At 46.3% G+C, this 72,089-nt stretch overlaps 1 protein-coding gene across 2 annotated transcripts; it reads right to left on the bottom strand.

Annotated features, from left to right (window-relative positions):
* Positions 1-12,991: 12,991 nt before the first annotated feature.
* LOC122931912 (prolylcarboxypeptidase) lies at positions 12,992-58,338 on the bottom strand. 2 transcript variants are annotated; one of them, XR_006388251.1, is made up of 10 exons: positions 58,186-58,338; positions 33,702-33,843; positions 29,886-29,987; positions 29,625-29,803; positions 26,224-26,381; positions 22,919-23,091; positions 21,478-21,642; positions 17,487-17,674; positions 14,057-15,666; positions 12,992-13,829 (listed from the first exon to the last, which is right to left on the bottom strand). XR_006388251.1 is itself a non-coding variant. In XM_044285990.1 (9 exons), exons 2-9 carry the CDS (start codon positions 33,822-33,824, stop codon positions 15,453-15,455), a joined length of 1,302 nt encoding a protein of 433 aa, XP_044141925.1. In that variant the 5' UTR covers positions 33,825-33,843; positions 58,186-58,338; the 3' UTR covers positions 12,992-15,452. The 2 variants fall into 2 exon arrangements, 1 of the variants encoding a protein (XP_044141925.1); XM_044285990.1 differs by having other exon boundaries at positions 12,992-15,666.
* Positions 58,339-72,089: the final 13,751 nt, after the last annotated feature.

Here is a 72,089-nt window from a genome sequence, read left to right as displayed (position 1 = left end):
CTTGGCATACTGCCATTTGGAGCTCAAACTGTCCTACAACTCCATAAAGCTATACCTGGCCGGGGTACAGCATTTCCTCTCATTAGAAGATCCGGACTGTAGGTTGATTTTCCTGTCACAGCCGATAAAAGCCACCCTTAGGGGCATTCAAAAAGGTAGCAGGGGTCCAAGCTCTCTCAGACAGCCGGTGTCAGGAGAGCTCTTCAGGAAGTTATCCACCTCCCTAGATGGTAATCCCTTTGGGCTCCTTGCTAGTACCGTGGTCAAAGCGGCCATGTACCTCAGCTTTTATGGTTTCTTGCGGCCAGACACCAGCTCCTCTGCTAAAGCCAAAGGCTTAACTAGGGGCCAGCTGGCCCGGCAGGGCGACCAGTTCATCCTGTACCTCGCTTCATCCAAGACATCCCAAGTCGGTCCACCAGTGGGGATCAGGTACTTCCCCACTTTCAACGAATGGTGCCCGGTCCAGGTCCTCCAGCAGCTCCTGGCGGTGTTGGGCGATCCGGCCCGAGACAGCCCGTTGCTTCCCTTCAAAGTCAGATCCATCACGTCATCCCAGTTCATTTCGCACATCCGTTCCCTAGTGGCGGGTTTAGGTCATGATCCAAAAACCATTTCGGGGCATTCCTTCCGCATTGGGGGCTGCATCCGCAGCATCAAAGCATAATGTCCCAGCTCACATCATCCAAAAAATGGGTCGCTGGCACTCTGCATGCGGGCGGTACATTCCGAATCCACACCGAGAGATATCCAAGGCCTTCTGTAGTCTGGTGTTATGACGTTCTGCATGAACAATAAACTCCCTTTTCTACACTACCTGGCTTGTTCTTTGCCCCCTTATAGGCCTACCCGCGTTCATGGCTAAGGGCACACCACCAGCCAAGTCCAGGTAGGAGGTAAGTAAACAGGGCAGGCCTGTCCCCCTCTTCTACACAAGGTCTTCGCATCCGCAACCGTGACCACAAATATATATATATATATATATATTTAAAAACAGTAGTTTATCTCTTCAAATAAGTGGGAAAAGGGAAAACATGCAGGGACAATGTCATTATTTTTTTATATAAATTAATCTTTTTTATATCACAAATACATACATTATTTAATGTTTAATGTAATAATAATATAATGCCTATTAATATTCTTTATTTTATACAAAAATTGATGCAAAAAAAACATTAAAAAAAACACCACTGGTAATCTAAAACAATGAAATACTAATATTAAAAATAATAATATATAATTCTACTATCACAATTTTCATCTATTTTCCCACCGGAATCCATTGACAATCCGCGACTTAAATTACTTTATCATAAAAAATCTTGACTGAAGGAGAAGGCAAAATCCATACCAGATGTACGTCGGCCAGCTGTTAAATTTGAAATGCCTGCTTTTTTTTCAAAAACAGCTCCACTCCTGTCCACAGGTTGTGTGCGGTATCGCAGCTCAACTCCAATCATTTCCATAGAGCTGAGCTGCAATACCAGACATAAGCTGTGAAGAGGTGTGGCGCTATTTTTCAGAAGAATAGCTCTCTTTGTTGTAGGGGCTGGCCTATCGGTGTGCAAGATGTGATGCGACTTCATGAGTGTCAGTTTTCACTGCAGCCGAAATTCTATTCATGAATCAGGAGGCTCAGGATGAACAGTACCATAGATCTGGTTAGAGACAAATGTTGATGACAGACTCAGCAGGAGCAGAAGCTGCACAACAAGCAAACAGCCCCGGCCACTTGGAGCTCATTTGCATTTGTATCAGACACTTGGCGAATATGGATAAACCGTGCTCCCTGTTCTCACTGGAATCTGAGCGCTATCCTGGGAAACATCTGTGGCTGCAGACAAAGGAGAAGCGTCCGCTGATCCTCATTATGCGGCGATCATGTTTGTAGGATGCTCTGAGATCTCGGGGGAAGGGGATTGAGACCCGATACCTTCTGCAGAAACAAAAATATCAGAACAAACAGACGGAAACACATCAGAAATGACAATTCTCTTAAAGTGACAGATACCTTAAAAATAAAATAAAAATTAGGGTTAAAGACAATTAAGAAAAGTAATTATTGCGTCACTTTCCATAGACCCTGAATGGTGAATCCATATCATATATTTTTACGGACTGTCCAGAAATTACTGGACGCTTGGCAACCCTGCCACGAAGGTGCGTGAGGGTGGACTAACACTCTACAGAGGACCAGCTCACCGCCAAAATGAGTCAGGGGGCGACCAGACGGCCAGAGAACCCCACTGCGTATGGGGCTTCAGAGCAGAAGGATGGTCGAAAATGGCTTAAATTTTCCCAGCAGTATCAGAAGTTGACCTCCGCTGATCAGTAAAGAGTTGTCTTCTCCGATGAGTCCCGTTTTCTGTGTCATGGAACGGATAGACGTTGGTGTGTCGGGCGAGAAACATCGGAGAACCAACACCCTGCAGTCATTGCTGGAAGAACACAAGCTGGTGGTGGCAGCGTTATGGTCTGGGGGATGTTTTTGAGCATTTTCTGGGTCCCCTGATTTGGGTATGAATCCATCCTTGCAGATCACGTACACCCATACATGCTGATTGTCTTACCTGGGGGGGAGGGATCTTCCAGTAAGACAATGCAACATATCACATGGCTAGAAATGTCCGACATTGGTTGGAAGAGCATGACCAAGACTTCCAAGCACCACCCTGGCCCCCTAATTCCCCAGACTTGAACCCAACTGATCATCTGTGGGACCACCTCGATGGCCATGTTCTCTCTAGGGACACTACCCCAATGCCCCCTCCAGCAACTGTGGGATGCACTGCCGTCAGCATGGCTCCACATACCTGTGACAACCTACCAGGACCTTATGGGGTAACCCCTCCCCGCCCATCTAGCTGCTGTCAGTGCTGCATACGAGGGATACTCTGGAGATTAGCTGGTGGTCAGAATAATAGTACTCGACTGTGTCTATCTAATCTATCTATGATCTTTCCTATCTCCCTGTATCTCATAACTACCGGTCCGTCTATATCTATCTATCTATCTATCTATCTATCCATCTCATATCTATCATCTATCTATCCATCTCATCTATCTATCTATCTATCTCATATCATATCTATCTATCTCATATCTATCTCATATCTATCTATCTATCTCCTATCTATCTATCTATCTCATATCTATCTATCTATCTCATATCTATCTATCTATCTCATATCTATCTATCCATCTCATATCTATCCATCTCATATCTATCTATCTCATATCTATCTATCTATCTATCTATCTATCTATCTCATATCTATCTATCTATCTATCTCATATCATATCTATCTATCTCATATCTATCTATCTCATATCTATCTATCTATCTATCTATCTCATATCTATCTATCTATCTATCTCATATCTATCTATCTATCTCATATCTATCTATCCATCTCATATCTATCCATCTCATATCCGTCTATATATCGATCTATCTATCTATCTCATATCTATCTATTTATCTATCTATCTATCTCATATCTAACGATCTATTTATCTATCTCATATCCGTCTATCTCATATCTATCTATCCATCTCATTTATCTATCTAACGATCTATCTCATCTATCTATCAATCATTTTGCACAAGTTGATCAGCGAGCCACATTTCTGCACTGTATTATATAGTTCTATATGTTTCCTTCTTCGATATAAATTGTGTGGGAATATAAGTGGTAGATAATTCTGGTGGAATAGTTGCTGATCTCGTAGTTCAAAGATCTTTCAGATGGGAGTCTGATTATTTTTTTTAGGACTTTTCTCCCCCTTTTATCTTCACACCAATGTCCTGCAGTTTACTGATGGAATTAATAACGCAATCAGCAGGACGCCGAGCACCGCGGAGGGGGGGGGGGGGCGCTCCAAATAATGATTAAACAGCGCTATAAATTACCGTGTGACCCCGCCATCGGGCAGGCTGCTCCTGGGACTCAGCCTCTGCTGCTTATTGCTCTTGCCCCCCCTGCTGTCAAAGGCTTATTAAAGCAGCCTCTACACAGAGCGCAGGAGATGGACTAAGGGGCATCTTGTAATGGACCATGAGAAGGAAAAACATTGGGGGGAATTTACCAGGACTGGCATAATCCAAGAAAATAAAATAAAAAGACACAAATTATAATAAATTTCGCACATCATTATATGTGGAGTGGACACAAAAGAACAAAATGGCAAAAAGTTTCAAATTTTTGTCCAAAAATTGGGGGGGTGTCTCTGCACAGTCTGACACTATCCAATCAGTGCTGCCACTAATACACTGCGCAAGTACACATCCCCAACAGGTAATACCCAGCTGAACCTTTATTGCAGACTGCTAGGAATTTCTTTGTAACTTCTAGCAGGAATAATAGAGGGATGGCACAAGACAGAGTCACAAGAATAGATGTTCCAGCGATTGTTGGAAGGTGACAGCTCCTCTTTAAAGCTTCTAGACCTCCAATGCAAAGTCTATACAAGTCTATGCAATCTAGATGTTGTGGAACTACAATTCCCAGCGTGCTCCTTTCATTTCTATGCGAGTTCAGAGAATAGTTAAGCAGGTGTGCATGCTGGGAGTTGTAGTTTCACAACAGCTGGAGTGCCATAGGGGTGCAGCCAGCTCCTGGCATCTGGGGGAGGTCTTACATGGCTCGAGAAGCCTTTAAGATGGCACCAGTATTCGCCATTTGCAGTTTTCCCCTCTGGCCATCAGGTAATGTTCACACGGCATCTTTCGCCATGGAACTTTGACGAGAACACCAGCGCTGAAATTTCACCGGCGGCCGCGTGCTTTTCATTTCCAATTAATTTCAATGGGAGGATCATGGAGCAGCGGCCTAAAGCCACCGCGAGAAGGGACATGTCCGTTATCGCTGCGGCCGCAGCCTTAAGCCGCCGCTCTGTGCTCCTCAGCGTTGCCTCCCATTGAAATGAAAGCACGCGTCCGCCAGTGAAATTTCAGCGCTGGTGTCCTCACCAAAGTTTCCCAGCAAGCGACGCAGTGAGGACATTACCTGATAGCCAGAGCCGTGATCGGCCCCTTACATCCGATTTTTAGCAATTATCCTCTTTTGAGCTTCAAAAGGACGCAGGTTTTACTGCACCCGCACTAAAGTGATCTTTGGGCTATGCTCAGGTATGGTCATGTAAGACTATATTCAGATGGGGCATTTAGATGTTGGTTGCACCATGTAGTACGTGTGAAGGTGCTGCTCATTTTTGGATCATTTTGCACGGCGTCCATCCTGTGTCTTCAGCCTTGTAAATTGGAATTCAATTGTCCATTAAGACAGAACTAGAGAGACACCTGCTGGTAGGAAGATGTAACTGCTATCTCAAGAGATGGAAAAAAGAAAGGAGTTCCTACAGATTTGTTTTTGTTTTTTTATTTTATGCCCCATAATGCATATTGACTTTTCGGGTTCAAAACAATTAGGGACAATCATTTTAGTAACTTTGTTGCGACTTTAAAGGAAATATGTCATAACATACTTCTAAAGAAAAATGGTATTACTTACCGTTAATTTGATTTTACAGAGCCCATGACAGCACCACCGGAGAGAGAAGGATCCGCTCCCCAGAGACAGGAAACCTGCAGAATAAAATCGCCCATGACAGCACCACCGGAGAGAGGAGGATCCGCTTCCCAGAGACAGGAAACCTGCAGAATAAACTGGGCGGACACTCTCCTCCCCTTCAGTGAGTTTTCCAAGTATCGGAGGAAGGCCGCCAACATATGTTAGACATGTAATTAAACATTTTTTTTTTGCAACACCCGTGCAGTATAGAAGGACCACCAAGGAGGGAAAACCAGGGTGCTGTTATGGGCTCTGTAAAATCAATTTACCGGTAAGTAATACAATTTTTCCTATCGCCCATGACAGCACCACCGGAGACTTACTAGAGTAATCCCTAAGGGTGGGAAGTAGAGAGAAGAACCCCTTGACCAAAGGAAGAATCACCAGAAAAGCTCAAGTCCAGCCTGTAGTGCTTAAAAAAGGTGGAAAGTGAAGACCAGGTGGCTGCACCGCAAATTCTCTCGATTGGGACCGAGGACCTCTCTGCCCAGGAAGCAGCTACTGCCCTGGTCGAGTGAGCCCTCAGACCAACAGGAGGAGACAACCCTGAGGATAGGTAGGATAAGGAAATAGCAGAAACGACCCACCACGAGATAGAACTTTTTGAGGCAGCTGAACCCTTGTTCCTCCCCTAAAACTGCAGGAGGAGTGAAGACGACTTCCGCCAAGAAGAAGTAGAGGACAAATAGGCTAAAAGGGCTCTCTTGACATCTAGACAATGAAGAGATTTTTCTTCCTCCGAGGAAGGATTTTGGAAAAGGATAGGAAGAATAATCTCCTGACAACAGTGAAATTTGGTGGCGACTTTTGGAAGAAAAGCCGGGTCAGGACGAAAAAGGACTTTGTCCTCTAAGATTAAAGTGTACGGAGGGTTGATGGAAATGGCTTGGATCTCACCAATCCTGCGGGCGGAGGTCAAAGCTATCAAAATGGCCAGCTTCAAAGTTAGATGCCTAATTGAGATGGAATCAATGGGTTCAAAGAGGGGCCCAGATAATGCTTTCAACACCACTTCTAGACTCCAGCGGGGGGCCCTCGGAGCCGAAACTAGAGAAGATCTCTCCATGGCCCTTAAAAATCTGGAAACCCAAGGGCTCCCGGCTATGTTCTGGTTAAACAGAGCGGACAGGGCATAGACCTGAACTTTCAGGGTACTGATTGCTAGACCTATTTCTAGACCATTCTGAAGGAACTCAAGGATAGTATGCAGATGAGCAACTTAAGGAATGTCCCTCAACTAGATCAGGGCGAAATCTAGAAATCTGTGCCAAGTTCTGCTATAAATCCCTACTGTAATTTCTTTTTTGCTCTTTAGCAGGGTAGAGATTAGAGCATCTGAGAACCCTTCCTTTTTTAATAGCCACCTCTCAAAATCCAGGCCGTTAAGTGTAAATTGTCCACAGCTGGATGCATTACTGGTCCCTGGCTCAGAAGGCCCTGGACCGCCGGAAGCACCCAGGGATCGGAGACCGACATGGTCCGGAGACCCATGAACCAGGACCTCTTGGGCCAGAAGGGGGCGATTAGAATTACTGTGGTTCGCTCTTCCCTGATTTTCCGTAAAACCCGGGGAATCAGGGGAAGAGGGGGAAAGGCATAAGTCAGGCGGAATTTCCACTCCTGCGCCAGGGCATCTATCCCACAAGGGGATCCCGCTTGGTTCAGGGAATAGAATCTTGGCACCGTCTTGTTTGAATGGGTAGCAAATAAGATCCACTATTTTTTGGAAAATGAAAGGGTCTAGAGACCATTCCCCCTGAGACAGGGTATGGCGGCTCAGGAAATCCGCCTGTTTGTTTTCCACACCCCTGATGTGAACTGCTGAGATCGAGGTGCACACTCTCTCTGCCAGACCCAAAATGAATCCTTAGGTTTCTTCCCCTTATTTTTGGGAGGGATGCCCTCATTGCAAGGCCGACGGCCATCTACTCTTTTAGATTATATGGGTTTCGGACCGCGCTTTTTATTCAGGCCAGTACGCAAACTTAGATCTTTCTTCCTTCTTCCTTTACAGGAGAACCGAGGGCTACAAATATCCTTTAACTGGATATCCTGTAACTATAAAGGTAATAATAGTGTGAGACCGTATGATAAGGTAACCTGCACAGCACAGATTGTACTCACTCGGCGTTTTCAAGAAATAGGCGTAGATATAATCCCTCCGTAATGTTGAGATTCTCTCATATACCGCTTTCTCGTGCACTACTGCAGGGTCTCCACCCGGTCTTTAATCAGGTATGATCCAGATAATTTCTCCAATAGTTTTTTGTCCGGATTCTGATAGGTTTCTGTAGGTACAAGTGCTTCTACAATAGTGAAGCTCAGTTGATATGTATTTAAAAGTTTTTATTTGTCCATACTTACAAGACAATTGTTAAAACAGTCATATAAAATTCCCAGCGTCGATAATACTGCTACTGGGCAGTAGCAGTATTATCGACGCTGGGAATTTTATATGACTGTTTTAACAATTGTCTTGTAAGTATGGACAAATAAAAACTTTTAAATACATATCAACTGAGCTTCACTATTGTAGAAGCACTTGTACCTACAGAAACCTATCAGAATCCGGACAAAAAACTATTGGAGAAATTATCTGGATCATACCTGATTAAAGACCGGGTGGAGACCCTGCAGTAGTGCACGAGAAAGCGGTATATGAGAGAATCTCAACATTACGGAGGGATTATATCTACGCCTATTTCTTGAAAACGCCGAGTGAGTACAATCTGTGCTGTGCAGGTTACCTTATCATACGGTCTCACACTATTATTACCTTTATAGTTACAGGATATCCAGTTAAAGGATATTTGTAGCCCTCGGTTCTCCTGTAAAGGAAGAAGGAAGAAAGATCTAAGTTTGCGTACTGGCCTGAATAAAAAGCGCGGTCCGAAACCCATATAATTTATCCATTTGAAGTGTGATTGATCCCACATCACTTTACGGACCTGCTGCATATCATTACTGCGGACTGGTGACTTTTTTTATTGTATACTCTTTTAGATTGGAGGACTTTACTCTCTGTAAGGGGTCCCAAAGACCCTGGAAGGAAGTTCCCTGAATGTGGGCTCCCCACCCCCAAGGTCTTGCGTCCGTGGTCAGGCAAACTAACCTGTCAGTCTTCCACGGGGCACCCCGGATAAGATTCTCTGTATCTAACCACCAGGATAGCTTCTGGAGGGTCTGGACTGAGATCTTCAGCTTTGAGTCCAAGGACCTGCTTCCCTTCCAATTGGACAGGATTTCCCACTGTAAGGCTCTGGAGTGTAGCTGTGCCCACCTTACTGCCGGGATGCAAGACATGAGGGAGCCGAGGACTGACATTGCTGCTCTTATTGAAGTAACTGGACTCCTGGTCAGGTTTCTGGTACTGCTGAATTGCAGGCTTCTTCTGTCTGACCCACAATTAAGTCGTCTAGGTAAGGGATAAAGAGAATATCCCTTTCCCTTATGTGGGCCGCCATTTCCGCCACCAGCTTTGTGAACACCCTCAGGGCCATGGAAAGGCCGAAAGGGAGAGCCTGAAATTGAAAATGTTCCAGTTGACTTTTCAGATAGATTGCCACCCTTGGGAACCTCTGATGTTCTATCGCAATGGGGACGTGGTAGTACGCGTCTTTTAAGTCGAGAACGGCCATGAAGCACTGAGGATATAGGAGGTTGATCGCTGATTGTATAGTCTCCATTTTGAATCTTTTGGGTTGAAGAAAGAGGTGGATGGGATGCGAAAGTTTGGGCAACCTTGTTAATCGTCATAGAAACATAGAATGTGTCGGCAGATAAGAACCATTTGGCCCATCTAGTCTGCCCAATATACTGAGTACTATGAATAGTCCCTGGCCCTATCTTATATGAAGGATAGCCTTATGCCTATCCCATGCATGCTTAACCTCCTTCACTGTATCATGATTTTCCTGTATAAATAGTTGGTTGTTACGATAAAAAATGTCAGTTAAATATATCATATAGGAGACACACACAGTGATATTTGAGAAGTGAAATGAAGTTTATTGGATTTACCGAAAGTGTGCTATAATTGTTTAAACAAAATTAGGCAGGTGCATACATTTGGGCACTGTTGTTGTCATTTGATTCCAAAACCTTTAGAACTAATAATTGGAACTCAAATTGGTGGTAAGCTCAGTGACCCCTGACCTACATACACAGGTGAATCCAATTATGAGAAAGAGTATTTAAGGGGGTCAATTGTAAGTTTCCCTCCTCTTTTAATTTTCTCTGAAGAGTAGGAACATGGGGGTCTAAACAACTCTCAAATGACCTGAAGACAAAGATTGTTCACCATCATGGTTTAGGGGAAGGATACAGAAAGCTGTCTCAGAGATTTTAGCTGTCTCTTTCCACAGTTAGGAACATATTGAGGAAATGGAAGACCACAGGCTCAGTTCAGGTTAAGGCTCGAAGTGGCAGACCAAGAAAAATCTCGGATAGACAGAAGCGACGAATGGTGAGAACAGTCAGAGTCAACCCACAGACCAGCACCAAAGACCTACAACATCATCTTGCTGCAGATGGAGTCACTGTGCATCGTTCAACCATTCGGCGCACTTTACGCAAGCAGATGCTGTATGCGAGAGTGATGCAGAGGAAGCCTTTTCTCCGCCCACAGCACAAAAAGTGCCGCTTGAGGTGGGCTAAAGCACATTTGGACAAGCCAGCTTCATTTTGGAATAAGGTGCTGTGGACTGATGAAACTAAAATTTAATTATTTGGCCATAACAAGGGGCGTTATGCATGGAGGAAAAAGAACACCTCATTCCAAGAAAAACACCTGCTACCTACAGTAAAATATGGTGGTGGTTCCATCATGCTGTGGGGCTGTGTGGCCAGTACAGGGACTGGGAATCTTGTCAAAGTTGAGGGACGCCGATTCCACTCAGTATCAGCAGATTCTGGAGACCAATGTCCAGGAATCAGTGACAAAGCTGAAGCTACGCCGGGGCTGGATCTTTCAACAAGACAACGACCCTAAACACTGCTCAAAATCCACTAAAGGCATTTATGCAGAGGAACAAGTACAACGTTCTGGAATGGCCATCTCAGTCCCCAGACCTGAATATAATGGAAAATCTGTGGTGTGACTTAAAGAGAGCTGTCCATGCTCGGAAGCCATCAAACCTGAATGAACTAAAGATATTTTGTAAAGAGGAATGGTCCAAAATACCTTCAACCAGAATCCAGACTCTCATTGGAACCTACAGGAAGCGTTTAGAGGCTGTAATTTCTGCAAAAGGAGGATCTACTAAATATTGATTTCATTTCTTTTTTGTGGTGCCCAAATTTATGCACCTGCCTAATTTTGTTTAAACAATTATAGCACACTTTCTGTAAATCCAATAAACTTCATTTCACTTCTCAAATATCACTGTGTGTGTCTCCTATATGATATATTTAACTGACATTTTTTATCATAACAACCAACGATTTATACAGGAAAATCATGATGATTAACAAAGTTGCCCAAACTTTAGCATCCCACTGTAGATAAAGCTGCCGATCTGGCTGCCAACCTAACCAAGTCAGCTGAGGCATCCGCCAGAAAGTCGGCTGCCTTCCTAATTGTAGGGAGGGAGGTCAAGATATCTTCCCGGGGGCACCTATTTTTTTTAACTGAGACTCTAGCTTGGCTAACCAGACAATAAGAGACCGGGCCGTACAAGTGGAGGCTATGCTGGGCCTAAAAGAGGATGTCGATGCCTCCCAAGCACCTTTAAGAAAGGCATCCGCCTTTTTATCCAGAGGGTACTTTAATATTCCTGTATCCTCCAATTGTAGGGCCGTCTTCCTGGAGACCTTTGATATAGCCACATCAATTCTACGTGCCTTACCCTAAGAGGCAGAATCTTCATCTTTAAAAGGAGATTTACGTTTAAGATTCTTTGATATAAATACTCTCTTATTGGGTTTTTTCCACTCTCCTTTTATTAGAGCCGACACATTTTTACGTACTGGAAAGGTACCATGTTGTCTGGATTCCAACCCCCCAAACATAATATCTTGAAATGAGTGGGTTCCCGAGTGTCCTCTATGCCCATGGTCGAGTGAATGGTTTTAAGGAGTTTTTCAGTGTTTTCTATAGGAAAGCAGGGTCTTCCCCCCCCCCCCCTACACCCCATTTCTTCCTCCCCAGAAGAGGTCTGAGATGAAACATCATAGGGCCCAAATACTGAGGAAGGGGCCTCCCCCTCGTCCGACGAAAGGGGTTCCCCAGTGCACTCTCTACGCTTAGGTCTTTGCTGTCTTTTGGCAGCCTGGGACGCGTTAACTTCCGAGCGGACTAATGCTTGCAGGTACTTGTAAAATTAGGAGGATTCCTCAGCCACTGTCTTATCTATACAGGGCTGGCACATTTTCTTATCCCAGTCGGAAGATTACCCCACTCTGCATAAGGCGCACTCCTTACTCTTTTTTGAAACTACTTTTTTGGGCCTAACCGGAGCAGGAGGGACAGTAGGCTCCTCAGAAAGCTTGTCTTCTTCTATACCTGCAGAAGTGAAGTTCAGCCCAGGTCACAAGAAAGACGCCGGCCGATGAAACTCGCGCTCTACTTATAGGGCGCCTGGAGATGACGTCACCGCCGACGCACTGAAGCCGGTCACGTGACTTCAGAAGCGCTTCATGGCCTGCTCACAGCCAGAGCCACTCCTCTTCTTCCCCCTGGTGGCCGGCGTTTCTTCTTCTGGGCTCATACAGCGATGCTGCCCGCGTCTCCAGAGCTCCTGCACACTGACCGCCCCCTCCGGAGCTCAGCTGTGCCTCTGCCTGCCCTGATCGCACCACCTGATGCCGCCAAACTTACCAGGGACTCGCAGGTTAGTAGGGGATAGCCACCAGAGGGAAGGATCCATGCACACACGCTGCAGGCTTCCCATCAGAGACAGGAAACCACACTGAAGGGAGGAGAGTGTCCGCCCATTTTATTCTGTAGGTTTCCTGTCTCTGGGGGGCGGATCCTCCTCTCTCCGGTGGTGCCGTCATGGGCGATAGGAAAAACCATCATTAGAATGTGGAGATGCGCTCTTGACAGTAGAGCCTAATGCTCTTTATATGAGCACCTACTTCAGAGATAAAAGCTTTTTCATTTTATGCCGATTTGCCCTTGGTGCAATCAGGGTGTCACCATTGCACCAGAGGCTCCGCTCATTGTCTTTCCAGGCCAAACAGTGCAAAAATACCTCCATATATAAAAGTAATCTAATATCAGCACTATATAAAAAAAAAAAGTCCAAAAAAAAAATAATTATAACGGCTTCATAAGCCTTGGATTCCAGGCCATCTGTGGCACCCCCCTTCAGCAGAGGAAGCTACTGCACCCTGTACAACCCCAGAGGTCACCCTAAAGATCGGCCATGATGACCCAGCTTTGGGAGAATAAAGACTCGAGTCACAGCCTATAATAAAGTAAACTTCAGATTTATTGCCCAGTATCAAACCAATCATGTAAACCGGATACTTGTGGTTTTATTTCAGATCTGACAAAATTACCCAAAAAATAAATTCTTATACGATAGGATCCAGTCCCAAATCACAGATATATTACATTACAGGAGAGGGTTGGGGCATCGTGTGCCTCCCATTCAGGGTAAAAGCAATGAAGTATACGGCATGTCGCACCCACCACAGTACACAGAGGTTTTTAGTTTCATAAATATATCTTTCATAGTTGTCATGTTGATGGACGGTTCTTAACAAAAATAGCGTAGTCCTGTCAAGGATTTTTTGGAAAATTCAGGCTAAAATTCTGAGGAACCCAAGTAAATTTTATGCACATCCCACAGTAAAACTATTGGCCTTGACAAAACAAAATGTGGTTGCAAGAAACATGCTGCGTGTTGAAGACAGGTTTGTTTTTGGTTTTTTTTAAAAGAAAAAAAATTGCACAATTTGTAAGAAATTACCTTTTTTTTTTTTATACATCTGCACTAATGATGTTTTTGGTCTGTATACCCAATAATCAGCAGTCTTGGAGTGTACAGCTTGCTGGGGAGAGAAAAAATATCTAAAATAAAAAAAATAATGTACAGGAGGACCAGCATGACGAAACAGATCACATCAAGATCTTCTATTAAAAGGACATCTTCACCTCAATGCATTTTTACAAAAATCTGATTAGTACGGCAGTAAGAGATGGAGAAAAGTGTGATATCAATACTAGCAGGCTTCCGTACCCTCCAGTTTAATAATGAATTGGCGTCGTTCTCAGTTGCTAGAGAGAAACTGCTTGCCAAACTCAACCTCAATGGCTCCACCACTGTGTATTTAAAAAAAAATATCTGATTAATACAACAGTAGGAGATGGAGAAAAGTGTGAGGTCAATACTAGAAGGCCTCCTCAGATGAGCGCCAATTCATTCTTCAGCTGAAGACTTGAGTAATTTGAGCCGGAACGGTAGCTAGGGATATACTGCTCGACAACCTCAACGCTGTATAGCAGTCTGGTCAGGAATAATTTAATTGTCCACCTTTGTGTTATACTGAGACCATGCTACCTGCGAAGGTTGAGGAAAGTAGCGCCACAAGGACCTGGTCAATGATTTTCTCATTTCTGTATCATTGTGTTCTGAGGTCCATAACCAGCATAACTTTTTGTTGACGGAGCTGTGTTAGGGTTCATTTTTCAATGGGACAAACTGTAGTTTTCATTGCAGTAGGGTATAATCGAAACATACAAAAATGGCAGACCTGGGGGTCTCTATTAAAAGGGATTGTGCCATCTCAGCGAATGGCATGTATCATGTAGATAAAGTTAATATAAGGCACTTACTAATGCACGGTCCTTTGCTGGATTGATTCGTTTTTCCATCGCATTATACTCTTCTCATTTTCATGGTTACGACCACCCTGTAATCCATCAGCGATGGTCACTATAGGAAAAAGCTCTGGCTTATGCGCACTTCCGGCCACTTTCTATAGTGTGCAAGCACGACCACCGCTGCTGGATTACAGGGTGGTCGTAACCATGGAAACAGGCAGTGCATAAAGTGATGGAAAAATAAATCCAGCCAGCAAAGGAAGCAATATGGACAATCACAATAGATTAATAAGAGGCTTGTATTAACTTTCTCTGTATAATAAATGCCGTTTGCTGAAGTGAGACAACCCCTTTAAGACCCTACCTACCAAGAAAACTCACTGGCACCCCACAATCATGTCACAGAGGTGTCAATGGGGTAACATTGTCTAACCGCTTCCATGCCGTGGTGGCTTTTTACTGTTGCATCTGAGAGGTTCAACAAAAAAATGATTTTTCTAAATTAAATTTAAGTGGAGAATTTCTTTAACAAAAAAAAAAAACTAGTGTGTCCGATCTGTATAAAACCATTCCTAATCCTCAGAGGTGGTGCTTTATAAGAGCCGGGAACTTAGTGCAGCAGAGTGGAGTCGGCACCAAAAATGGTGCCAGGGAGTGACCGATTCTGACAACCCTGCCTCATAATCCAGGTTTCAGACAGAGGCTCAAGGCTGTGCTTCTAAATATGGGAGTTGTGAGTGGTGGTGTTGGGGTGGATATGGAGTGTTCTACCGTTAGGTAACCATGCCCTAAACTGGCATTTGAAAAAGGAGCCACCAAATGCCCAAAAAAAAAAAAAAAAAAAATATATTTCCTGTCCTTAATATGGAATGTATAGACAGTTTTAAGAAAGGAGCAAAAATGCCAAGATGCCCTTCAGGTCCAATGTCAGTCCCTTCCATAGATATGCTGTCAATTGATTTGATGTACACACAATGTCCTGCAGCCTCCAACAGATGAAAGCTTTTGATTTCCATGCAGGAAAGATAAGCAGGGGACAAGGAAAGTTCTGTCATCCATCATATTCCGAGAAGTTTCAGACATGGTCCACCAGATGCGAAGACCCATTAAACTCCGTTCACTTGCTGACTGTGCTCTTTAATCCACTTCTTCATATAGGACACCTCCAAGGCCCGCGCTTCAATCACAGACTTGGGGTCATAAGCGTTATTAGAGCGCAGGTCCAGATGATGAGCCCCGTCCTTGATGAGGATGGCGATTAGGGAGTCGCTGAGGCTCTGCTTGACGCCACCGGCTGACCACGGATCTAGATCACCATTGCTGTAAGAGAGATAATACCAACTATAACTTTTACTAACGATTCAGCTTGTGAAAACTATAGTCATCAATTGATCATAGATCTTTATAATATTATTAAATTCCACTCCTGCAAAATGAATGGGCCCTATAAAAAGTGTAGATGGGCCCTTATTCTGCAGTCACCCAGAAATTTGACCTGGAGGAAGCCCAGGATCCATAAAGGCAAGGGCAAACTAGCATCCCTGGTGGTCAGGAGTGGTGAAGGGCTAATGGGAATATCCCTGGTGGCTTAAAGCAACGGAAAGGTTAGTAAAGACTGACTGACCCATCCCCACCAGGAATATTCCCATTAGTCTCTTAGACCACCAGTGATGTTCTCCTCAACCCCTTCACTGTCCTTGACAATCAGTATTGTAATTATTAACCCCTTCACTACTAAAGACCACCAGATGTTTCTATTAACCGCTTTATTTGCCCTTGACCATCAGGAATCTTCCCATTAGCCCCATCACTACTGCAGAGCACCATAGAAGCTCAATTTTACGCCTTAAGGTCCCTGACCATTATGGATATACTCATAAGCCCCTATACTACTGCAGTTGACCAGGGATTTTTCCATTAAATCACTTTATTTTCTTTGCTCGGGGATGCCCATCAGGGATCTTTTCATTATCCCCTTCAGGCTAAGACTAGTCCACAGGGAAACCGGTGAATTATCCGATAGGCCCCTGGGCAAGGGCAGGACCCCAGTCCCCAACCTATGCACAAGTGGCACATGGCACAGTACACTAGCTGCACTACATATAGATAAGGCAGTGTACAGCATCTCGACCAGCCTATGTCCATATAAAAAAAAAAAAATGGACAGAATTTTACCAGTGGGTCCTAGGCATCCCAGTCAGACACTGATCCTCTTTATTACTGCAGATAACCATGAACCAGTTTGCTGTCCAGAACCATCAGGGTTCTTCTCATTAGCCCCCTTCACTACTGCAGACCACCAGGTGTGGTTCCATGAACCCGTTTGCAATCCTTGATCAGGGATCTTCTCATTAGCAGACCACCATGCAAATTTGCACAATTGTCAAGAGAAGACAAGAGGAGGAGATTGGTGGGGTCCATAACTTAATCTGAGGCATTTTGTCTACAGTTTCTATAATCTATGTTTCATCATCAAGTTATGATGATGGAGTTGATGTTGGAGATCCTTTTGATTTCAATGAGAATGATTGTCATATTAGCATGGTGATCTAGAAACCTCTCTGAACTTATCTGGGCAAAGCACCACAACGCCTTCATTTTAGTGATGGGACTGCCAAGCTCCTCTCAGCATGCCCTGACAGCAATGGGAGGAGGGAATGTTTTACCTACCTATGAAAAAACTTGATTTTTTTAATTAGTTTACTGCAAAACTTCTTCTCAAGACCACCAATCTGATAACTAATAGAAAAGGCTATATGATATTCACAGGAGGTAGTAGGTGTGGAGAGCAGTTCAAATGTGTGAATAGGGTTGTCATGAAGGTTGTTGGGCATGTTGTCTGGCTTCATAAGAGCGTTGTCATTAGAAAGATAGATTTATTACCAGAGATAAGCATGTCTATAGCCAACCCTAGGCATTGGCTTTGCCCTCTTTTTGGGTATAGACCTGGACAACCAGTGGCCTGTGACATCTATGAAGAGAAGAAGGCTAGGGTATGGTGAACGCCATGTCTTTTCACATGATGGGGTAGTGGTTCCACCTCTTGTAACCAGCTAACAGATTTTGCCTTACCCAAAAAAAAAAAAATATAATAATATTTTTTTACTCTCCTACACCCAATGATTGATATCTCATCGCACCTGAAGATGATGTTGCTAGCAGCGCTGATGTTCTTCCCACCATAAACTGATGTGATCCATTCGGGACGAGGCCTGATGCCCCATTGTTTATAACACTCATCCGAAAAAGCCTCAAAATTCCACTTCTGAGGCTCAAACATGTCTGTGACCCCATCAGAGCAGAACGGCATCACCATTTCTGTGCAAGCCTGGGGAACAAAAACAGACAGATACACAGATCAACGTCAACAAGGTATCAAAAAGATGTGGTCAATGAGAACATGATCCCCCCATCCCGCTTCTGGACTAGAGAGACAATAATGGGCACTTCAGAAATTGTGCAGCAGTGTCTCTCGGGCTCACGATCAAGTGCCCACCATCTCAGTACATGGGAACCTTTCAAATGTGAAGCACCTTCCTTGTACCATATCATGAGCAACCAACTGTGGACAGGTCATATTTCTGTAGGTCAAGCATGCTCCTTACTATAGTTAGATTTGGGTAAGGTGATGAAAAAGGTACAATAAAAAAATAGTAAAAAAGTTCATAAATTAATAACAATCTAGCAATTTACAACAAAATTCCCCATCCAGTGCTTCAGGATGCCAAAAAACTATCGGATTTGCTAGCTTCAACCCCTCGTACGTTTGCCCCAGGGTGCTATTTGCTTCAGCGTCTTAATTTATAGTAAAGTTTGTGAATAAAAACAATGATCTTTATCGGCATCGCAAAAGAGGACTTCTGATGGTCTGGAGAAGAACCACCAAAACTACCACCACCACCGATCCACCTACAACTACCAGCCCCCCCCACCCTCCATCTGACTACTTTCACCACTAATCCAACTATGACTATCACCAAAGATACTGCTGCTGCAGCCACCACTACAATTAGAGATACTACCAGCCACCACCACCACCCTTTTCGCACAGTGTTTTTCTGGACCAGTTCTGTTTTCAGATGCATATAGATGAATAAAAGGAACTGTGCAGAAGTTGCTAGAGGTCAAGAAGGATGAATGTATACAGGTCCTTCTAAAAAAAATTAGCATATTGTGATAAAGTTCATTTTCTGTAATGTACTGATAAACATTAGACTTTCATATATTTTAGATTCATTACACACCAACTGAAGTAGTTCAAGCCTTTTATTGTTTTAATATTGATGATTTTGGCATACAGCTCATGAAAACCCAAAATTCCTATCTAAAAAAATTAGCATATCATGAAAAGGTTCTCTAAACGAGCTATTAACCTAATCATCTGAATCAACTAATTAACTCTAAACACCTGCAAAAGATTCCTGAGGCTTTTAAAAACTCCCAGCCTGGTTCATTACTCCAAACCGCAATCATGGGTAAGACTGCCGACCTGACTGCTGTCCAGAAGGCCATCATTGACACCCTCAAGCAAGAGGGTAAGACACAGAAAGAAATTTCTGAACGAATAGGCTGTTTCCCAGAGTGCTGTATCAAGGCACCTCAGTGGGAAGTCTGTGGGAAGGAAAAAGTGTGGCAGAAAACGCTGCACAACGAGAAGAGGTGACCGGACCCTGAGGAAGATTGTGGAGAAGGACCGATTCCAGACCTTGGGGGACCTGCGGAAGCAGTGGACTGAGTCTGGAGTAGAAACATCCAGAGCCACCGTGTACAGGCGTGTGCAGGAAATGGGCTACAGGTGCCGCATTCCCCAGGTCAAGCCACTTTTGAACCAGAAACAGCGGCAGAAGCGCCTGACCTGGGCTACAGAGAAGCAGTACTGGACTGTTGCATGTCATTCGGAAATCAAGGTGCCAGAGTCTGGAGGAAGACTGGGGAGAGGGAAATGCCAAAATGCCTGAAGTCCAGTGTCAAGTACCCACAGTCAGTGATGGTCTGGGGTGCCATGTCAGCTGCTGGTGTTGGTCCACTGTGTTTTATCAAGGGCAGGGTCAATGCAGCTAGCTATCAGGAGATTTTGGAGCACTTCATGCTTCCATCTGCTGAAAAGCTTTATGGAGATGAAGATTTCATTTTTCAGCACGACCTGGCACCTGCTCACAGTGCCAAAACCACTGGTAAATGGTTTACTGACCATGGTATTACTGTGCTCAATTGGCCTGCCAACTCTCCTGACCTGAACCCCATAGAGAATCTGTGGGATATTGGGAAGAGAAAGTTGAGAGACGCAAGACCCAACACTCTGGATGAGCTTAAGGCCGCTATCGAAGCATCCTGGGCCTCCATAACACCTCAGCAGTGCCACAGGCTGATTGCCTCCATGCCACGCCGCATTGAAGCAGTCATTTCTGCAAAAGGATTCCCGACCAAGTATTGAGTGCAGAACTGAACATCATTATTTGAAGGTTGACTTTTTTTGTATTAAAAACACTTTTCTTTTATTGGTCGGATGAAATATGCAAATTTTTTGAGATAGGGAATTTGGGTTTTCATGAGCTGTATGCCAAAATCATCAATATTAAAACAATAAAAGGCTTGAACTACTTCAGTTGGTGTGTAATGAATCTAAAATATATGAAAGTCTAATGTTTATCAGTACATTACAGAAAATAATGAACTTTATCACAATATGCTAATTTTTTTTTAGAAGGACCTGTAGCTGTCATCACTATCTGCATGCATAAAACCTTACTATAAAACATTGTAATGCTGCAGCATCTACTACTTGTCCACTAGTCTGTTATTCTGCATTCAGTTGTGTTTTGGATCAGATGTCTATACTTGTCTGCTATGAATCCAGTTTCTTCGGCCCTGATACCATAAAGACGTCCCCAGGATGTATGAGCCTGGTGTGTACTAGACCCTTACAAGACCCTCTATTTGGAGTCAATCAGCGTGGAGATCTCTCTTCCTGGAATTCTCTGGCATGTTCCTCCAGACATGAGGGTTCCTGTGTCATTGATGTCCTGTACCGTAGGTCTGACTCTAAACCCATCGTCCTGCAGAAAGACGCTGGAGATAAAGTATGGGGCTGCAGCAATGTATTATGGATGGAACCACCCATGGGAGGAAAAATTGGCCCAATTAACCCTTCATTAAAGAGAATATGTAGCATAAAATCATCTTCTGTCATTTGCAAAACCATCAACAAAAAAACATCTGATCCACACAACCTTACGTATTTTGGTCCACAAAAAAACGGATCTGCAAAAAATACGGATGACGCCCGTGTGCATTCCGTATTTTGCGGAACGGAACAGCTGGCCCCTAATAGAACAGCCTTATCCTTGTCCGTAATTCGGATAATAGGACATGTTCTAGTCTTTTGCGGAACGTACATACGGAAACAGAATGCACACAGAGTACCTTCCGTTTTTTGTTTGCGGACCCATTGAAAAGAATGGTTCCGTATACAGTCCGCAAAAAAAAAAAAGGAACGGACATGTAAAGAAAATACGTTCATGTGCATCAGCCCAAAAGCACACAAAATACTCAGTGTTTTCAGCCTAGCACTGGTTTGACACAGTTCTTCACATTTTTCTGCAGCGGTTTGTTCTGTTTTTCATGCGGCAGAGGTCTGTAGTAAATTACTACATTCAATACAGACAAAGTGATTATTGTGCTACGTTTGTGCATTTTTAGCATTTTATCAAAAGGCATGGTGTTTTTTTCAGGCACTTTTTCCAATGAGAATCCGTGGAGAACACGTACAGCACACGGCCGTGAAACACTGACGTGTGAATGAGGCTTTAGATGATCCAGCTTCTTGTTAGAGCACCTGCCAGGTATCTGGCTGCAAGGGCCACCAACAATTAGCTGTAATCTGTAGAGGAACCTGGCGGGAGGGTGTAATTCTCCTATAATGCCCCCCAAAGGGGAAATTAAGAACTACGCTGGGTCCAGCGAACTCAAGGTCAACATAATGCACGGAGATGCTGGGTCCTCCTCAAATGTCCTATGTCTCCACCCTTCGTTTTGGCCAATCGATGAAGACCCAGAATTGGGCCCTCCAAATGGGTCTTCTAAACCACATAACCCCATTAGGCGAGTAAGTTGTGTACACCTAGAAACTACCTGATAACTCCAGCCAAGGTCGTCCAGGCTCCCGACAGCCGTCTGAGAGGTGTTGAGACACGGGGTGTTTCCAGTGTAGTTATAATATACATTAATTGCCTGGAAGATGTTCTGCAGCAGCTCTTTGTCATCCAGGTTTGGATTTCTCAAATACTTGCAAACCTCCTACATAAAAAAAAAAATTAATATAAAGGATTACATCTCAGGTCAGTTGACTTCAGGCATTTCATGGAGACATTAAAAATACAATTTAATCACCAGCCTGTGGGCTCCAAACCAGAGCAATACTTTGAAGGAACACCCCGGAGTGAGTGCTATGCCCAGGGGAAGGGCCTGAGGGGGCAGAGCATCACGTAGGGATCGTCTTTCGGTGATTGAGTTGAGCCCTGCACTAAGCATAACAGACCAAATCAGTTTTAAGTTTGAATGGTGGGAAAGGCCTGATGCCAAATAAGGGGACCTCAGTTTTTTAAAGGGCTGCAGTACCAGTCAAAGCCACCCAGAAGGAGAGGCCACTGTGCCAAAGTGAAGATGGTGGATTTTGGGTGGAGGTCTGGGAGGATGGGCCACCAATGTTAAAATGACCAGACCAGAGACCCCTTTAAAAGGGGTTGTCCCATTAAAGAGCACCTGTCACCACTCCTGGCATGCCCGTTTTAATAGCTACATACATTCCCCATGTAATAAACAATTCTGGAGCCTCTATTCTTATGTCTGTATGTTGTGTCAATCCATAATTATTTCTACTAGAAGTTATGAATGAATGCCTAGCAGTCTGCAGTAAGGGTACAGAGGGGTGGTAACCAGTTGGGGGTGTGTACCTGCACAGTCTGAAAATGGCAGCACTGATTGGATAGAGTGAGTCTGTGCAGGTACACGCCCCCAACTGGTTACCACCCCTCGGTACCCTTACTGCAGACTGCTAGCAATTCATCCATAACTTCTAGTAGAAATAATAAAGGAATGGCACAACATAGAGCCAGAAGAATAGATGCTCCAGAATTGTTATTACACGGGGAATGCATAAAGATATTAAAACAAGACATGTCAGGAGTGGTGAAAGGTCCTTTTTTAAGCAACTTAGCCCTCAAGATAGGAGATAAGTGTCTGAATGGCAGGAGTTTAACCGCTTGAATAGAGCGGTAAACATACGAGTATCTGCTGCTCCATTCAACTCTATGGGATTGCTGGTTATAAGAGTCTCATTTAGCCCCATACATCTAAATGGACAGCAGAGCGCATGCGTGATCGTCACTCCATTCAAACAGGGTAGCACAGCCCCTTCTCAGGACCTGCCATGACCTTTATTACTGAACATTTCCTGCAGTGAAAGGGTTGATATACAGGCAGTACAGTCTTTGTATGTTTACCGCCCCTCTCTGGTGGTCCAGAGTCAGTCCTCATGTTTCCTTTCGATAAAAGTAAGACCGGTCTGTGGTACCTTGATAGGCCAGGCTGGCAGAGGCTCCAAGAAGTTGGCCGGATAGGGATAGTCCACCATAGCCAGGTTCACCCAGGTCTCACTTAACCAGTTTTTAAAGTCCGCAGCATCATTCTGACACTTCAGAGGAGAGCACAAGTGAAACGCGCCGGACAACCATCGAATGCCGTCATCTGATACACAGAAGGAAGGTGGTTACAGTGTGCAATCCGGTTGGACGGAGGCTATGCTTAAAACATTTGTGATGGACCTTTAGCTTGCACATTGGGAAAGCTCCTCATGTAAACCCTGTTTCCATTGGGTTACACTTATTTCATCTGGCCAGTGTAGGCATATTTAAAAAACACTGGAGGATGTAATAAAATTACCTACACTCTTCTATAACAAAATACAGATAAAAAACGAAAAACATTATTTTGTATGGATCTCAAGTTTTACATCAAGACACGGAGGCTCCTATTGCTATCTCTTCCTTTACTGTTCCACCAATAGCAGCAAAGAAAATTTACATAAGGAACAATGTAACCATGGTTACCACTGTCCCTCCCCAGACAGCCCCTATAACAGGCAACTCCTCCTCTGGGTCTTCCTCTTTCTTTGCTGCTGCCACCAGATAAGTGCTGCACTATTCTGTTATATAGATAAGATCCACACTAATGTTTTATATAATTTATGTGCATATCTGCATCTAGGTTGTCGGTTTATATATAAATCTTGTTTGTATTCCACTATTGGATTTAGGCGTTTTTTTTTTTCCCTTTCTAGGTTCCCCCTTTTTTCGCCTGGTTAGGGGGGGGGGGCCTTCCCCCCGTCCCCCCCTCATGGCATCCACTACCTTCTCTTGCCCACCCATCTCAATGCAGCGGCCGCCGCTTTACCCCACTGTTTGTTTTCTTGTTCCCTCTAGCGATCCTCTTATCTGTTACCTTCTTGGGCCTTCTGCCCCTTTCTATGTGCGCTCAGTGCCGTCCCCGCTCCATTCCTTGGCTTCGCTGGCGGTCACGAGATCTCGCGAGATTCCGGCGGACATTTTGGTTTTCGATCCTCGACGCTTCTCGCGGGATTTCGGCGGCCATCTTCACTCCCCTCAGCGCTACGCACCGGATTGGTCGCCTGCTTCCCTGCTTCCTGGCCCAGCAATCCGGATCTCTCGTTGAGACAGTTATCGGCTAAGTTGCTAGTGCTATTTTGTCTCGTTTCTTGTAAAAGGGTGTCTGACGTTCGGGCCCTCGATCACGACGCCAGATTCTTTACTCCAGAAGGAGTCTCCTTCAATATTTCCAGACGCACCAAGACTAACATCAGGGAAGTATCATATCCCAGTTTCCCGTCTTCACCGGCTCTTTGTCCGGTGGCCTGTTTGCGGGAATATGAATCCTGGACGAGGGCCCATTGCTCTCCCTCGATCCCGCAACTTTTTCTTTCATTCGCCATCCCTTTGGACCGGTCTCCAGCCCGACTTTGGCTCGTTGGACGAAGTGGGTTATGTCTCTTGCTGGAGTGGACACTTCCATCTTCACGGCGCATTCGGCGAGAGGTGCCGCTGCCACCACTTTAGCGATTTCAGGTGCGCGTTTGGAGGACATCTTACGTTTAGCTGACTGGTCTAGGGTCACGACGTTCAGGGAGTATTATTTTCATCCTCATCCTTTTTCTTCCATAATTGACCAGCTTTGAACTTGCAATAGGAGCCTCTGTGTCTTGATGTAAAACTACATGATTTTCCTAGTCTATGACGTAAAGTCATGGTTTTATTAAAGACACGGAGGAGAGTATTGCCTGCCCTGGATTCTTCTCCCATCCCTTTTAACTATTCGGAGGGTTTTTATGTTATGTTGGTCGGCTATTTATTATGATTTTGTTTGCATGGATTGTTTAATGGGGTTATTGCAGATTAACGTCTTACAGAGGTTGTATGATTTCTACCTGGTATTTACACTGGCCATATTGTCCATTTTCTTTTTCAGGCTGATGTTCTGCTGAATACAGGAATCTACATCCTTCTGTTTTTTCTTCAGAAGTGTTAGCCAGGTTGGCTTCGGTTGTGATGTTCGGATGGAGCTAAGATGTTCGCTTCCAGGTTCTAAGTTCCAGTTTGTTTACCGGCGGTGGTGTCAGGTTTCCAAAGAAAGAGGAAGATCCAGAGGAGGAGCGGCATGTTATAGGGGCTGTCTGGGGTGGGACGTGGTTGCCATGGTTACATTGTTCTTTATGTAAATTTCTTTGCTGCTATTGGTGGACAGTAAAGGAAGAGATAGCAATACTCGCCTCTGTATCTTTAATAAAACCATGACTTTACGTCATAGACTAGGAAAATCATGTAGTTATACTCTGTATTATACTCCAGAGCTGGATTCAAGGTTGTGCTGGCATGAATACAAGATAAGTAATGTAATGTATGTACACAGTGACTGCACCAGCAGAATAGCGAGTACAGCTCTGGAGTAAAATACAGGATGTAACTCAGGATCAGTACAGGATAAGTAATGTAATGTATGTACACAGTGACTGCACCAGCAGAATAGTGAGTGCAGCTCTGGAGTATAATACAGGCTGTAACTCAGGATCAGTAATGTACATTGTCACTGATTTATATTAATTCTGTTTTTCACACTTTGTTGAGGGTCCTGCCCACCTTTCCCGTGTCTTATTGATTATCTTTATAAGAAAAAAAAAAAAAGAAAGCTGAGCTGAGCTAGCCCTACAAGGTATCGCGCTGGGTTTGTCTGCATGCAGTCCTCAAGTGCTTGAAGAGGACTTTAAATAAACACATTCCTATAAATTTTAATTGAAACTCTGTTGGGCCGTCCTCCTGGAAAAGTTTGGGGAAAAAAGATATAAAAAAAAATAAAAAATACACCAGGGTGTTACCATTCCACTTATCAATGGGGCATTTTTCTATATATAGTCTGCTACTGTCCCATCAAGATGGTTTAGGGACACACCTTAAGAGAAATGGAGACATCCATTTCTAGGAGGAATAACAGAGACCGTACAAGAAAAGAGGATACATAGTTATTAAGTCATGGAAAAGACAGGAATTTACTAAAAACAGACACGTCAGGGGGAGCCGACTAGGCTTTTTTATACAGGAAGACGTACTTCAGAGCCAATATTCAGCAAATGGCCAGGAGGTAAAAACTTGGAGACAAGGAGCGCCAGAAAAGATGGACATCCGCCTGGCATTAGTACAGCCATTTTATTAGGCTACACGTATCCTCTTGCTTTGCCGTGGTGACATTGTGCTATGAATTCAGAAAGTGATTTACAACAATTCCTGCTCCAATGTTATCATAAGCACTTACCAGTTTCAAACATGCGATTTATGGCTGACCAGGACTTGGTGATACTTTCGGCGCATCCCGCCCCGCTTTTTTTGAAGTCGTTGGTCACAATTTGATAATACAGATTACAGGGAACCAAATCTTCGAACTGCCAAATGGGGGCAGAAGCAGCAAGAGCCCTGAAATGGGAAAAAAAAATAACATATCTTGGGCAAGTTGTGGCAGAAAACGCCACAGTTGATCACTTGGTATGCCACAGACCCGCTTACGGCTTAGCTTCAGTAAATGGACCTTAGGTGCTAGAGCACAGCCGGCGAGGCTTCTAGTGGAGGCTATCCGCACAGTACGCAAAGAAGGAAAATGTCCTATCTTGGCACGGTCATGGCTTTAACCCGCTCGCTACGGCGCTGGAGCAATGGTCAAACATGGCGCCTACTCGCGCGTGCAGCGGGCATCATGACAGGCGGGTCAAACAGTAGAGACCCTCGACTAATGATAGCGACTAGCAATAATGCCGATCACGGTCATTAAAGCCTTTAGATGCAGTGATCAAGAGAGATCACAGCATCTAAAGGGTGAAAAACCCGGAGGCGGTGCATCCTCTGCGGCCAATGAGGATGCCGGTATTTGAATTCAATACGCTGGATCTCTCTGAAGAGACCCAGTGTATTAAAGCTGCAATTCTTTTGGCCAGCAGGTGGCAGGCCAACATTAGAAATTAGCAAGTCTGTACAAATAATGCGTCTAAAAGACCTATGATTATTCAGCATAAAAAAAATAAAATAAAAAGGATTTTGTTCGGCTCAAATACGAGCTTCAAAATCATTTAAAAAAAAAGTGATTTAAAAAAAAAAAAAAAAGTTTAAAATCACCCCCTTTCCATATCACAAAAAAAGTAAATACATAAATACAACAAAACAACAAAAAATATAAGCATCATAGGTATCACTACATCCGAAAAACGCCCGTACTATTAAAATCTTAAAATATTTTTCTAATTCGCCGAATGGCGTAATGGGAAAAAAGGGTTCTTTTACCCCCCAAAAAAGTAATACAATGTGATGAAAAAAAGTCACACACACTCCAAAATCAAATCAATACAAACTACAGATTGTCCCACCAAAAATGAGCCCCCACACAGCTCAGTAGATATAACTATATAAAAAAGTTATGGGGTCAGAATATGGTGGTATAAAAAAAAAAAAAAATTATATATATATATATATATATATTTTCATTTTTTTTTTTCAAAGTTTATATTTATTTTTACACTATTTAGACATAAATTGATGGGGTATTGTTGCAATTGTACTGACTCATAACGAAGGGCATGGGTCAGTTTTGCTGCAAAGGGAACGCTGTGGGAACAAAACCTGTAAAAACGGTGGAGGAATTTTTCCCAATCCCCCCTCCAATTTGGATTTATTTCCCCGCTTCCCACTACACTGTATGCCATATTAAATAGTGGCATTAGAAATTACAACTTGTCGCCCCAAAAAAAAAAAAAAAAAAAAGCCCTTACAGCTATGTGAATGGAAAAAAAAATATAATAGTTATGGCTCAAGGAAAAAATGAAAACACAAAAACTGAAAAACCTCTGGTATCCATCGGCCTGTGGACTGTGGCACTGCCTCCCATTGAAAAAAAATGGGAGGTAGAAACCACATGGCCGCTGGTGGAATTTTGGCATGGTATCCAAGCCAAAATGAGGCCAGCAACTTCCGCTGAATACATCAAACATAAGTCCTCAATCAATTAAGTTCTGCCACTTCCAGTTAATTATACTTTATGTATCAGTTTTTGCATCATTTTCAAGATCTCTGCCTGCTGTCAGCGAACGTGAACCAGAGGATGAAATACTCTACTGATCTAATACTTCACACAGCTGAGGGTTTGCTGCAATTGTATGTAGACAATCCTGTGTGAGCTAAATATATTCTGTGTTCTGATAGTTTGTTACATTTTACCTGCGCTGATACATTGTATCGTTCTGGAGCTCACACCTCTATTCCCACAGAGGATTGTTTGGACTGGATACAATTGGAGCAAACATTTGACCTCTGCTTCAATACCTTTCCAAATTTTTTTTATATCTCTGCTTGCTGCCAGTGTTTGAAACCAAGGTATAGAACGTTGCAGAGCGTCTCTTTATCCAATCCTTATGTTCTTGTTATAAAATTGGAAGACTTCTTTAGTATACGACCACACGGTCAGGTAGTGAATAAAAAATAAATAAAAATATATATTTATATATATTAATAAACCGGATGCCGCCCGTGTGCCTTCCACAATTTGTGGAACGGAACAGGAGGCCCATTATAGAAATGCTTATACTTGTCTGCAAAACGGACAAGAATAGGACATGCCTAATTTTTTGCAGGGCCATGGAACGGAGCAACGGATGCGGACAGCACACAGAGTGCTGTCCGCCTCTTTTGTGGACCCATTGAAATGAATGGTTCCATATACGGAATCAAAATACAGCCCGTATACGAAAAGCAAAAAATATTCGTGTGAACGAGCCCTTAGGGCAGGCATCCTCAAACTGCGGCCCTCCAGCTGTTTTAAAACTACAACTCCCACAATGCCCTGCTGTAGGCTGATACCTGTAGGCTGTCTAGGCATGCTGGGAGTTGTAGTTTTGCAACAGCTGGAGGGCCGCAGTTTGAGGATGCCTGCCTTAGGGTGTGTTTCCACAAGGTGGCCAAAACCCCATCTACCTGCGACTTGGTGGGGGTCTGACACTGGGGGCCCAGCTGATCAGCTGTTTGAGAAGGCTGCTGGCGCTCCTGTGGGGCAGTACTTATTGCATCTTTTCCTTGACCAGCGACATCACGTTCGTCAGTCGCATGGCTTAGGTGCAGCTCGACCCCATTGAAATGAACAGGGCTGAGCTGCTATACCAAGTCCAGCCATTATACAAGCACTGTGTTTGGGGAGCAGAGAGAAGGCCGCAGAGCTACTACGAGAGCCGATGCCTTCTCAGACAGCTTATCTGTGGAGGTCCCATGTGTGGGACCCCGATCAGATACTGATGACCTATCCAGAATAGGTCATCAGCATAAAAGTCTAGGAAAACCCCTTAACAAGAAAATTTGTGCAGTCATTGGTCATCGCAAGTGGACGTGGTTGCTGCCACAGTATCATGGCTGCCTTGTGGAAGGTCAGCCTTAAAGAGCATTGCCGCAGGAAGCAGTGGCCAGCCAGTATTTGCCCTGCAGAGAGTGCAGCCTGGCAAATGGACAGCTTGAGTCCACCTGGGTCATAGGGTGGGGTCTACAGTGGGAGCCTACCCCTCCTCCCATAATGTCCACACAGGGCTGGATAGGCTTTCTGAATCAAGGCCCAGTACAATAGTGGGCATAGTATCCCATAAGTCAACATCAGGAACCTTTGTTACAAACACAGCAGAGAGCACCTACCCCACTACAACATGAGGATACTTCATTCTGAGCCAGGCCGCCAGCATCCCTCCATACGAGCCCCCGATGGCGATCACTGCACTATCCTGGGCACCATCAGTTTCTTTGATGGACCGGATTAGAACTGCAAAGTCTGCCAGAGCCTGCTCCGAGGTCAGATAATTCAAGTACTTGGGATCCTAGAAACAGAAGGTAAAGTGAAGTTTCCTCAACGGGTCCGACCTCCGTTATAAAGAGTCACCGTATCATAGAAGTACTTACGCTGTAGGACAGGTTACCATACGGCATAGACTCGCCATAATAACGGTGCTCCGCAAACACTATCATGGCTCCGAGCTCCTCAGCTACATCCCACATAAAGCCCTGAAAGAGAGAGACGGCAATGTAATTACACTGCACTGCATGGTTACTGGACTGTGTAGAATAGTGAAAAGGTTAAAGGAGTTATCCGACCCATGAAATGCGCCCCCCCCCCCCCTTTATACCCGGGTCCCTCACATACAATGTACTTGCCTCACTCCCCGGCACCCGTGTCACTTCTGACGACCGCACAGCCAATGCCACATCTCCCCGTCGTGCGGATGAAAACATCCAGGGTCGGGGGGGTGGCAGCCAATAGCAGGCGGTGACGAGCCTCCCTAGCGTCACCTAGTTATTGTTTATGACCCCCGGCTATGGCCATGAGGGGGGGCTTGGACAGCCCCTGGGTATCAGCCCACCCAGAAATTTCACTGTAGGGTCTATGGCCAGTCCGCCACTGGTAGAGTATGCCATTTTTTTATTTATTTTTTTTAACTCAATCTAAGGTTTATCTAAAATAAATAATGTTCATCATCTGGAAAAATATCTATAAATGGTGGTGGTCTCAAACAGGAATGGGTACCAAAAATGTCAATAGGTCCAGAATACTTCATAAAAGGTCGGAGCTCCGGTTTTGCTGATCCAGATTTCCTCCACTTGTCTATTTCTCTATGGGTTAGTCTATAACAGGGATACTCAACTGGCAAACCGAAGTCCAAATCCAGACCGTGGACGCCTGCTGGCCTGGAGGTCAATATAGGATAAACATGAAGCCATATGGCTTTGCTACTTCGGGTTTCAGCCTACCACCTGGGATGAGAACAGTGAAGGAGGAATGTCCTGCCTCTGCTGTAGCAGGAGCACACTTGGGCCCCTTTCACATGAGCGAGTTTTACGCACGTGAAGTGAACGCATAGCACCCGCACTGAATCCTGATCCATTTATTCCAATGGGTCTGTATACATGAGTTCTGTGTTGTGTGAAAAACGCAGCATGTTCTATATTCTGCATTTTTCACGCAGTCCCTGGCCCCGTAGAAGTGAATAGGGGTACAGTGAAAAACGTATTGCATCCGAAAGCAAAGTGCGGATGCAATGCGGTTTTCACTGAGGGTTGCTAGGAGATGTGTTTGTAAACCTTCAGGTTTTTTTTATCATGCGCGTGAAAAACGCATCAAAACAGATTGCACTCGCATGGAAAAAAAAAACTGAACAACTGAAGGCAATTGCAGACAAAACTGACTGAACTTGCTTGCAAAATGATGCGAGTGTCACTGAACGCATCCGGACCTAATCAGTCACGCTCGTGTGAAAGGGTTTAGGTGCTGCTAGAGCAGAGGAGGGACATTGACCACTGCCACCAATCGAATACATGATAAGGGAGGGATAGAGGGAGAAGGAGAGGAGGGAATCAATGGCGGACTGCCAAAGACCATTCAGGGAAACTTCCGGTGGGCCAATGCGTAAGGGGACCGCCCAAACACTCCTCACAGACCACCAGGTGTAACGACTGTGATTCTCTCTTATACACCTGGCCAGAATCTGCAGGTGCCCTCCTGAATTCAACTGCATAGTTGTCCTCAGGATGGCGATACAGTTGAATAGTGTGGTGTCAGTATTTTGTGCTGCACTGTGGTATTTGGTTCTCATGCGGAGGCATTTTTTGAGCTGCACTATGGTATTGCTAGCGCCACCTACAAACTGGATTCCCAAAAAATTGGGACACTATACAAATCGTGAATAAAAACTGAATGCAATGATGTGGAGGTGCCAACTTCTAATATTTTATTCAGAATAAAATATAAATCACGGAACAAAAGTTTAAACTGAGAAAATTTACCATTTTAAAAAGGGAAAAAATATGTTGAATCAGAATTTCATGGTGTCAACAAATCCCCAAAAAGTTGGGACAAGGCCATTTTCACCACTGTGTGGCATCTCCCCTTCTTCTTACAACACTCAACAGACGTCTGGGGACCGAGGAGACCAGTTTCTCAAGTTTAGAAATAGGAATGCTCTCCCATTCTTGTCTAATACAGGCCTCTAACTGTTCAATCGTCTTGGGCCTTCTTTGTTGCACCTTCCTCTTTATGATGCGCCAAATGTTCTCTATAGGTGAAAGATCTGGACTGCAGACCGGCCATTTCAGTACCCAGATCCTTCTCCTACGCAGCCATGATGTTGTGATTGATGCAGAATGTGGTCTGGCATTATCTTGTTGAAAAATGCAGGGTCTTCCCTGAAAGAGATGACGTCTGGATGGGAGCAGATGTTGTTCTAGAACCTGAATATATTTTTCTGCATTGATGGTGCCTTTCCAGACATGCAAGCTGCCCATGCCACACGCACTCATGCAACCCCATACCATCAGAGATCCAGGCTTCTGAACTGAGCGTTGATAACAACTTGGGTTGTCCTTGTCCTCTTTGGTCCGGATGACATGGCGTCCCAGATTTCCAAAAAGAACTTCGAATCGTGACTCGTCTGACCACAGAACAGTCTTCCATTTTGCCAGACTCCATTTTAAATGATCCCTGGCCCAGTGAAAACGCCTGAGCTTGTGGATCCTGCTTAGAAATGGCTTCTTCTTTGCACTGTAGAGTTTCAGCTGGCAACGGCGGATGGCACGGTGGATTGTGTTCACTGACAATGGTTTCTGGAAGTATTCCTGAGCCCATTCTGTGATTTCCTATACAGTAGCATTCCTGTTTGTGGTGCAGTGTCGTTTAAGGGCCCAGAGATCACGGGCATCCAGTATGGTTTTACGGCCTTGACCCTCACGCACAGAGATTGTTCCAGATCTCTGAATCTTCGGATGATGTTATGCACAGTTGATGATGATAGATGCAAAATCTTTGCAATTTTTCGCTGGGTAACACCTTTCTGATATTGCTCCACTATCTTTCTGCGCAACATTGTGGGAATTGGTGATCCTCTACCCATCTTGGCTTCTGAGAGACAGAATTTTGAATCAACGTATTTTTCCTTTAAAATGATACATTTACTCGGATTAAACGTTTGATCTGTCATCTACGTTCTATTACAAATAAAATATTGACATTTGCCATCTCCACATCATTGCATTCAGTTTTTATTCACAATTTGTTTAGTGTCCCAACTTTTTTGGAATCCGGTTTGTACTATTGCTACTTGTGGTGCCCTGTTTTCTGTCAATTTGAACCCACCTACAACATGGGGAAAGCATTGGATTACTGATATAGTACCTCCCAGTGTCTCACGTTAGCAACCCTATATGCCGCTTAGGCATGGTGCAGAGTCTCCTTAAAAAAGACCAGTCCAATATGGAGACGTACTCCATTGTATGAAGACTTCTTGGCAATGCTCCATGGGAAACAAATCTGCAAAGAGGTATCTCCCAAGAAAGAGAACCATCTCGCCACCGCCACCTCTTGGAAGTGGCTCCCTATGAGTAATAACCCCACATGTCAGAAGCCGTGTTCACACGTTGCAGCCATGAAGTGGCTGAAAATTGTACTTTAAGGGTACAGCCACACGAGGCCTAAACACTGTGGATCCTCCGCAGTGTAATTACATGCAAAGAACCCACAGCGTTTTACAGCAGCAACGTGCATGAGATTTACAAAATGTTGTGGGACTAGTCTGCAAAAATATTTTGTATCGTTTGGTGCAGATTTTGCTGCTACAGAATACTGGCAGATCTGCAGACGTGCGGCCTCACCCTTCTAGACCTTCTTCTGTCAGCAGAGAAAGGTAAGTGGACGGGCACTATAACTGAGTAACCCTGGTCTATACGTACTGTATTATTGCTGAACAAGGTGATGTCGCCTTCATTGCCAGGTATAGAAGAGGATGGGGCCCCCAGGTCTTCTCCAGTGTATATAGCAGACAAGGTAACGCTGGTTAAAAGTGGAGTCCTCATAGAAGCCAAAGTGGTCAATCTGTAAAGAAAAAGATAAAATAGAGGTCAAGCCAATAGCTGGAGGGATACAAAATAACTGGGCGGGAAAGGATCAGATGTCATACCCAGGGCCGGGACGAGGGGTAGGCACTTGCCTAGGGCGCCACCTGGATACCCATAAGGGGAGGGGCGCTAATATGGCCGCATCTGCAGCTGTTCAGTCTCCTAGACTTCAGACCTACGAGTGGTTCAAGAGGTCGCGATGACTTTACCGCGACCTCCTGCGCTGGGTCTTGCGTGATCATGTCAACACTTGGCAACAAAGGACAGAGTTCAGGCTGTGACCTGCATCCATCGCCGACAGCGGGAGTGAGGCAAGTGGTTTTTGTTTTTTCCCCTTAAGTACAGTCTTGCTCAGGGCACCAAGGAAGGGGGCGGAGGAGCATCATGTATACCTGGCACTACAGGGGTGAGGGGGAGCATTATATACTGCACTAGGGCGAGGTGGGGCATTATATACCGGCACTAGGCTGGGGGGGGGCATTTTATACTAGCACTTGCAAAATCTGTAACAGTCCCCCATCTACAATGTGTCAAACAGTAATATTGGTGTCTGTGGCAGATGGGGCTGCACACCCTTGACCAAATGCGTCTGCCCATGATGGTCTGGACGAAATGGAGAACAAAAGAAAATCGAACATTTGAGTCACTGGTTTAGCACTTCACTGCTTCTTTTAAAATGTGTTTTAATCTATTTATTAGTATTATTAGTAATAATGTTGCTTTTAAATTGTTTCGGGGGGGGGGGGGGGGGGGCGCTGCAATTTGGATGCCAAAATACCTTGTCCCAGCCATGGTCATACCAGAGAGCAACTCTGGGGGGCAGTAGACATCTGGCATTATGTGGTGCTCAGTGACAGTCTCTTTTGCAATGCCAGGCAGCTGCCACCAAGGCAAATTAAATAATGGGATGTATCAAAACAGGTACAGATGGCAAGAACATAGTTTTGCCTCCATACAAATAACTAGTCAGATTTTTTGTGGAGTGTTCTGTCTTCATACACCTTCACACAGTGTGCAGTCTGACATTCAGCATAAACCATTCCAGTCTTCCAAATAAGAGGACTGTTCTTTGTAGTCTAACTTGTTTATTGGTCAACAGGTTGTACTCTCTGCGCATGAGTGAGATTGCACAAGTGTGTGGTAATACTACAAGAATACAAATAGCATATATAAGTATAACGTATAGAATAGCATGTACTGTAACATTTGCATAACACTGAAGTACATGGTACAAATGGCTGCCTAACATAGGACTACATGTCTACTAACAGTAGTAACAACTCCCTGAGTAACAATTACAACTGACTGAACAGCTCTGCATAACATAATATCCCTGAAACAAAGGCAGATCTCTCACCAGATATGCTTTTACAAGGATGGTCGAGTTTGAGAAAGATCTGCAGAAGGGCAGCTCTGCTGATGTGTCCTGGTGACTTCTTTCCCAGGTTGCTTTGCACTCCTACAATGCTTTGCACCACCCACAATGCAGCAGTCTTTGTAATAGGAAAAACAAAGTGTAATACAACTTAACACCGCTAGATGGTGCTATAGCCACACTAATCACTTCAGAAATACCAAAACGGAGGCAGACGTGATCTATAATGATTCTCAAACTCTGGTGGGCAGAACATGGAGTATTGAGCACAAGGACACAGCTGAACCACTGCGGGTGCAGAGTTTGGAAGGAATTTTTCACCCTAACTTGGGGCTTGAAGGACCAGAGTCTTTTTTCAACCTTCATTCAACTCCAATGCTGTATACGTGGATGAAAATGAAATGTTATCCAAATTTAGATATTTTTTGTATTGGGGTACAGAAAGGGGGCTCAGAAGGAACCATGTGTCAGACTTCACTTTCTAGAACATCTGCCATTGTCAGTCACATTGGCCTATGTGGGGATCTATGTTTGGTTCTCGACCTCCTCCCTCTCACAGCAGCTGTGCCGTCAATCACAGCAGAAAGAGGGTTGTCCACCTAGGAAATGTCTGTCAGACTAGAACCTTCCCTTAACATTTTAGCAAATTTTTCAGTCACATCTCTGTAGAAAGTGAGGAAGGAGAACCCTTAACCTCCCCTTACTGGCATTACTTGCTGCTAGGAACCCCACCTATGTCAAAACACTGCCTCAAAAGAGAAACCTCTTAAAGGATATCCCTAGGTTTCATACAATATCCAAGAAGCGGCTGTTATGATGATCTCCCATCCTGTCTGATGAGTTTCCTCCGCTAGGACAGATAGAGCTAGTGAAGAGGATTTCCTTGCCTCGCCCACATCATAGGCGAGGTAGGAAATAAGACCCCCCCTCCCGTACATTGTATTCAGGACCAGCTTCATCAGTTACTATAAGAACGCTCATTATTACTCCTTTGGGTCACACGTTTCCACAGTCCTGAGTTACTAGTATTCTATATGTACATTGATCAATATACACAGTCTGAAGCACTTAAAGAGATTCTCCACTTTGAATAAATCAGATTTTATTTTTTCAGAACTCTCCTGATGAGACCCACAGAGATCAGCTGCGATCTATGGGGTTACCTAATAGCAAGCAGTTCAGTTCTCCTGCAGTGCCACCACTGGTAAAATGAGATATTACACAATCTATTTCTAACGTGGATAGATCATGCAACACACAGACGTGCTGCATCTTCAAGGAGACAGAGGCTGGCCCTACAAAAGGTTTGCCATTATGTTGTCAATAATATGCAATAGGCTTTGAATCAAAGAAATAGACCCTATTGGCAAGTGATGGGATCCAAAGGAAGCTCCAAATGGGATTTTTCTCCTGGACCTTTGGGAACCACTGCTGCATCAGAGCCTGGGAACATAGATGGTCCTCTGGTGGGCCGCCCTTAGGGCTCATGCACACAGGACCAGATTCTGTATGGTAGTGCATAGATATGTGCAGCCGATGTGTACTGTGCTTACAGAGATCTCTCTAGAAGCAATACTTCCTTATACATCCATACATAAAAAATGGTGGCATCATACTGTATAAGTCTCTCTCCGATGAGTACAGAATCGAATAAAAAAAAAAAAAACGCTCCAGTAAGAAATTGTTGGCAATAGAAGTGTAGTAGAGGCCCCATGTACTGGATCGGGTGTATATCTCATCCAAAATGCTCAGATGGGCGAGTTAAAAAGAATCCAGGAAAGCTGGATTGTCTCAGCCAAGTGTAGCTTGCTGAGGCACATTTCTTTAAAGTGTTTTGTCAGCCTGAATTTTTATGAAATGGTTGTTAGAGGGACCTGCCATTCACTCCACACTCCAGTAAAACATTTTGCCTTGGCCCAAGATGAACCCAGGTGTAGCTGCTGGGCTCACTAATGTAGGGATAAAGACATGGCCGAGAGCCTCATTCAAGTGGTGGCTGTGCAAAGCCTGACCCCCCTGTGTTGTATTTGGAGTAACTAGGAGTTTAGTTAGTGCCCCGACAGGCAAGGTGATTTATTTGAGGTCACGTACGTGTGGATGCATAAAAGTGACTAATGAACTTGAATGTCCAGTGCAGTTTGGATGAAAATAAAAAAGACGTTTGGGCTGTTAACCACGAAATCTGTGAGTGTCATTGCCGACCCCATCACAAGCACACAGACCAGTGACAACCTAAAGAACGAAATGTGCCTCAGAAGCAATACTCCTAGGAAAGATTGTCTCTGCGAAAACTTCTTTCAATGGAGCATGGCACAAATGTAATACATAATAAACAAAATAAAGATCCATATTAGATCGGAGACAATGAGAGGTACAGGAGGACCCCATACCCTTCTATGGAGGTTGTAGTTTTCCTAAAACAAGTCCTAATAAGTTTTCCTACATGAGGCCTAAAGGAACATCAATTTTAGGAGAAGGGGTTAGGAAGTGTTTGGAAAAAAGCAAGACAGACTTTTTAGATGATCAAACAGACCACAGTGTGAGAGCCTGTGATCTTTGAGCAGCACCAATCTGGAAACCATTCTCTGACACATTGACACCAGAACATGCCTGACTTCTTAATTAACCAGCTATGACCTATATGCTCATTGTAGGATTTCTCACAGGAAACAAGACACCTCAATGTCCAACAGATGGAGGAGAGATCAGGAGAACGCCCACAGATGGAGGAAAGATCAGGAAAACGTCCACAGATGGGACACCCCTGGAAAGCAATTAGAGGGCGTTTCAGCACAAACAAACTCATTCTCTTCTTTCGGGAGAACAGAATGTGATAATCCCCAAGAGCCCCCTGAGAAAACCAAGTTGAAGACTCCTGTAGACATCTGCAGCTTTGACGATGAAGGACATATTAGGGAGATATCAAACCTTCTCATATGGCCCATAGATGCAGTAATCATACTATAGGTCAAGCCAGAGACCCTGAAGAACCTCAAGGGTACAATAAAGGATCTCAAAACTAACAATGGCATCTTTGGAGTCATGTCCAGCCAATAAATGTGCAAAGCCAGCATACGGTTAGATGTTGCACTGCACAGTCCCTGTTCTCCTACTTGTAGCCCCATAAGGACTGAGTAGTTTCTACTCTAACTTGGTTGCCAATCTTGTTTTTTCCTCCTCATTGCTGCCATGGACAGACTGAGCGGGGGAATGCAAGATGGCCCTATTCACTCTACTTGAGTGTAGGGTCAACAGGACCCACACCGGTGGGCTCTACTCAGATCCCACATCAGCTCTACAAAATATTAAAAAATATATATTTATTATTATTATATCAGTCTGTACTGAACGGTTTTGATGACCACATTAAGGATTCGAAATCAGAAGCAGATCCTGTTCCGATATGGCTTTTGGTTGAGCTCCAAGATTCAGTTCCTTATCCTGTACGTTGCATTTTTTTCCTTCCAGATTTTTCTCCTTGCGACATCTTCCTAGTCATCAACACGTGATGTTAAAGAACGAGGTGCACAGTATTTCAGCATGTGGTGAGTGTAAGGAATCGCAGCACTTGAACATTAAAGCAGTTATCCAAACTTGTAAACCCCCCCCCCCTCCCAACTATCCCATACAAAGAATACTTACCTGGTCCCCGACAACTGTGTCCTCCCGCATCACTCAATAGCAGTCTAGGCATCTACTTGTCATGCAGATCACTACATCCGGTGACAGGGGGGAGGAGGGGGACCAATAGCAGGCTGCGGTGGCGACCTGCTCCCCTTGCGTCACGTAAGTACCGTATTTTTCGCTTTATAAGATGTACTTTTTTCCCAAAAAAAGGTGGGGGGGGAATGGCAGTGCGTCCTATAAAGCGAATGGTGCAATTTTTACATTGCTGACACTGATACATCGCAGGCCGCGCTGTGCAGCATAGTGGCCGGCGATGTATCAGTTACAGTAAGCGGGGTGGGAGGAGGGGCTAGGAGCCGGAAACTGCACCGGGGCCCCGCTGCGAGTGCAACAGCAGTCACTGTACTCTATTACACCGGGTCCCACTCACAGCAGTCTTTACATGTAAAGTCTGTTTATTCAATCCGTAACCAGTTGCTCTGGTTTGTTAAACTAGCATAATCTTCTGTAGTAGTACTCACTATCAAAGCGGCAGGCAGGCCGGCAGCAAAACCTCTCTCACTCATTCATGATGTGGGAGGAGCACGAATGAGCGAGTGGTGTTTTGCTGCCGGCCTGCCTGCCGCTTTGATAGTGAGTACTACTACAGAAGATTATGCTAGTTTAACAAACCAGAGCAACTGGTTACGGATTGAATAAACAGACTTTACATGTAAAGACTGCTGTGAGTGGGGTCCGGTGTAATGGGGTCACTATCAGATGTTATGCGTCATCCACAGAACCCCCATAACAGTGCGTCACCCACAGATCCCCTCCATAACAGTGCGTCACCCACAGATCCCCTCCATAACAGTGCGTCACCCACAGATCCCCTCCATAACAGTGCGTCACCCACAGATCCCCTCCATAACAGTGCGTCACCCACAGATCCCCTCCATAACAGTGCGTCACCCACAGATCCCCCATAACAGTGCGTCACCCACAGATCCCCTCCATAACAGTGCGTCACCCACAGATCCCCTCCATAACAGTGCGTCACCCACAGATCCCCTCCATAACAGTGTGTCATCCACAGATCCCCCATAACAGTGTGTCATCCACAGATCCCCCATAACAGTGTGTCACCCACAGATCCCCTCCATAACAGTGCGTCACCCACAGATCCCCCATAACAGTGCGTCACCCACAGATCCCCTCCATAACAGTGCGTCACCCACAGATCCCCCATAACAGTGCGTCACCCACAGATCTCCTCCATAACAGTGTGTCATCCACAGATCCCCCATAACAGTGTGTCATCCACAGATCCCCTCCATAACAGTGTGTCACCCACAGATTCCCTCCATAACTGTGTCATCCACAGATCACCATTAGTTCAAAATCCACCAAAAGCACACCTTTTGGTTCAAAATATTATTTTTCTCCTAAAAACCTAGGTGTGTCTGATAAAGCGAAAAATACGGTATTCTATGTATGAGGGGCATGGGAGTTTACAGGTACAACCCTAAGAGATCATCAACATTAGGGTTATTCACTTTAGAAAAAAGACGACTGAGGGGAGATCTAATTACTATGTATAAATATATCAGGGGTCAGTACAGAGATCTCTCCCATCATCTATTTATCCCCAGGACTGTGACTGTGACGAGGGGACATCCTCTGCGTCTGGAGGAAAGAAGGTTTGTACACAAACATAGAAGAGGATTCTTTACGGTAAGAGCAGTGAGACTATGGAGCTCTCTGCCTGAGGAGGTGGTGATGGTGAGTACAATAAAGGAATTCAAGAGGGGCCTGGATGTATTTCTGGAGTGTAATAATATTACAGGCTATAGCTACTAGAGAGGGGCCGCTGATCCAGGGAGTTATTCTGATGCCTGATTGGAGTCGGGAAGGAATTTTTTTTCTCCTAAAGTGGGGAAAATTGGCTTCTACCTCAGTTTTTTTTTGCCTTCCTCTGGATCAGCTTGCAGGATGACAGGCCGAACTGGATGGACAAATGTCTTTTTTCGGCCTTATGTACTATGTTACTAACCCTTTTAAGAATATGAAGTATTGAGCTTTGCTAATGTCAGCATTCCAGGATTCACATTACTACAGGGAAAAGCACAGAACTACAATCCCCATCATGAAATGATTATCAAGAATTCCTAGGCAACTCCTGTCACATGTGAGGGAGAGTAACTGTGCTATACTACAATGTAAACCAAATACAGTATAGTTTTTTTCTAAATCAAACTTTTATCAATTTTGAGACATAGAGGGTTTTAGACGCTGGTCTTAATAACCCCTGCTCTGGCGGTGGATCCGCAGACGTTATGAAGAGGCGCCTAAAACAGGCATAGAAAATGGTCAATGAGATGGGCCTCCTGGACCGTCCCCTTCCTATTCACACCACGTACCCTTTTTTTTTAGAACTGGCGTGAGCTGAGAAAAGTCGCAGATTGTTGGCGTATATCCGATAGTAAATTACCCCCAAAATTCTACTATGGGGGCATTACTACTACGGTGGGTTCTATGGGGGGGACATGTTCATAGCGGATGCAGGCGGTTGTATTATCAGAACGGAAGCGTTTTTTGCTGATCTATGACGGCTGGTGTGACAGTAGCCTTTGCTCCAATAACATAGATACGGAACATTTTTTTGACATTTATAAAGCGAGTAAGCAAAAAAAATAAATAAAAGATAATCCACTGAGCTTTGTTCGCTGAGGGCAGTGACTCAAGATGTGTAATTTTGCACCAAAAGTTTTGCACATAATTCTGTCACAAAGTAAGTCAGTCAATAGTTAGGAAAAAAATTAAATAAAAAATATCTATCCATGCACCAAATTTATCATCCGGCCTAAACAACTATGAATTTACACGGTCTACATTAATAAATCCCAATGTTCGGTAGGCATTAGTGCACGTATTTCACATGGAGGATATTATCAATCAAGATAAAACCATGTCCGTAAGGCTAATGCTCTTACATCTGCTGACCACATGGGAAGTCGAAATTCTTAGAGAAGTCAGCAAAAATTGGTATGGATATCAGTGTTAGATCCTTATACAATACATGAATATCTTAAAGGGGTATTCTGGGTGTAGCAAGTTGTCCCCTAGCCACAGGATAGAGGATAATAGCTCGGTGGGGTCCTACCGTATGCTCAAACTGCTGCCACCTTCATTTCTGGGCCCTACTCTTGTGATTAGGACCACCACAGAAATAATAGTTATCCCCTATGTGGCTAGGGGTTAAATTGCTACAACCAGAATAGACCTTTAAAGGGGATTCTGTGGACATAAAACAGTGTCTCTCCAAAAACTTTTTTTTTTTAATGCGGATCACTTGATCACCTCCACTCCTGCAGCTGTAACACACTGTGATCAGCGGCCACTGCAGGAGATATGTGGTATTACAATGAGTCCTCCAGAGCAGGGGTGGTGTTACATACCCTACATTATGTTATTAACAAACAAAAAATCCCGCAGGAGGTTACCACGCTAATTTTTGATAAACAGAAAATATTTAAATGGTCTCTTGGACCTGAAGCGTGTATCTGCAACCTCTCTGATAATATAACTTAAACTAAATCTAATAATAATTCTTTATTGAAATCCTTAGATTACACAAATGTGTAATGTACACTTAGGGACAAACATTTAAAACTATCAGGTCTGGGTAGATTCCAAGGTGAAGGAATCTGCTGCTGATGCGTGTTTCACATGTGCATTCATATCCTCCCCATTGGGGGAAGGGGACCGCACTCTGATACTTTATGATAGGTATGTCTGAATCTACCCTACCTGCCTAAAAGCTATAGACCTGCTTCCCTACATTGATACCCTACATTGGCTCAATAATCTGGTTCATAAAAGGGAATGTTGATATGCCCTAATAAGCTCTGAAGATTTTTATTTTTCCATATTTTGGGGCAAGATTTTTTTCCCCTCAGCTGCAATGTGAACAGATGAAGAATATTTCAAATACCTTTCATAAACCATGTGACAAGTATATGCAGCCTCAACTTTTAACGGGTAGCACAATCACCAAGACGGTTTTGACTCCCCAAAACTTTCATTCTAGAGTCAAATTTACTAGCCTAATAGGCTATACCAGACAGCAGTTCTGGGGGGGGGGGGGGGGGGGAGAAGTTCAGTATGACATATCACTGGGTCATCCGCGTCCCAGGATGGGTAGACCCTGAACTTTTGGCGCCTGAGGAGGAGTGATGGAGTTGGGACACAGCAGCCGGGGATCAGGTAAGTATGCTCACCACCACGGGTGCAGACATGCTGAGAGGGTCTGAAAAAACTTAAAAAGGTGAACAACCCCTTTAATAATTAGCCAATACTGGCTGAACAATTAAACATGAGGAACCTTTCATGCAAGTCAGTGTTGTCAGAGTTCAAGAATTTCACAGTTTATGGATCAGCGAGAATATACGAGCTGGAAAACAAGAAAACTGACCAACAGCTCAGAAATGTCAGAAGGTGCAATTAAAGAGGTTGTACAGAATTAGAAAAACATGCTCCATGCAACATATGGACAGGAGTGGTGCTGGTTTTTGGAAGAAAAAAGTCATGTTTTTCTACCCCCTACTCCATCTCATTCAGCAGGAGGTCTTAGTTTAAAAGATTCAATGAATGCGGTGGTCTTCTGGTAGACTCTAATGTTGGAGGCCCTACTTCTTGGGAAAAAGAAGGGGAACTGGGGATACAAATAAATTACACACACACACACACACATTTCTTTGGAGTCAATGAGCAATCCATTGTAATGCCCGGGCGAGCCGGGTCCTCCAGAGCAGGAAGTGAAATTTGCAACAATGGGTTCCCAAATATGAAAAAAGAAAAAGAAAAAAAAAGAAGTTTTTTAAACCCTAAAAGGGCATATTGACAGGGTTGTCCTCATTAGGCAACCCATTAAAAGGTGTTGAGCTGCGCCTAGGCCGTTGTGACCAATGAACGTGATGTCCCCAGGCTTAGGAAGAGGTCACAGCGCTCACTGGAGTGGCCTCTTCAAACAGCTGATCAGAGGGGGGCTCGAAAGCCAGACCCCCCACGATCAGATATTGATGACCTATCCCGAAGATAGGCTATTAATATCAAAATGTCACACAACCCATTTAAAATTTTATGGCTTGTCCTTAGGATAGGAAGTCAATGTTTGATTGATGGGGTCCGCCCCCGAGGATCCAAGACGCAGCCACACAGAGATATGACTGGTTAAAATGGTTATCCCATGAATAATGTTAAGAAAATCAGATATCATATAGTTCATGACAATCTCTTTCTAGCAAACTAGAACCAGCCCTGCACCTCACATGGATCCAGAGATCTCCAAATTCATTGCTCCAATTGCCTAGCTAGATTTATTTTAAGCTGGTAGGTTAGGGTGTTTGTCCTTTCTCAGATGGCCTGTCTTTTCTGCTGCAGCTTTTGGCAGTTAAAGGATGGAACAGAGCATGTGCTTCCATCTCCGTGAGCTGGACAAAGAATTTAGAAAAAGAGCAAAAAGCAGGTGGAGTTATACAGATAAAATTCAGTGAATAATATACCAAATTTTTAATTCCAAAAGTATTCATATCCACATTTAAATGGGAAAGGATCACCGTATTTGCACTAATTGGAACTACACTGACCAAACATATAAAACGCAACACATTCGCTTTTCCATGAGCTGAACTCAAAGGTCTGAAACATTTTCTACATACACAAAAGACCCATTACTCTCAAATATTGTTCACAAATCTGTCTAAATCTGTGTTAGTGAGCGCTTCTCCTTTGCCGAGATAATTCATCCCACCTCACAGGTGTGGCATATCAAGGTGCTGATTAGACAGCATGAATATTGCACAGGTGTGCCTTAGACTGCCCACAATAAAAGCCCACTCTGAAATGTGCAGTTTGATCACACAGCACAATGCCACAGATGTCGCAACGTTTGTGGGAGCGTGCAATTGGCATTCTGACTGCAGGAATGTCTACCAGAGCTGTTGCCCATGCAAGGAATGTTCATTTCTCTACCATAAGCCGTCTCCAAAGGCGTTTCGGAGAATTTGGCAGTACATATCACCGGCCTCACAACCGCAAACCACATGTAACCACACCAGCCCAGGGACCTCCACATCCAGCATGTTCACCTCCATGATCGTCTGAGACCAGCCACCCGGACAGCTGCAGCAACAATAGGTTTGCATAACCAAAGAATTTCTGCACAAACTGTCAGAAACCGTCTCAGGGAAGCTTATCTGCATGCTCGTCGTCCTCATCGGGGTCTACGTAACCACGCATATCGCACATCCTTCGGCAGGTCCTGTTCAATGAAGAGAGAAGAGACTGCCGCAGCGTGGAGGAGGCGAGTTTTTTTTTTTTTAACCCCTAAATGGCCATATAAAGTGTACCCGTTTTTAACAGCGATTAGACGGGTGCATACCTGTCAGCCGTTAAAAACAGTCCCATTGATTTAAATAAGGTCCATTTGGCCGCGGAAACGGCCAAAAATAGGACATGTCCTATTTTTGGACGACCGCAATGCACTGGCCGTTAAAAGAACGGCCATGTCAATAGCCCCATGGACTTTCATTTGTGCTAAAAATGGCCGTGTGATGGCCGTTACTTAATGGGACCGCTTTTAACGGCTGATTGACAAGAGTGCACCCGTCTAACGGTACACTTTATATGGCCATTTAGGGGGTTAAAAAAATAAAAATAAATCACCTCATCCACTTGCTCGCGCTGCGGCAGTCTCTTCTCTCTTCATTGAGCAGGACCTGCGATATGCATGGTGACGTAACCACGTGGGAGCGCGCAGTGACGTCATCGCACACATGGCAGGTCCTGTTCAGTGAAGAGAGAAGAGACTGCAGCAGCGCGAGCAAGTGGATAAGGAGGATTGTTTTTTTGTTACAAAAATAAATTATATATATATATATATATATATATATATATATATATATATATATATATATATATATATATAACACAGAAAAAACTGCGGCACTAGGGACACCGGAGATTTCATCACCAAGATTAAAGGAACGAGGGTTCCGAAAGGGGCGATTTTGGCATCTTTTGACATAGTGTCATTATACACGTCTATTAATCATGAAAAGGGACTGTCGGCTGTGGCTGAGATGTTACAACATTCGGATTATTCCGCCCCAGCACGACAGTTTGTATTGACATTGATGGAGCTGTCTTTGAGGAACAATTACTTTGAGTTCCAGGGACAGTTTTATTTGCAAACGATGGGCGCGGCGATGGGGTCCAACGCCGCGCCCACCTATGCAAATATTTTTGTGCGGTCATTTGAGGAACGTCTCGTCTATGTATCTCCCCACTTCAACCAAGTTTTGACGTGGTGGAGGTACATAGATGACATTTTCCTCATTTGGGGTGGCACCATGGATCAGCTGATGGACTTTCACGTATTTTTGAACTCTCTAGACAGGGAGATCCAATTTACGTTAACGGCATCGGCTGACCGGGTGCAGTACCTAGATACACAGGTATATATTGAGGATGATCAGCTGCATATGGATTTGAATATTAAATCCACGGATAAGAATACATTATTGCATTTTACAAGTGGTCACCCACGGAGGATGGTGGACTCTCTACCGTTCAGTCAGTTACTCCGGGTACGGAGAATAGTTGATAAGGAGGAGAACATGAATTTGGCAATGAATAAGATGGAACAAGCCTTTGTTGATAGGGGTTACCCTAGAAGGTTAGTGAAAAAACATGCGGACAGAGCTAGAGAAACTTCAAGAGAGGAGCTGTTGGCCCCCAAAAAAAGACAGGCGAATGATAGATTGCCGTTTATATCATCATATAATGAGTTGAGCCCTAATATTGAAAATATAGTGAGGCGCCACTGGGGGCTACTGAGGAGTGGACACCCGAATATTGCAGTTTTTAAGAATCCGCCTATGATGGCATATAAAAGAGCAGGGAACATTAGGGACAAGGTTGTACACTCCAGAGTACCTGAAAAGGGACAATTAAGACAGACGTTTCTGAAGACAAGGCGCACGGGCTCCTTCCCGTGTCTTGGATGTGTGAACTGCAAACTGATGGTGAAAGGATCAGGGTTTACACATCCAGACACGGGAGAGATCTTTAACATAAGGCATTATCTCACCTGTGATTCATCATGGGTGATATATGTACTGTGGTGTCCTTGCAAAAGGCTATATGTCGGTGAAACGACATGTGATTTAAAGACCAGGTTGAATAACCATAGACAGTCCATCAGGAGTAAAAGAACTGATTTGCCTGTATCGAAACATTTTGTAGAAAAAAACCACAAGGAAAGTGACTTGAGATTTATGGTCATTGACCACGTTAAACCTTTGGTGAGAGGAGGGGATCGATTAAATATATTAAAGAAAACTGAGCTCAGGTGGATTTTTCGACTAGATACTTTGAAACCAAAAGGGCTAAACGTTGAATTTAGGGTAACGGGAGAAATGGTCAGTTAATCTCAAGTTCATAGTCCTGTGATTTGATGTGTATCGCATACTGTATATAGTGAATTAAAGGGGTTGTCCGGGTTCAGAGCTGAACCCGGACATACCCTTATTTTCACCCAGGCAGCCCTCCTGAGCCTGGCATCGGAGCATCTCATGCTCCGATGCGCTCCCGTGCCCTGCGCTAGATCGCGCAGGGCACAGGCTCTTGTGTTTACAATAACACACTGCCGGGCGGTAACTTCCGCCCAGCAGTGTGTTCGGTGACGTCACCGGCTCTGAGGGGCGGGCTTTAGCTCTGCCCTAGCCGTTTTACTGGCTAGGGCAGAGCCAAATCCCGCCCATCAGTGCCGGTGACGTCACCGGGCTGCCTGTCAGCCCCATAGAGAGCCCGGTATGTCACCGGAACTCAGAAAAATGCCTTTGCCCTGCGCGATTTAGCGCAGGGCAAAGGAGAGCATCGGAGCATGAACTGCTCCGATGCTCATGTCAGGGGGGCTGCCGGGGTGAAAATGGAGGGATGTCCAGGTTCAGCTCTGAACCTGGACAACCCCTTTAATAGAAGCTATGGTCATGTTTATGTTAAGCATGTGGCTTAATTGTCTGTAGGCATTGTTTAAAATGTTATGTTGACTGTTGCCTATAGCGGATTATAAGTTTGGAGAAGAACTATGGGAAAACAGAGTTGTAATATTTTGCCCAGATGAATGCCCTGATTTAAGATGGCGGTTATAGACCAGTGATGTGGCTCGGTGCGACTGACGCAGCCTATTGTCGCACGCAGCGCGTGCGGGGATGGTGCTGGGGCGGCCGATTGAGCGTCATCATGTGGGACTCCGCCTAGATGTGACGCAGGGTGGTTATGTACGGCGTCACGAGGGAAGAAGGATCGACACATGCGCAGTGGGGAGTAGCAGACGCGGAACAGTGGCGCGAGCCTCCATACAAGTGAAGACGCCTTTCCCGATATTTCTCTCCATAACTTGCTCTGAGAAGGTATTACAGTCATGATTTTAATTGCACTGTTCACTTTATTATATGCACTTGTACGCAATTATGAGGATTTCAATGAAATAGATATTTTTTTAAACTTCACCTACATGTATTTAGGATAGATTGGTATCCATGTTAACTTTAGGAATTGACCACATGAATTGTAGCTTACCCCCAAGGGGAGTGCACTGCTATTGCATTGGCTGTTGAATCAATTAGGCACCAAGTGATGATGTATTTATATATGCACATATGCACTTTTTATGTTCACTCGACTTGAAAAAGGTTCTGAGAGAGAACCGAAACGTTGTCTCTGCTGACATGTGTGAATAAATTGCACATTTTTCTACTTTAAGGAGTGCCGCAGTTTTTTCTGTGTTATATTGCTGGTCCTGGATCGAGGGATCACTGCGGGCACCGCTACAGCTTCAGCTGCATACTAAGGAGTGCTGCCTGACCTTTTGTTATGGATATATATATATATAGCGGTGGGCCATTATTTAAACCATGGGGAAAATTATTTAATATGGGGGCATTAAAAAAAAAAAAAAATTCCTACACTATGGTGGGACATTATTAAAGATGGGGCCTACCATCATGTGGGTGTTCTCAGAAGGGTGGGTCTAGACATAACTGCCAATCAAATTCATCCATTTTTCAAGTCCGTTTTTAACGGACATGAAAAACTGATGCAAAACAGACATTAAAAACGGACATACGGCCAGAAAATGGATGCATACACTGATGGAAAATGGCCATGAAAAATTGACGTTTTTTTTTTCACTGTCATGTGCATAAGGCCAATAAACCACCAACATGTCCTTATACTGTTCAGGTTTTAGGGTTTCAAACCTGCCTATAACAAAACTAGCCGTAGGTGCATTGCAGCCATGGCCTGAGAAAAACAACAGAGCCCTCTTATAATTATAACCCCCTTACCCATGCTTTTAAATGCCATGGCTCCAGGGACAGGACCCTACACCACTTACACGGTACCAGAGAACATCTGCAGATATAATTGACTAGCGCTTTATAATGAACCCACAGCGAGCATTGTGACTGTGGCCTCACAGGTAAATGAGAAGACTGTAGGAAGCCGGCCGAGGAAGTGACTACAGCTTCCTGGCCGGGTCTGAAAGTGCCGTCTGCAGGGTGACCCTTTGATTAGCACAGCATAAAAATATCTCATTTCACTGGCAGCGGCCTAAAGTACTTCCTTATTTTACCCAATTGACAAACAGAGTCTATTGTCTTCTCCATCCAGCCCATTGTGTGAAGTGCGCTGTTTTAATCTTCATCCAAGGCATGCCAAGTACATTAGCTCCACTGATTACAAGAACAGTCTCCACGTTATACGCAGTGGGTCACCCGACAAGAGCAATTGTGCATTCAACAAGGGCGGGCGAGGTAAGGTAGGCATGACCACTAATGGCCATTAGAGCCCACAGGGGGTAGTCACAAAATTTCCCAAGGTCCATAAATAGCAAGTAAATACCCCAGGGTCTACAGGCATCACTCAGGACCCCCCCCTATAAGCCATAACGAAGAGCCTCTCTGTACAACCTGCTCCTGTTCTGGCAGACTTCAGCCATCTTTGTATTAGGTGGATGCCCTCCAGGTAATAGTACGCGTTATGAAGCCAATCATCTCTGAAGATCATGGTTGCCACTCATAGCGGTTCCAGTCTCTTAGGACCATCACCTGGCAGTTATATTTGGGGGCACTAAAATTGCAATTACTCAATGTATTTACAGTCCTTATAGCTATGTAAGGCCCATAAATCCCATGAGGGACCACCCTGATCCAAGTACCTTAGCTTGCGGGGGAAGGGGGGGGGTCACTTCTATTTACAGCCCGTCGCCCATGTTTGGGCATCTATCCTCCTGCTGCTCCGGTGTTTTCAGCCACTGCCGCATGGGCCAGGATGTTGATTCCTCTTTAGGCCCAGCGGGACCAACACTTTTTCTAGTGGCCTCACCTCCTCTGGTTCCAGTTCACCTTTCCTCCCAAGGTTGTCAGTCATCCTCTGCAGGTCATCGTTTTTTGGAGATGCACCTACAGAAAGGGAGATACCCACCCCTCCCACGTTTGGGCCATCTTCAGACTCCAAGGTCCATTTACTACTAAGACCTTTTCTTCAGTGGACTCCCAGCTGGGGGACGTACAATACTTCTGGCACTACTGGACCACTTCAAGACTGCACATGCAGTAGGAAGACCCCTACAAGCTCAAGGTAGGGGCACCACTCATATCTTCAAGGGGCAGTTCTTGTTAAGTGTTCTCTGGTCTCCACCATTACAGGTGTACCCTGTAAGTGAATTTTGCACGTTGCAGAAATTCCAGTGGCTGTACTGTTCATTCATATGGGGTTTGCAGCAGTGGCGTAGCTAGAAATGACTGGGCCCCAGAGCTAATTTTTGAATGGGGCCCCCCTCCCCCAGTAATTTTTCGCAACCCCTTCCTTTCATGCCGCCCCCATTCCTGTGGCTAGTAAAGATCACTCTCTCAGACCAGGGCCGGCAGCTGTTCCATCCGTCTATACTGCCACTGTATATAATTTCATTGTGTAATACTGTTTAGGAGGCCCCGACAAAATCTTTTTGTCCTCCTCCTGGATGGGCCCCTTCTAGGTCCCAAAGCAGCCGCTTCCCCTATAGCTACATCCCTGGTTTGCAGAAAGAAACCCTATTCAGATGTACGGAAGGGAAATTTCAGTCTCAGAAAATTTCTGAAAAAATTCTGCCACCTGTGAACATACCTGAATAGGTGGGCAGGTTGAGTTCCTCAGATATAGATCCACATGGAGAAGTCCAGGTGTCCGTAAATCCCAAACGACAACATGGACATAGATCTTCATACGGACACAATCCAACCCCCTAAATATGGCACCTGGAACTGCTCTGTATGAAGCCTCAATACTAGAGCATAACCTATGGAAGGAGGCCAAGATGCGATGGTCAGCTTGTAATGATAGCACTGAAGTGCCGCTAGGTGATGTATACTATGTGTACATCGCTAATGCAGTACCCCAGAACTAGGAGTAGCAGCAATTGTATTATGTAATGTTCTATTTTATATTGTAACGTTATGTACATCAGCAATAATAAAGTATGGTTGGCATTAGGAATGGGACTTACCATCCCATTCCTGCAGTCTTGGTGGGAGTGGGCTGGTCGGACTTCCTGTCAGGAGGGGGGACTCCAAAGAGTTCTAGGGCAGGGATCAGCAACCTCGGGCAATCCAGATGTTCTGAAACTACAACTCCATTCACTTCTATGGGAGTTGTGAGAACAGCCAGGGCCGGCTCCAGGTTCATGTGGGCCCTTGGGCGATAAATCCCAGTGGGCCCCCATGAGGCATTTTTTTTACATTGACATGTCCCCCTGTGGCTCCCACATGGTTTAATGACCCCCAGTGGCCCCTATACAGTATAATGACTAGTAGTGGCCCTTCACACAGTATAATGACTACTAGTGGCCCTTCACACAGTATAATGAACCCCCAATCCCCTCCCCACTGTATAATGACCACCTGTGGCCCTGCATTTAGAATAACCCCCAGTCGCCTCCATTCAGAATAATGACCCCCAGTAGCCCCCACACTGGGGGAATACTGTATGGAGGGGGCTCTTGGGGTCATTATACTGAATGGAGGGTCATTGGGGATCATTATACTAAATGGGGGACACTGGGGGTCATTATACTATGTAAAGGGCCCTCACAGTATAATGACCCCACAGTGACCCTCCATTCAGAATAATGACCCCCAGTCGCCCCCACACTGGGGGTTATACTGTATGGAGGGGGCACGAGGGGTCATTATATTTAATGGGGGCTCTGGTGGTCATTATACTAAATGGAGGGTCAATGGGGATCATTATACTAAATGGGGGGCACTGGGAGTCATTATACTGTGTAAGGGGCCCTCACAGTGTGATGAATGACCCCCCAGTGGCCCCCTCACATACCTATCATTGCAGGGGAGCTGGTGGTCCTGTCATTCACTAACCGCAGCTCCCTGCGCTCCTTCTCTCCGGCGGCCGCTGCAGCAGTGAGCCAGGCCTGGAGGAGAGAAGGAGATGTGCAGTGATGTAGCTAGAACTGACTGGGCCCCACAGCAAATTTTAGTACGTGCCCCTCCCCCCCAATGTGTGTTCACATCACGTTTTTCCTATCGGTTTGATGTATACAAATGTGCAGCGCTCCACGTTTTTGTATCCTGCAGAGTCAAGTAAAAAATGCATACGTTAACGTATATGTTTTTTACAATGGAACTGTATGGTGAACGGACGCCACTGTACGGCATCAGTCTGAGGATTGTATGGTGACCGGACGCCACTGTACGGCATCAGTCTGAGGCATCTGGTAACGCATACATTTTTGGTATACATTAAATGGATGGCACAAATGGGATGTGAACCCAGCCCTAGTGTCAGAATAAGCCCCAGTACACAGCGGAGCAGCGTGGCGGAGAGGGGAGGCCGCCATGTACTGACAGAGCGCTACCTGGTCCTGCTGGTCAGGGATGAGGACTGTGCTTCCCAAGGATCATTTTCTACTGGGAAATACAGTGCACAATATAATACACTAGAATCTATATACTATAAAGATATTAGCCCTACCCCGAATAATAATACAATTAGGGGGTCATTTATTATATAGAAATAAGTCTGTTAGGCGTATTTCTGACACAGATTGTGACGCAAAGGTCCTTAGCACCGCAATCTGTATCTTTTCCCGCTCATGCCAGGTCTAAAAAAAGTGGTGTGGGCAGGGAAGGGGATACAGTTATGGCCATGCAGTTATTGGATACCACCGCCATATAGTGATAACACCGCCATACAATGATAAAACCACCATACAGTGACCGGATAAAAGGGTATAAGAGGGCACAGTACAGGGAATGACTATGGGCACTGCACAGGGTGTGGTAAGAGGGCACAATGCAGAGTATAAAGGGGCACAGTACGGGGTGGGGGGCACAGTCACATGACCCTGTGACGTTAGAAGGTCCTTATGGTGAATGCTGTTCAGATGCCACCATAATGAGAGGCAGAGGAGTGAGACAGGGGGCCTTGATGGACAGGAGGGGTGGACACAGCAAGTAGGTGGAAGGGGCTCTGAGGGGGATTCATACAAGAAGTAGGGGCAGGAGGTCTGTGCAGGGCAGCAACAGGAGATAGGAGGGTGAAACAGGAGCTCTGGATACATGAGGGAGGAAAGGAGACAGCAGGGGCTCCATGAGGATGAGATAGGACAGGATATGGGGGGGGGGGGCAGGTGTAATGGAGGCAAACTGCTTAATGAAACAGTAAACAACTAAATAGAATGAAGCAGCAGCAGATCGAAGAGTTCCCCCCCTCTTCTATCCCACAGACAAGAGACAGTCACAGTGCAGACTCACTCACAGACTGTCTACACACTTCTCTGCTCCAGCCCTGCGGTCTCTCTCCTCAGGCAGCATGTGTCCTGTGTAGAGGGGGTGTGTCCTGAGTCTCTGCAGCTCAGAGGGCCCCACCAAAGGGGTACTGCGCAAGTGAAATGACAGCAGTGAGAGCTCCCATCTGTATTGATGGAAGTGCTCATAGCAGCTCAGTAGGCCCCCCCAGGAGCATTGGGCCCCGGCACTTGCCCGGGGATGCCAGGTTATGACGCCGGCCCTGAGAACAGCCAAGCATGTTTGTATGCTGAGAGTTGTAGTTTCACAGCAGCTGGAGTGCAGAAGGTTGCCGATTTCGGTTCTAGGGAATCCTAGCTAGGCTGGTGAGGAAGAAAGAACATTTGCTCCCGCTCCAAGTGTGTCTTTAGGGCCACAGAACCAGCTCAACTGTGAGGAACACTGCTTCAAGGAGACTAAAAGTCCAAAACTACAGCCTAACAGATCCTGCTGCAGGTGAGGGAGAACACATAAAGACACCCATCACCATAGCCCAGACAATGCAATACCAGAAGCCTGTAATTATCAAGTGGACACCTACAACCAAAGGTGCCAGTTCATAGCCGCAATAACATGAAATACATTTGTTGTTATTCTACTTCTGCCTGATCCTTTCACATGACCTTTTCATTGCCCTGAACCCCAGGGAGTGACAGCCTAAAGGAGTACACAGTGACACAACATCTCATCGGGGCCACTACAACTCCCATCCTCTTCAACGGTTCCTCAGGGGCTTGCTACACTACCACCGCTGGTCAGTATGAGGCAATGAAGTCACAGAAGAGGATAGTGCCAGGGGTGTAAAAAGCAACCATGGAGCCCCATAGTAAAACTTGGAATGTGGCCCCATTCCACCATAATTTCAGCAGCATGTTCAGAAAAGCTTACGATTGGTCTCCATAAAGCACACAGTACAGGAATAATGCACATAGTGATGTAATAGTGGAATAACGTGCACAGCAAAGTCACATCCATGTAACAGTATTGGCATAATGCACACAGTGATGTCACAATACAAAGAACAGAATAATGCATGTATGACATCACAGTACAGGGATAATGTAGTGATGTCATAGCACAATAAAAATAAAAGCAAAAAGTAACGGCGCACAGAAGAGATAATGCAAACGGAAGAAGTAATCATGAGGCGTCATAGTAAAACTTAGAATGGGGTAGTATTACATTTTCCATGACACCTTATGTCAGGGTGCAAACAGGCCCCATAGCAGCTGCTACCCTGGTCATTACGCCCATGGGGGACACCACACAAGCTAAAGGCCACAGCTGGACAGTGACATGTGCCACGTACAGCCTGGCACAAAAGGCAAAGCAAGTCATGAAACTCTTCTTAGAAGACAAAGGGAAAGCTGTGCCGCCATCTCAGTCCACAGATGAATGGATTGCATGCAATAAAGAGTCATGCGGAGGCATCCTTTACCAGCTAGGCAACGCACTTCCCAGCAGCTTAAAGGGGATTTCTGCTTTTACGTAAATGAGGTATAATGAAAAGTTCTGTCATTTACTAATAGAATTTATATATGAATTTTTCACCATTTTCAAGAGCTCTGCATGCTGTCAGTGGAGGAGAATAATTTACTTCACACCCAGAGGCGGAGTGTGTGTACAGACCTCTCGCAGGTTTGCTGCTGTTGTATCCAGCCTAGACTATCTTCTGTCAGCGAAACACATCAGCAACATTTTGTTACAATGTATCAGTGCAGGTAAATGTGCATCGGGTGTTTGCATCCTGGGTGGCAGATTCCTATGACCAGAGGACTGGGAGAGGGGCGACCCCTGTGATTACAGGTCACAGCCCATTTTCACCTCCACGCAGTGGACAGTGGGTATGGCGAGGCTCACACCAGGAGACGTGCACACATTTAATAACATGCCAATCAGCCGCTCGGTAGGGGTTTGCACCGTAGGGTTTTGGGAGGCCATTGTATGGCGCCATATGTCCAATACAGTCAGAACGAAGGGGGGGGGGGAATTTGCAGTTTCTAATAAGGATCAATCTCTACCCAGAGGGCACCCTCTTAGTACCTTGGTCAAAACTGCGTTAAATTCAGCGTAGTCCTAGGCCTTGTATGGCTGGAGGACCCCATGTTGGGCCGAGCACTGAAAATAGTTCTTCTGGGAGAAATCTATATGCATGGCGTGATCAAGATGTGTCACCACTAGATCCTCATTCACACATTGGGGCAGATTCTTGGAGTTTACACCAAAAAATATGCAAAGTAAATCACTTTAGATCTGCCTTAAAATAAAGATATATAAATTCAGTATAGGGTGAGGTCCCTGTGATGTCCCGGGGCGTAATCTGTGAGGCAGGAGGAGGACGACGCGGGGGGCGTAATCTGTGAGGCAGGAGGAGGACGACGCGGGGGGCGTAATCTGTGAGGCAGGAGGAGGACGACGCGGGGGGCGTAATCTGTGAGGCAGGAGGAGGACGACGCGGGGGGCATAATCTGTGAGGCAGGAGGACGACGACGCGGGGGGGGCGTAATCTGTGAGGCAGGAGGACGACGACGCGGGGGGGCGTAATCTGTGAGGCAGGAGGACGACGACGCGGGGGGCGTAATCTGTGAGGCAGGAGGACGACGACGCGGGGGGGCGTAATCTGTGAGGCAGGAGGACGACGACGCGGGGGGGGGCGTAATCTGTGAGGCAGGAGGACGACGACGCGGGGGGGCGTAATCTGTGAGGCAGGAGGACGACGACGCGGGGGGCGTAATCTGTGAGGCAGGAGGACGACGACGCGGGGGGCGTAATCTGTGAGGCAGGAGGACGACGACGCGGGGGGGCGTAATCTGTGAGGCAGGAGGACGACGACGCGGGGGGGCATAATCTGTGAGGCAGGAGGACGACGACGCGGGGGGCGTAATCTGTGAGGCAGGAGGAGGACGACGCGGGGGGCGTAATCTGTGAGGCAGGAGGAGGACGACGCGGGGGGCGTAATCTGTGAGGCAGGAGGAGGACGACGCGGGGGGCGTAATCTGTGAGGCAGGAGGACGACGCGGGGGGCGTAATCTGTGAGGCAGGAGGACGACGCGGGGGCGTAATCTGTGAGGCAGGAGGAGGACGACGCGGGGGGGCGTAATCTGTGAGGCAGGAGGAGGACGCGGGGGGCGTAATCTGTGAGGCAGGAGGAGGACGCGGGGGGCGTAATCTGTGAGGCAGGAGGAGGGCGCGGGGGGCGTAATCTGTGAGGCAGGAGGAGGGCGCGGGGGGGCGTAATCTGTGAGGCAGGAGGAGGGCGCGTAATCTGTGAGGCAGGAGGAGGGCGCGTAATCTGTGAGGCAGGAGGAGGGCGCGTAATCTGTGAGGCAGGAGGAGGGCGCGTAATCTGTGAGGCAGGAGGAGGGCGCAATCTGTGAGGCAGGAGGAGGACGCGGGGTAATGTCTGGAGGTGTGAAGAAGGGCATGGGGTGTATGAGGGGGCAATCTATGCAGAGCAATATATAGGGTTTCCTGCACCCGTGCCAAAGGTTCAGTTCGCCACCCTAAATACCCTGCTTGCCCAGGTAATCGGGCCTGTACACCCCCAGGTAACACCCATCTGTATGGGTTAAAGAGAATATGTGGAATTCTATAAATCCAGGGGCATGAGAGAAATGTTGCACTTCCACATGTCACATCTCTGTACGAACCAACTTTTTCACACCACATTTATGAATTTTCCGCGTCATTCCTATTTTTCCATATACCAGATACACGGTTGTGGGTGTTTATGGCACTGGGCATTGATGTGACACCGCGAGGAGAAGATATACCGTATCATACATAGGCGCTGTACACAGGGTTGCAGTCTTACCCCGGCACTGGCAGGGGGTGGGCTAGTGACCCCTCTGCCACAGAAGACACCACTATTATAAATGACACATGGTAGGCGGAGGTCTCCTTTACAGACTTTGTACTGGGACCCAGGAACTTCAGGTTATCCTCAACCATAAGATCTGAATGTAGCATTAGCCTCATCTTCCTCCATTACAGCGTATCCAACTCTGTCTACACTGCAGATGTAGCAGAGCTGAGTTTGTAACTTCCTGTGATTTTTTTATTTTTATTTTTTACACAGGAACGTAGGTATTCCCCTTTGTGTTTTTGCTTCCACCTTAACTCAAAATGAAACCTTAAAGAGTTAAGTGACAAACCCATCTCTGCTACATCTGCCTCACATCAAGTGTTTGGGTCAGCTGAGCCGAGGACATTGCTGACAATCACATATTATCCTGAACGGAGGAAATTAGAATCAAATGTCAGCAGATCCGATTACGAAACACAGGAAGAGAGAGACTCGTGATGAGAGGCGATGTCACTTTAACCCTTAAAGGGCCACAACAACCTAGAAAGCCATTGACACAGCCACTTAGGTCTGTACGTTGCCTCCTCGCTATACGAACCCTACAAATATAATGGAGCCTCTTACCTTCTGCTCAAAGTACAGGGTCTTGTAGGTGGGCTCAGACTGCACTACAGAGCCCAGCATGCACAGCAAGAGCAGGGAGCCCCAGCCTGACAGCCATGGAGATGCCATGTCTTTTCTCTACTGTCTCAGACCAGGGGATTCCCTGGCTGGATAGACTGGAGGGAGGAAGGACTATCCTAGGGAGGAGTCTCATCCTCCGCCCTTTTAACCACTTCACCGGCCGCTGTGGGGAGTGACAAAAACAGAGCTCTATGGCTCTTTAAATCCTTAAAGGGACACTAACCTTATAACCGTGCAGCAGCATTATAAGAGGAGCGGCTGATGTCAGTCACATGTAAACGTGTCCGGGTGGTTTCCAGCGCTGCAGATACGTAGCGATCAGGAGGGAGGCGATCGCCGAATCTGAAATGGCTGATAACAGAGAACACAGTATATTCATCTGCCTGTAAAATAACGACTGAATAGACTTTAGGTGTAATGTCCCTTTAAGGGTCCGGCACATGTAGGCTTATTACACCTGGTTAAAGACACCAGTATTAGCGGCCATTCACACGACCGTATATTTGAGTCCGCAATTTTGCAGAATAGGTGCGGGCCCATTTATTTCAAAGGGGCCGATAAAGACGCGGACAGCACTGCGTACTTCCGTTCTGCTGCCCCGTAAAAAAGATAAAACTTGTCCTATTCTTGTCCGCAATCACGGACAAGAATAGGCATTTCTATCATAGGGCTGACCATTCCGTTCCGCAAAATGCAGAACACACCTGGCCGGTATCCGTGTTTTGCGGACTGCAAAAACGGATACGGTCGTCTGAATGAGCCCTTAGAAAAGCCACAAGGTCGGTTCGGGGAACCTGTTCCAGACTTTGCATTGGCATCCTGGTAGTTCTGTGATGTCATGTGCCTGCACTTTACCGATTTCCTGTTTTCTTCCTCCCAGCATGCACACAGGCTACATGCACACGACCGTATGTGTTTTGTGGTCTGCAAATTGCGTATCCGCAAAAAAAACGGATGACATCCGTGTGCCATCCGTTTTTGTATTTTTTGCGGATCCATTGTAACAATGCCTAAAACGGACAGGAATAGGACATCTTAAAAAAAAATTGCAGGGCTATGGAACGGACATACAGATGCAGATAGCACACGGTGTGCTGTCCACATTTTTTGTGGACCCATTGAAATGAATGGGTCTGCATCCTATCCGCAAAAAAAACGGAACAGACACGGAAACAAAATACGTTTGTGTGCATGTAGCTTTAGGCCTCATGCATACGGCCGTTGGTTGGCAATCCATGACCGCAGGCCGCGTGCACCCCGCATCACGGATACGGACCCATTCACTTGAATGGGTCCGCAATTCCGGAGATGCGGAACGGAGTGACGGAACGGAATGCTGGAAGCACTACGGAGTGCTTCCCTGGTGTTTCTTTTCATGGTTCCACACCGCAAAAAAATATGACATGTCACGGACCCATTCAAGTTGAATGGGTCCAGCATGCTGCACGGATGTTGCCCGTGCATTGGGGACCGCAATTGCGGTCCCCAATGCACGGAACGGCCGCACAACGGCCGTGTGCATGAGGTCTTAATCGACTGTTCTCAGAACTCCTATAAAAGTGAATAGAGCATGCTGGGAGTTGTAGTTTCACAATAGCAGGAGTGTCAGGGGTTGCTGACTCTTGCTCTATAGACTAACATTGGCCTCTTTCACGCGGTCAGTATTTTTACATCAGTATTTTAACCAGGAGGGGGTCCGAAACACAAAAGAGGCACAGATATCTCTATTATACCTTTTTCTGTAGGTTCCACTTCTGGTTTTGGCGTACAAATACTGATCAAATACTGAAGCAAAACACTGACCAAATACTGACCACATGAAAGAGGCCACTAGCAGTAATAATTTGCCTTATAGCCCGTACTGAGGCCTTGTTCAAACGACAGTTTTTTGTTCAGTTATTTCCAGCACTTCAGAGCTGCACTCACTATTCTGCTGGTGGAGTCACTGTGTACATACATTACATTACTTATCCTGTACTGATCCTGAGTTACATCCTGTATTATACTCCAGAGCTGCACTCACTATTCTGCTGGTGCAGTCACTGTGTACATACATTACTTATCCTGTACTGATCCTGAGTTACATCCTGTATTATACTCCAGAGCTGCACTCACTATTCTGCTGGTGGAGTCACTGTGTACATACATTACTTATCCTGTACTGATCCTGAGTTACATCCTGTATTATACTCTAGAGCTGCACTCACTATTCTGCTGGTGGAGTCACTGTGTACATACATTACATTACTTATCCTGTACTGATCCTGAGTTACATCCTGTATTATACTCCAGAGCTGCACTCACTATTCTGCTGGTGGAGTCACTGTGTACATACATTACATTACTTATCCTGTATTGATCCCGAGTTACATCCTGTATTCTACTCCAGAGCTGCACTCACTATTCTGCTGGTGCAGTCACTGTGTACATACATTACATTACTTATCCTGTACTGATCCTGAGTTACATCCTGTATTATACTCCAGAGCTGCACTCACTATTCTGCTGGTGGAGTCACTGTGTACATACATTACTTATCCTGTACTGATCCTGAGTTACATCCTGTATTATACTCCAGAGCTGCACTCACTATTTTGCTGGTGCAGTCACTGTGTACATACATTACTTATCCTGTACTGATCCTGAGTTACATCCTGTATTATACTCCAGAGCTGCACTCACTATTCTGCTGGTTGAGTCACTGTGTACATTCATTACATTACTTATCCTGTACTGATCCTGAGTTACATCCTGTATTATACTCCAGAGCTGCACTCACTATTCTGCTGGTTGAGTCACTGTGTACATACATTACATTACTTATCCTGTACTGATCCTGAGTTACATCCTGTACTATACTCCAGAGCTGCACTCACTATTCTGCTGGTGCAATCACTGTGTACATACATTACTTGTCCTGTACTGATCCTGAGTTTTACATCAAGACACAGAGGCTCATATTGCTTTCTCCTTCTTTACTTTCCACCAATAGCAGCAAAGAAGAAATTTACATAATCATAACAATAAAGGATCCACCCCCTATCAGATCCTATAATAAGCAGTGTCCTCTTAGTAACTCCCTCTTTCTTTGCTGCTCCACCAGAGATAAGTCATTTCTGTGTTTTATGGCTGTGTTATTACATGTTTTATGAGTCTCATTGATTCTATTAACCTGTGTTTTTATTAAGGATTGTCTATTATACATAGCCTTCTACCCTTTTGCTGGGTTTGGTGTTTCCCCTCATTGTGGGTATTTTTCCTTATTTTGGTCTGTTTGCCCCACGCTTATTGCGTTTATCGCTTGGGGGTCTCTCCCCCCCCTCCCTTTTCCCCCCTGCCCTCCGTTCTTCCTCCCCTGCGTCGGGTTCTAGTGTGTTTCGCCGCTGTTTCTCTTGAGGGGTTTGCTCTGCTTTACCTCCTATCGCTGCGCCGGTCCTCCCCTCTGGTTATCGGCGCTTCAGGTGTCAGCGGCGGGTCCCGCTCGCTTCCCGCGGCTCCGAGATCTCGCGGGATCTCGGCGGCCATCTTGGGGAGCTCCCGCCCTTCCTATCGCGGGATTTCGGACGTCACTTCCGGTCTGGTGTTCGGTCGGTCGGCTGGCTGTGCTCCTGCTCCGGTTCGGCGGCGTCTGGGGTGATTAACCCCTAGTTAGTTTAGGTTTTCCTTTTCTATTCTTGGCCATTTTAGCTTAGACCTCCCTACTAGGTTAGGCCTTCAGGCTGGTTATATATATATATATTTACCTTTAGCCATATTATGTCCTCTGATCGCTCCCCCTCTGGGTCAATCCCCACCCCATGCACTGGGGACCCCGATATTCCAACCGTGAATGCGCAGGCCCTAGAGCTTCAACGCTCGGTCTCCAGCGCTATTATAGAGGCAATGGGATCCATGTCTTCTATGATCTCTAAAACCATCTCTCAGGCCCTAGCTGCCCATGCCCCTGGCCCCTCTATTCCCGCGCCTGTGCTTATGAGCCTGCAGCCTACCATTGTTGAACCTCCTGCACCCCAGGAGACTATGATTGGTGTGATCCAAGCCACCCATGATAGCGCGCTTAGATCGCGCAAAAGAGCCTTGCCGCGTCAGGCAGAACGGACGCAAAAGTGGAAATGTGCTAGAGCACAAACTGATGATATAGATTCGGATGTAGAATCTGATATGGAGGCTTATGCGGAGGCAAGCGGCCAATCTGAAGGGGAGATGGAATCTGAATTTCCAGATGATGCTGGCCCTAGGCCTTCCACCTCTGGGTCCGTGGGCGCCTCCGCCACTGCCCCTAACACGGTTTCTACCCTGGTGGACCCCTCAGGCATCCCATTATTTGATCCTGATTCCCTCCACCACCCTAGGTCGGCGGAGTGGCTGCCAGTGGCTCATGTGAGCGATTACCTGGAACATTGGGTGCGCCGTCCTCTTAGCAAAGAGGCGCGCAGCAAGCTCCGAGCCGAATGCCCCAGACCATTGATCCCCAACAAGGTCTGTGATACGCCATCTGTGGATCCAAAGATGACCCAGTTCTTGGCTAAAACCGGCTGGAACCCCCGCAAGGGGTTAGATTCCGCAATTAGGAGTTGTCAGGATAAACTCCTTGACATTTTTGGCCCCCTTGCCAAAATTTTTGAGATGGCCGAATCGGCCAGAGCGGACGGCTCTCCGATAGATCCGGAGGAGCTTACGGGCTGGATACAGAGGGCCATTTGTATCGCGGGCAGCACAAACTCCTCCCTGGCCATTGAACGGCGTAAAGCCATTTTGTTTAAAATTGACCCGAAATTGGCCAACCTGGCACTCACTGAGTCAGGAAGGGATGCTCAGGGTCTGCTGTTCGGGGATTCCTTTATTAAGGACCTCAGCAGATACGTAGGGGCATTTACCGCCCTGGACAAGGCCCAGTCCTCCATGAGAAGGGTCTTTCAGGGACGGGTCTCCACTAGGGCCGGCAGTAGTAGGGGCCGTCTGTCCGGCCGCTCCAGTTTCCAGGCCCGCAGCTCGGGCAGAGGCTCCTTCAATCAAAGACCGCCCTTCCAGGACCAAAGGAATCCTCCTCCGTTCTTTCCGGCCAGAGGCGGCCAATGGCGTTCGAGGTCTGTCCGAGGAAATCCCAATTTCCGAAAGTCCTTCGGTAAGTCTTCCCCCAGTGGGGGCTTCTTTGGTTCCTTGTGTAGGGGGCAGACTCCGTCTTTGTTTCCACGTTTGGTCCAGCATTACATCAGACCCGTGGGTTCTGACCACTGTACAGGGGTTCCACATAGAGCTCACGGGTTCACCAAACCTCATTCCTTCTCCCCCACCACTTCCCCTAGCCCCACCAGACAGAGAGCTCGTGGACTTAGAGCTGTTTTCCCTTTTTCAAAAGAGGGCGATCGAGAGGGCCCCTTCCGCCCCGAGGGGCGTGCTCAGCAACATCTTCCTAGTTCAGAAGAAAGGTGGGCAAATGCGTCCGGTTATAAATCTCCGGGCCCTGAACTCCGTGGTGCGCTACCGCCACTTCAAGATGGAGGGTATTCACCTCCTTCGGGACTTACTGATCCCAGGGGACTGGATGGTGAAACTGGACCTCAAAGATGCCTATCTGACGGTCCCGATTGCCGCTTCGTCCAGGGATCTCCTGCGCTTCTTGTGGAAGGGCGAAGTGTGGCGCTTCACTTGCCTCCCGTTCGGCCTTTCTTCGGCGCCATGGTGCTTTACCAAGCTCCTGCGTCCGGTCGTTGCCTGGCTGCGGAGTCGGGGTGTACGTCTAGTCATCTATCTGGACGACATCCTCCTTATGCATCAATGTCAGGCGGCGCTGCTTCGGCACCTTCAATGGACGTCGGACCTCCTTTCGGCTCTTGGTTTTCTACTGAACCCCGAGAAGTCCTGCCTCACGCCGTCTCGACGGATGGAATTCCTGGGCTTCACGGTGGACTCTGTTGCGGAATCTCTCAGTCTCCCGTCAGAGAAATTGCGGACGATCCGCAAGGAATTGAGACATGCCCTTTCAGCGTCGTCCCTGTCCCTGCGTCACCTGGCTCGCATTATTGGCCTGTTGGCCTCCTCCATCCAGGCGGTGTTTCCAGCCCCTCTCCATTATCGGGCCCTTCAGCGCCTGAAGATTGCTCACCTTCGTTCCGGGGCCTCGTTCGCGGACATGGTGGTTCTGGATCAGGAGGCTCGGGAGGAACTTCGTTGGTGGTTAGACAACTTGGAAGCCTGGAACGGCAGAGCGATCTTCGGATTTCAACCGGAATTCACGATAGAGTCGGACGCGAGTCTCCTGGGCTGGCGTGCCCACTGCGAAGGTGTCTCCACCGGGGGTCGGTGGTCGGAGGCCGAGGGCCGTCTTCACATCAACGCTCTGGAACTCCTGGCGGGCTCGTTTGCCATCCGCAGTTTCTCCAATGGCATGGCGCATGCCTGCATCCGATTACGTATGGACAATGTGTCGGCGGTCCGCTATGTCAATCACCTGGGCGGCACCCAGTCGGCTACCTTGGCACGACTGGCGAAGGAGTTTTGGTCCTACTGTCTCTCCAGGGACATCATGGTGCAGGCGGAGTACCTTCCGGGTCTACACAACGTCCGGGCGGATCGGAGTTCCCGCTGCTTCACGGACGGCAGCGACTGGAGGCTAGCGCCGGAGATGTTCTTCACGATCTCGGATACCTGGGGCCCTTGCGCCGTGGACCTCTTCGCGTCACGGCTCAATACTCACCTTCCCAGGTTCTTCAGCTGGCGCCCGGATCCGGAGGCGGAGGCGGTGGATGCGTTCCTTCAGGACTGGTCTTCGGCTCTGCAATACGCGTTTCCTCCTTTCGCCATGATCCCGAGGATGCTGCTGCAGGTTCGTCGTCAGGTTGCGGAGTTGGTGGTGGTGATCCCCTTCTGGGGGACTCAAGCATGGTACCCGGTTCTCCTGGAACTCCTGACGGACGTGCCTCTCCTCCTTCCGGGTCGGACGGATCTCCTCCAGGGCCCTCTGGGTGCTCCTCACCCCCTGCTGCTCGACGGCTCCCTTCAGCTCCTGGCGTGCCGGATCTCCGGACTCCCGGAGAGGTCGCAGGCATTTCGGAGGCAACTAGACGCCTCCTGGACAACGCTTGGGCTCCCGGCACCCGAAAATCTTACCGGGCAGCTTGGGGATCTTGGGTTAGCTGGTGCGTGGAACGGAACCTTGATCCCGTTTCGGCGCCTGTGACCCATTTGCTGCAGTTCCTTACATCCCTTTTTGAGGCGGGTAAGGCTTATCGGACCATTAATTTGTTCCGTTCGGCGATTTCTTCGACTCATCAGGGTTTTGATGGCGTTCCGGCGGGTCAACACCCTTCGGTGTCACGCCTGCTACGTGGATCACGCTTGGCTCGGCCTCCTCGGCCTCGCTTCACCACTACGTGGGACGTTTCCCTGGTCCTCTCTTTTCTCTCTGCGTGGCCCGTGAACGCGGCTCTTTCTCTCCGGCAACTGTCGGCCAAGTTGTTGACCCTCTTTTGTCTCATTTCTTGTAAGAGGGTTTCCGATGTCAGGGCTTTGGATCACGACGCTAGGTCCTTTTCTTCCGAGGGCGTCACGTTTAACATTACGCGGCGCACTAAGACTAATATTCGGTCTGTCTCTTATCCCTGTTTCCCGTCTTCCCCGGCGCTCTGTCCGGTAGCCTGTTTGCGGGAGTATGAGTCGCGTACTAGGACTCACCGCTCTGCGGACGTTCCGCAACTGTTCCTCTCCATCCGCCATCCTTTTGGCCCGGTGTCTAGTCCCACATTGGCGCGTTGGATGAAGTGGGTCATGTCCCTGTCTGGGATTGATACGGCGGTCTTTACCGCTCATTCGGCCAGGGGCGCGGCTGCCACTGCCCTGGCCGTTTCGGGGGCTCGTTTGGAGGACATTTTGCGCTTGGCTGACTGGTCTACGGCCACACCGTTCAGAGAATTTTATTTTCGTCCGCCCCCTCATGTGTTTTCATCGATTATTGATCAGCTTTGAACTTGCAATATGAGCCTCCGTGTCTTGAGGTAAAACTAAATGATTTTCCTATTTCATGACGTAAAGTCATAGTTTTATTAAAGACACGGAGGCGAGTATTGCCCGCCCTGGGTTGTTCCTGCCCGCCCTTTTGTGGTTTTCATTTATTGGACTGTTTACATTGTCGTTTATGGTTATTTATTACGTATACTTGCATAGTTGTATTACTGACTGTTTATGGTTCTGTTTTCAGCGACCTTATAATATACGACCGTTTCCTGGGTCGGTTTTTGTTCAATTTCTGCCTGCCTCTTACACTGGCTATATTATTTGCTTTGTTTCAGGTTGAAGGTTCCACGATGTATGGACTTCTGCGTTGTTCCCGGTTTCCGGAGGTGTTAGCCATGTTGGCTTGAGTTCTACGGCGTGATGGACCGGTCGTTTATCATTCTCGGATCCAGTTCCGGTTTCGGTTCCAGTTCCGGTTATGAAGTTGGTGTTTCGGTTCCAAAGAAAGAGGAAGTTACTAAGAGGACACTGCTTATTATAGGATCTGATAGGGGGTGGATCCTTTATTGTTATGATTATGTAAATTTCTTCTTTGCTGCTATTGGTGGAAAGTAAAGAAGGAGATAGCAATACTCGCCTCCGTGTCTTTAATAAAACTATGACTTTACGTCATGAAATAGGAAAATCATTTAGTTACATCCTGTATTATACTCCAGAGCTGCACTCACTATTTTGCTGGTGGAGTCACTGTGTACATACATTATATTACTTATCCTGTACTGATCCTGAGTTACATCCTGTATCATACTCCAGAACTGCACTCACTATTCTGCTGGTGGAGTCACTGTGTACATACATTACTTATCCTGTACTGATCCTGAGTTACATCCTGTATTATACTCCAGAGCTGCACTCACTATTTTGCTGGTGCAGTCACTGTGTACATACATTACATTACTTAGCCTGTACTGATCCTGAGTTACATCCTGCATTATACTCCAGAGCTGCACTCACTATTCTGCTGGTGGAGTCACTGTGTACATACATTACATTACTTATCCTGTACTGATCCTGAGTTACATCCTGTATTATACTCCAGAGCTGCACTCACTATTCTGCTGGTGGAGTCACTGTGTACATACATTACATTACATATCCTGTACTGATCCTGAGTTACATCCTGTATTATACTCCAGAGCTGCACTCACTATTCTGCTGGTGAAGTCACTGTGTATATACATTACATTACTTATCCTGTACTGATCCTGAGTTACATCCTGTATTATACTCCAGAGCTGCACTCACTATTCTGCTGGTGGAGTCACTGTGTACATACATTACTTATCCTGTACTGATCCTGAGTTACATCCTGTATTATACTCCAGAGCTGCACTCACTATTCTGCTGGTGCAGTCACTGTGTACATACATTACATTACTTATCCTGTACTGATCCTGAGTTACATCCTGTATTATACTCCAGAGCTGCACTCACTATTCTGAAAGCTTCAGAGCAGAAACCTCCTGCTTGTTCAGTGTCTGCACAGAGCTTGCTCTGGCAATGTGTGTTCTGGTTGGTGTCATCTTTCCAGCAGACGTGTACAGTAACCTGCTGTAGCTGTCAGTGCCCCTCTGCATTAGAGTAGATGATCTGAGCTGTTAGGGGCCGGTCGGAGAACATGCTTGCTGACTGTTGCCAAAAGCTTATGTAAAATGATGTTCAAACTCCACACTTTAATATCAGGCTACAATTTGGTAAAATACTGTAGAACTACAAGCTCCAGCATATCAGCTGATAATTCCCTAGGCTGCCTGTTCATAGAAAGCTGCGACATATAGAGAAGAACTAAGAAGGTTGAGCTGGAACTTGTAGTTCACCACAGACAGGAGAGCCATACATGTAGTAAACCTGCTTTTCTAGGGATTTGGGATCTGTGTACTCCCCTGCCCCACCCCCGCAGCCTCCAATGCATAATTCATTACAAATTAATTACAGGTCAGCGACCGTTCAATGGTAAGAAGTCACATGACCCCAGGAAGAGCCTGCGTCCATTGCGTCCAGATCTGAGGCCGCTCATATACAGTACATCTGATTTTATAACAAGACACGGAGGCTCCTATTGCTTTAACCTTTCTTTACTTCTACCATAGCAGCAAAGAGAGAAAATGGTATACAAAAAAGAAACCATGGTAACAGACTCCTCCCCCTTATCCCAGTATATCCTTCCTTGTCTGTCTGAGCTCTTCCTCTTTCTTTGCTGCTACCAGGCAGATAAGTACTCTCCAGCTCTGTGGCATTGCTCAGGGTCTGGTATATTTGTATTTTTATGTGCTTGGATTATCGGTTCGTTCGGTTTCTTTATTAGATTCTGATTAGACTCTTATCGTAGATACATATTTCTCTCCTGTATATATATATTTATTTATCTAGGGTACGTATATATATGTATATGTTTTTTCGTTCAGGTACTTCTGTGGCCGTTCTGCCTAGGTGTTTGTCCTTATAACAGTTTTTGCGGCTTCCCCGCTTTCCCCCCGTGTGATCCGTTTCTCTGCCCTGTCATCCTTGTCCCTCGTTACCTCAGACTGCGCCGCCATTGCGCGCGCTTTCTGCTTCTTCTTCCTCTCCTTCCCGCCCGAAGTCTCGCGAGTTCGAGATTTCGCGCGCGTTTTTTCGCATATTTTCGCATTTTTTCGCATTCGGCTGCCTGACGGCGAGATCTCGCGAGATTTCGCCGTCCCTGTGCGTTTCCCCGCTCTGCACACACCGGACATCCCGCTCTGCACAGCGCATCTCCTGGCGGTCTTTTTCCACTGCTCTTGAGCCTTGTAAGTTCTGTTTTATTCCATTTCGTCTACCCACTAGCTGGCTATGATTCCTGGCTTCATTATCCCCTTTTCTCTTTTTCTCCTCTAGTGCTATTTTTGCTGCTCCGGTCGGGGTGACTAACCCCTGCCTTTTGCTACTTCACCATGTCTGTCAGAAAGAATTCCGTTGCCTCTGTGGCCCCTAGTGAAGCCCCCCAAGTAGATCAGGGTTCCCCTGCGCAGGATAGGAGGTCCGAGGTGATCCACCCGGACGACCATGAGGTGGCACTGCAAAGATCCATATCTAATGCCATTATAACCGCCATGGGTTCGATGTCAGCTGCATTGACCCAGTCTATATCTCAGGCCCTTATGGCGCGCCCTGCTACTACTACCCAGGTTTTGGTCCCACCTCCAGGACCACCTCCTATTGTCTCCAGAACACCTCAGATTGATGGGCCATCCCCATCCCAAGACAACGCGCTTCAGTCGCGTAAACGAGCTTGTACCCGCCAGGCAGAAAAAACGCGGGCATGGAAGACTGCCAGGTCTCTACCTGAGCCTAGGTCAGACTCTGATAGGGAGTCAGAGGAGGAGACTCATGACAACGTCTATGAATTGACGGATGAGGTGGAGGACGATTTGGCGGATATTGCTGTGGATCCGGTTCGTAATCGGGACCCGGAAGCCCCGTTACTACAACAGGGATCAGCAGAGGATCTCTTATTGGATCCGTCTGGGGAACCGCTGTTTAACCCCGAGGAGCTGCATCATCCCCGCTCCGCGGAATGGATGCCCGCCACACATGTGGCGCAGTATATGGAGGCTCGCATACGCAATCCGCTTAGTAAGGAATCGCGTAATAAGTTGCGGGCGGAGTGCCCTCGTCCTTTAATACCACACAAAGTGTGCGAGACGCCATCAGTGGATCCAAAGATGGTCCAGTTTCTGGCGAAGACGGGGTTTAACCCCCGTAAAGGGCTAGACGCGGCCTTGAAGGCTGTCCAAGACAAGCTACTGGACATTACAGGTCCTTTAGCAAAGATTTTCGATTTGGCTGAGTCCGCTATCGCGGCAGGTAGCCAGGTAGACCCTATAGAATTGAGAGGTTGGGCCCAGCGAGCCATATGCGTAGCGGGTAATACCAATACCTCGCTCGCCATTGAAAGGCGGAAGGCAATACTAATTAAGATCGAGCCAAAGCTCTCGAACTTGGCATTGACTGAAGCGGGCAAGGACGCCCAGGGGTTGCTCTTTGGCGACTCTTTTATTAAAGAGCTAGGGAAATATGTAGGAGCTTTTACGGCTCTTGATAAAGCCCAGACTTCGATGCGTCGAGTCTTTCAAGGGCGTTTTTCCAACAGGGCCGGCAGTGCTAGGGGCCGACTGTCCGGCCGTTCCAACTTTCATGCCAGAGGTTCCGGCAGAGGCTCCTTTAATTATAGAGCATCCCTCCAGGATCAGAGACATCAGCCGTCCTTTTTTCCCTCACGAGGCGCTCCCTTCAGGTCACGAGGTTTCCGAGGGAATCCAGGCTCCCGTCGACCATTCGGTAAGTTATGTTCTTCGTCCCCCTCCTTTTTTAGACCATTTAGTCGGGGGCAGACTCCGATTCTTTTCTCATGTGTGGTCAGGCATAACCTCAGACCAATGGGTCCTTTCTACTGTGCAGGGGTTCACAATAGATCTGATTGCCGATCCGAGCTCCATCCCAGCCCCCCCTACGGTACCACTGTCCTATGCGGCACGGTCCCAATTTCAGAGGGAGTTGTCGGATCTTCTGCAGAAAGGCGCGATCGAACGCGCACCGGAGAATCGTGGGGGTGTCATCAGCAGTATTTTCCTGGTGCAAAAGAAAGGGGGCCAGATGCGCCCGGTGATCAATTTGAAAGCCCTGAACAATTTTGTACAATACCGACATTTCAAGATGGAGGGCATCCATCTTTTGAGGGATCTGCTCCTTCCAGGCGATTTGTTGGCCAAGATAGATCTCCAAGACGCCTATCTCACGGTCCCAGTGTCCCCCTCTTCAAGAGACCTGCTGCGGTTCCTGTGGAACGGTCAGGCCTGGCGCTTCACCTGCCTTCCGTTCGGCCTGTCCTCCGCCCCCTGGTGCTTTACCAAGATCATGCGCCCAGTGGTGGCTTGGCTTCGCAGCAGAGGTGTTCGTCTGATCGTCTACCTGGACGATATCTTGATCATGGCCCAATCACGGGCTCTCTTGTTGAGACACCTCCACTTGACGGTGACGCTCGTTTCCGACTTGGGGTTCATTGTCAACCAGGAGAAATCCTGTTTGACCCCCTCCAGATCCATAGAGTTTTTGGGTTTCCAGGTGAACTCGGAAGAATTATCCCTCAGTCTTCCACTCTCGAAAGTCAAGGCTATCCGCAAGGAGTTGAAGCATGCTCTACGCCTACCTCAGATGTCGTTGCGGCATTTGGCAAGGATAATCGGACTTTTGGCCTCCTCAATACAGGCCATTTTCCCAGCCCCCCTCCATTATCGTGCGTTGCAGCGCCTAAAAATTGCTCACCTTCGGTCGGGGGCCTCTTACGCAGATTTGGTCTCATTAGATGCCGAGACGACGGACGAGATGAGATGGTGGATCCACAACCTGTCAGTGTGGAATGGCAGAGCGATCGTGGGTCCCCAACCGGATCTGATCATAGAATCCGATGCGAGCCTGCACGGATGGGGAGCACATTGCAGTGGTGTGTCCACGGGCGGTCCATGGTCTCCAGAAGAATCCCATCTTCACATCAACGCCCTGGAACTCCTAGCAGGGTCGTTTGCCATTCGCAGTTTTGCCAATGGTGTGGTCAGCTCAGCCATCAGGCTCCGCATGGACAATATATCTGCGGTCAGGTACGTCAATTGTATGGGTGGCACACGGTCGGTGGTTCTGACCCATTTGGCGAAGGATTTTTGGGAATTCTGTCTCGACAGGAACATCTCTGTGGTGGCCGAGTACCTTCCAGGCCTTCACAACACTCTGGCGGACTGGAGTTCTCGCTACATATCGGACTCCAGCGACTGGAAGTTAGACGAGACGGTTTTTTCTGCTATTTCTTCTCTGTGGGG

The sequence above is a fragment of the Bufo gargarizans genome, chromosome 3, assembly GCF_014858855.1.
Source record: "Bufo gargarizans isolate SCDJY-AF-19 chromosome 3, ASM1485885v1, whole genome shotgun sequence".
NCBI classification, from domain to species: Eukaryota; Metazoa; Chordata; class Amphibia; order Anura; family Bufonidae; genus Bufo; species Bufo gargarizans.
Note: the sequence above shows the minus strand (reverse complement) of the source record. Positions and strands in the feature narration are given on the sequence as shown.

What these genes read in the sequence shown, in the direction of transcription:
- LOC122931912 (XM_044285990.1), bottom strand. Translation starts at nt 33,824, where the DNA reads ATGAGGACTCCACTTTTAACCAGCGTTACCTTGTCTGCTATATACACT. An exon ending in AAATCGCATGTTTGAAACTG is followed by an intron (nt 23,092 to 26,223) that starts GTAAGTGCTTAT and finishes TCTGTGTATCAG; the next exon opens with ATGACGGCATTCGATGGTTG. An exon ending in GCTAGCAACATCATCTTCAG is followed by an intron (nt 15,667 to 17,486) that starts GTGCGATGAGAT and finishes TCTCTCTTACAG; the next exon opens with CAATGGTGATCTAGATCCGT.